This window comes from Stomoxys calcitrans, chromosome 1 (genome assembly GCF_963082655.1).
Source record: "Stomoxys calcitrans chromosome 1, idStoCalc2.1, whole genome shotgun sequence".
Lineage (NCBI taxonomy): Eukaryota > Metazoa > Arthropoda > Insecta > Diptera > Muscidae > Stomoxys > Stomoxys calcitrans.
The window spans coordinates 45,794,846-45,866,934 of NC_081552.1; the positions used below are offsets into that span (position 1 = coordinate 45,794,846).

The window sequence follows — 72,089 nt, forward strand, 5'->3', positions numbered from 1 at the left end:
TGTTTTGTTATGATATCCAACAACTGTGCCAAGTATGGTTCAAATCGGTCCATAATCTGATATAGCCGCCATATAAACCGATCTTGGGTCTTGATTTCTTGAGCCTCTACAGTGCGCAATTCTTATCCGATTGGAATGAAATTATATATATATATATATATATATATATATATATATATATATATAAATAAATATATATTACCTGAGTCCGGCCCGCCCCGTTAAGAGGAGTTTACAGGATGAAGCGTTCCCCAAACTCATGACCCCAAAATAGGTTATCAAATTCGTTTTCTAATCTCAAATACCTTTAATTTGAGCCAAATATTGGCATGATCGAAAAATTTTTCATCTTTGGGGGTGTTTTGGGAATGGGGTGATGCCCTAAATACATGGTCTTATATTTGGATATCAAATTCGTATTCTATTCCCAAATACCTTTATTTGGGCCCCATATTGCGATGCTCACTAAAAAATTGCTGTTTGTGGGGTAATTTGGGAAAGCTTTAGACCCCCAGAAAATTGGTCCCGAAAATGGGTATCAATTCTTTCTCTACCCCCTAATACCTTCAATTTAAGTTCCACATAAATTTATCCATAATTTATTTGAACCCCATATTGCCTCAAAATTGGATATTAAATTCGTTTTCTAATCTCATTTAAATTTAAATTTAATTTAAAGTTTGGGGTAGTGGCTCTAAAAACTAGCAATATATAATAATATATTGCAATAGTCAGGAAATACTTACTATTTCGGTGTTGTTGCGGGGGTGGGGTGGCCTCATAGTCACTTTTCCCTAATATTGATATCAAATATTGCTATGGTCGTAGATTTGTCTCCTTTGGGGGATGTTTTTGATGAGAGGCGGCCCTCCAAACACTTGGTCGCATATTTTGATATCAGGTACCTTTTATTTAAGTCCCATTCCCATGGTCAGTAAATAAGTCCTGTTTGGGTGGTGTTTTGCGAAAAGGGTGGACCCCCAGAAATGTGGTGCCACATTTGGATATCAGATTCGTATTCTAATCGCAAATACCTTTCATTTGAGTCCCATATTGCCATGGTCGGTAAATATGTCCGATTTAGGGGTGTTTTAGGGTTTGGGGTGGTCCTCCTAGCACTTGGTCCGACAATCAGATACGTTTTCTTATCCTAAATACTTTTCATTTGAGTCCCATATTGTCGTGATTGTTTTAAATATATGTTTGGTTAGGTTTTAGGGTCGGGCAGCCCCCCTAGGTACCCCATCCGAAATTTGGATAATAAATTTTTATTTTTAGGGTACTAAATGAGAGCACACAAAATTTCGCTTAGTCGCACATCTCCCATCTCCGAGATCTGGCGTTTCTGAAAATTAGGGTAAGGGGGAGGGTCTGCCCCCCTTCAGATATCAAAAAATGTAGTACCCTATTTTCACCATGGGTTTATCGGAAAATCGGTTCAGCCTTTTCTGAGTCTATAAGGAACACACAAACATACAAACAAACAGACAAACAAACACAAATTGATTTTTATATACAAGATATGTCTCCCAGCATTAGTAAAGCCAAAAAGTGGCCATATCGATCTAAAAATTAAATGGATTCTGTATCCTCAGAAATTTTGCTAAACTTTACAATTCCTGAGTGAACGAAAGTTTTTGATATGCCATTTAAGTTCTTTTACAAGTAAGCAAATTTATTTGCTATGTGAAAGCGTGGCGTAAACATTCCGTGTATGCTATAACGAATAAATCGTTCATGAGTATCTGTTAAACTCATATCGTGCATTCTAGCATACCATGTGAAACACTCAGCAAAATGGTTTCGTCAAATTGAACAATTTCTATTAGTAGATTATTTATAAAAAACTTCTCCACAAAGAGGTGTTGCACACCATTCGAGTTCCATGAGGTGTTTATAAAACCTTGTGGTCTTATAAATACCTGGTTGTCTCATAAAGGTCTGGTGGTCTTATAAAGACCTGGTGGTCTTATAAAGACCTGGAGGTCTTATAAAGACCTAGTGGTCTTATATAGACCTGGAGGTCTTATAAAGGCCTGGCGGTCTTACAAAGACCTGGTGGTCTTATAAAGATTTTTGGTCTTATAAAAACCTGGTGGTGTTACAAAGACCTGGTGGTCTTATAAAGACCTAGTGGTCTTATAGAGACCTGGCGGTCTTATAAAGAGCATGTGGTCATATAAAGACCTGGTGGTCTTAAAAGACAGGACAGTCTTATAAATACCTGGTGGTCATATAAAGACATGGTGGTTTTATAAAGACCTGGTGGTCTTATAAAGACACGGCTGTCTAATAAATACCTGGTGGTCATATAAAGACCTGGTGGTCATATAAAGACCTGGTGGTCTTATAAAGACCTGGTGGTCTTATAAAGACCTGGTGGTCTTATAAAGACCTGGTGGTCTTATAAAGACCTGGTGAAGACACGGCGGTCTTATAAATACCTGGTGATCTTATAAATACCTGGTGGTTTTATACAGACCTGATGGTATTATAAAGACCTGATAGTCTTATAAAGACCTGATGGCCTTATAAAGACCTGATGGCCTTATAAAGACCAGATGGTCTTATAAAGATCTCATGGTCTTATAAAGACCTGATGGTCTTATAAAGACCTGATGGTCTTATAAAGACCTGATGGTCTTATAAAGACCTGATGGTCTTATAAAGACCTGATGGTCTTATAAAGACCTGATGGTCTTATAAAGACCTGATGGTCTTATAAATACCTGATGGTCTTATAAAGACCTGGTGGTCTTATAAATACCTGGTGGTCTTGTAAGACAGACACTATTACACAATTTTGTTCTGTCTTTATCTACGGAATATTTTTTTGAGTGTACTACTAAAAAAAATCTCTTATAGGCTTTAATTTGTTTCAGTGTGTGCTCACATAGTTTTTGTTTCATGTTTTGGCTTCTCATATATTCTCCACAACAATGATCGGAATACTGAATCACTATAGACTTGTGTGTATTTGTGTTCATTTGTGGAAGCTGTTTTGGTGATAATTTTTATTTGAAATTTAAAGTTTTGTCACGTAACTTTCGTCACTTTTCAGCGCAGCAGCACTTTTATCGATGTCGATTTTATTTTCTTACTTTCGTAACGCAAAACGATGCCTAAAAGTAGGCAAACAATAGAAGATGAAGTAAGCAAACATTTTTTATTACAGAGGGCTACAAAAAATATTATCGTGCAATTGAAATTCGGCCGGTTTGGTTGCGGTTTGATTTTAACAAAAAAATTAATAACACCATTGAAGGTGCCAGAGGTAAGTCTACCAATATGACATCAAAGTTAACACCATAAATAGTAGGTTTGTAAAATTAATTACTAAAACTAAAATTAAATGCTAAATATGAGCTGTATAAAGTCAAATTATTAGGCTGATGTATATGAGAATAACTTGCTATTCCTTCATTAAGGGTTGGGATTATAATACATACTTCGTCTAATAGTTTAGTAAGTTTTCTTAACATTTATCTAAGACAAGATTTTTCTTCGTTTTTTGTCTGTCTGTCCGTACGTGGGGCCTTTTACCCTTCCGTCCGATCATCTGTCGGTCCATCTGGTCTTCTCTCCGTCCATTCGGTCTTCTTTCCGTCCGTTCGTGTGTCTGGCCGTCCCAAACGAAACATATTGGGTCGTCACAAAAAGCACTTCGTGCAAATTTGGTAAAGATCGGACCAAAATTGTGTCTTTTACAGCCTTAATAGGTCAAATCGGATGAAAGTTATACATGGGAGCTACATCTAAGTCTGAACCGATTTAGATGAAATTTTGCACACGTAAAGGGTGATTTTTTTGAGGTTAGGATTTTCATGCATTAGTATTTGACAGATCACGTGGGATTTCAGACATGGTGTCAAAGAGAAAGATGCTCAGTATGCTTTGACATTTCATCATGAATAGACTTACTAACGAGCAACGCTTGCAAATCATTGAATTTTATTACCAAAATCAGTGTTCGGTTCGAAATGTGTTCATTCACCGTAACGTTGCGTCCAACAGCATCTTTGAAAAAATACGGTCCAATGATTCCACCAGCGTACAAACCACACCAAACAGTGCATTTTTCGGGATGCATGGGCAGTTCTTGAACGGCTTCTGGTTGCTCTTCACTCCAAATGCGGCAATTTTGCTTATTTACGTAGCCATTCAACCAGAAATGAGCCTCATCGCTGAACAAAATTTGTCAAAATTTGAACACATTTCGAACCGAACACTGATTTTGGTAATAAAATTCAATGATTTGCAAGCGTTGCTCGTTAGTAAGTCTATTCATGATGAAATGTCAAAGCATACTGAGCATCTTTCTCTTTGACACCATGTCTGAAATCCCACGTGATCTGTCAAATACTAATGCATGAAAATCCTAACCTCAAAAAAATCACCCTTTATTAAGACGTCACACAAAACATCTCATGCTAAATTTAGCTTTAAAAGGGCATATCGGATGAAAGATATTTTTGGGAGCTATATATAAACCTGAACCGATTTTTATAAAATTTTGCACACATATTGGGACGTCAAAAGAAACTATTTGTGTCAAATTTCGTAAGAATCGGACCAAAATTGTGGTTTCTACAGTTATAAAATGGCACATCGAATGAAAGATATATATGGGAGCTATATCAAAATCTAATTCTATTCATTTTGTCATTCCGTTTGCAACACATCGAAATATCCATTTCCGACCCTATAAAGTATACATATTCTTGATCAGCGTAAAAATCTAAGACGATCTAGACATGTCCGTCCGTCTGTCCATCTGTCTGTTGAAATCACGCTACAGTCTTAAAAAATAGAGATATTGAGCTGAAATTTTGCACAGGTTATTTTTTTTTTGTCCATAAGCAGGTTAAGTTCGAAGATGGGCAATATCGGACTATATCTTGATATAGCCCCCATATAGACCGATCCGCCGATTTAGGGTCTTAAGCCAATAAAGGCCACATTTATTATCCGATTTTGCTGAAATTTGGGAAAGTGAGTTGTGTTAGGCCCTTCGACATCCTCCGTCAATTTGGCCCAGATCGGCCCAGATTTGGGTATAGCTGCCATATAGACCGATCCTCCGATTTAGGGTCTTAAGCCCATAAAAGCCACATTTATTATCCGATTTATTGAAATTCGGGACAGTGAGTTGTCTTAGGCCCTTCGACATCTTTCGTCAATATGGCTCAGATCGGTTTAGATTTTGATATAGCTGCCATATAGACCGATCCTCCGATTTAGGGTCTTAGGCCCATAAAAGCCACATTTATTATCGGATTTTGCTGAAAGTCGGGACAGTGAGTTGTCATAGGCCCTCCGACATCCTCCGTCAATTTGGCCCAGATCGGTTCAGACTTGGATATAGCTGCCATATAGACCGATCCTCCGATTTAGGGTCATAGGCCTATTAAAGCTACATTTATTACCCGATTTTGCTGGAATTTGGGACAGTGAGTTGTCTTAGGCCGTCCGACGTCCTCCGTCAATACGGCTCAGATCGGTTAAGATTTGAATATAGCTGTCATATAGGCCGATCCGCCGATTTAGGGTCTTAGGCCAATAAAGGCCACATTTATTATCCGATTTTGCTGAAATTTGGGAAAGTGAGTTGTGTTAGGCCCTTCGACATCCTCCGTCAATATGGCTCAGATCGGTTCAGATTTGGATATAGCTGCCATATAGACCGATCCTCCGATTTAGGGTCTTAAGCCCATAAAAGCCACATTTATTATCCGATTTATTGAAATTCGGGACAGTGAGTTGTCTTAGGCCCTTCGACATCTTTCGTCAATATGGCTCAGATCGGTTTAGATTTTGATATAGCTGCCATATAGACCGATCCTCCGATTTAGGGTCTTAGGCCCATAAAAGCCACATTTATTATCGGATTTTGCTGAAAGTCGGGACAGTGAGTTGTCATAGGGCCTCCGACATCCTCCGTCAATTGGTTCAGACTTGGATATAGCTGCCATATAGACCGATCCTCCGATTTAGGGTCATAGGCCTATAAAAGCTACATTTATTACCCGATTTCGCTGGAATTTGGGACAGTGAGTTGTGTTAGGCCCTTCGACATCGTCCGTCAATATGGCTCAGATCGGTTCAGATTTGGATATAGCTGCCATATAGACCGATTCTCCAATTTAGGGTCTTAGGCCCATAAAAGCCGCTTTTATTATCCGATTTTGCGAAAATTTGGGACAGTGAGTTGTATTAGGCCCTTCAACATCCTCCGTCAATTTGGCTTAGATCGGTCCAGATTTGGATATATCTGCCATATAGACCGATATCTAGGTGTAATTTTTTGGGGCCATAAAAGACGCATTTATTGTCCGATGTCGCTGAAATTTGACACAGTGAGTTTGGTTTGGCTCATCGACGTCCTTCTTAAATTTTGCCCAGATCGGTCCAGATTTGCATATAGCTGCCATATAGACCGATCTCTCAATTCAAGGTTTAGGGCCCATAAAAGAGGCATTTATTGTCTGATTTCGCCGAAATTCGGGACAGTGCTTTGTGTTAGGCTTTTCGACATGTTTATGCAACTTGGCCCAAATCGGCCCAGATTTGGATATAGCTGCCATGTAGACTGATATCTCGATTTAAAGTCATGGCCCCATAAAAGGCGCATTTATAATCCGATTTCACTGAAATTTGACACAGCGACTTATGTTCGGCTTCTCGACATCCGTGTCGTATATAGTTCAGATCGGTATGAGGTATATGAGTATAAGGTATGTAATTTTCATTGAATTTTGATGAAAGGTGGTTTTACATATATACCCGAGGTGGTGGGTATCCAAAGTTCGGCCCGGTCGAACTTAACGCCTTTTTAGTTGTTTCAAAATCAATAGCGTTCGTCCTTGGACCATAATAGAGAGTAAAATTTTGTGAAAATCGGACATCAAATGCGACCTGTACCTTGATTACAAGGATACATGGACAGGCAGACAGACGGACAGGCGGACATAGCTAAGTCGAATCAGGAAGTGATTCTTAGTCGATCGGTATACTTATCAATGGGTCTACCTCGTATCCTTCTTAGCATTGCAAACAAATGCACCACAGTGGTGGCGTAGGGTATAAATATACCACTTGCTATATGAGCCTCCAAGTGTGTGACACTTTGAAAATTTTTCTGGCAATTGCCAAGAAAATAATTGACCAATTAATTTGTTTACCATTCTATATTGGCCTCATCCACGAACTTCATATGGGCGAACGCCACAGTGACTATTTAAAACCCACACTTTATTTATTTAGACACACGACAAAACGAGTAAAACATGGGCCTAAAAAAATAATTAATCTAAATAAATTTGTTTTCCACCAAAGCCTAGCCAATACGACAATCACGTTAAAACCACAAACATTTACGAAGCGACACAGCAATCTGGACCTGGGAATTAAATGCATTCCACAACGACAATAACAACAGCACAAAATGGCAGGACTACAGCGAATCGTCCATGCAACCATGTAGGATTCAGACAAATCACCTATAAAATATACTACAGCTTTACCTACAGTCAAAAAGTTGGTCTAGAAATAACTATTTAATAAAATAAATTAATTGGTGTAAAAATTGCAATTAAAATATCGTGGACACACACACATCTACCAATCCAGGCCACCACGCCTTGCAACCAACAGCAACATCAGGCATATGGGCACATTGGTCACTGGCAGCCATCTGAATGAAAGGCAGCCCCCCTCCAATTCAACGCCACAGGAAGCCAGCCATTCGTAAGCCCATTGTACTTTTTCCTATAAGAGAGGCTATGACCAGCGAGTGGGAGACGGAAACTGGGCAATTAATTTAACACATACGGTTGCGTTGTATTTGTGGTTGAGACCATTTAAAAGTACAACACACATATTTTGGTAACCACTTAAATGACACAGCGAGCAATGAAATGAATGTAGGGGTAAATAATTCAGCGAGATATAATATACGGCTGTATTCTGGTAAAGGTTCCCTTTCTAAATTTGGAGAAGGGGTTCCCTTTCTGGTTAATCGTGCTGTCGCCGGGTCGGCAAAGACATCCACAAGGGAACCACTTCCCAACATTGGGAAATTGTTCCTCGTCTCAGAAAGGGGTTCCGTTTCTCGGAAAGGGTTCCTTTGTTGGTAAGGTTTAAATTTCGCTTTCGGAAAAGGGTTGCCTTTTTGGGAAAGGATTACCTTTCTAGAAAGGGCTAAATTTCTGTGAAGGGGTTACCTTTCTGGGAAAGGGTGTCGTTTCTAGGAAAGGGTTTACTTTTTGTGAAAGAGTTTTCTTTCTGCGAAAGGGTTTCTTTGTTTGCTTTGTTCCTGGACAAGAGTTCCCATTGTGAGAAAGGCCCTTTTTGGGAAAGGTTTCCATTGCTTGGAACTGTTTCCGTTTCAGGGAAAGGTTTCATGTCCAGAAAATGTTTCCCTTCCAGGGAAAGGTTTCATTTCTAGGGGAAAGGTTTCCCTTCTTTTTCCTCCAGGGAAAGGTTTCCTTTTTAGCAGAAATGTTTCGCTTCCAGGGAAATGTTTTTCTTTCAGGGATAAGTGTTCCTCCCAGGGATAGGTTTCCCTTTTAGGGAATGGTTTTCCTTCCAGGGTAAGGTTTCCCTTCTAGGGAAAGGCTTCCATTCTAGTGAAAGGTTACCTTTCTAGTGAAAGGTTTCATTCTGGAGAAAGGTTTCCTTCCAGAGGAAGGTTTCCTTTCCAGGGAAGGATTGTCTTCCTTTCAGCCAAAGGTTTCCCTTCAAGGTAGGTGGAGGTTTCCCTTCCGGCCAATGTGTCCCAACAGGCAAAGGTTATTCTCTCAGACAAAGGTTTCCCTTTCCCTTTAAATTTTAGGAAAAGGATTTTCGTCCATGGAAAGGTTTCCTTTCGTGGAAATGTGTCCATCCAGGAAAGGTTTGCCTTACAAGGAAAATTTTAATTTTCAACCAAAGCTTTCTCCTCAATCGACGGTTTCTCTTCCAGTAAAATGTGTGCCTTTCAGCCTTCCAGGGAATATTTTCCTTATTACCTTTATCCTCTTAGGTAAAGGTTTCTCTTTTAGGGAAAGATTTTAATTCCTGGAAAAGGTTTTCCCTCTCCAGAGAAAGGTTTTCTCTCATGGGAAGTTTTCCCTCCAGAGAAAGGTTTCCTTTCCTGGGAAGATTTGCCTTACAGGGCAAACCTCTACTTTTCAGCCAAAGGTTTCCTTTTAGCCAAAAATGTCCCTTCCAGAGAAAGATTCTAATTCCAGGAAAATGATTCCCTTCTAGGAAAAGGTTATCCTTTCAAGGAAGGTTTCACTTTGCAGACAATGTTTTTTTTTCCTGCGAAAATTTCCGGAGAAAGGTTTCCCTTCCAAGGAAAGTTTTACAAAGGTTTCCCTTCAGGCAAAGGTTTCCCTTTAGTCTATCAGGGAGTGTTTAATTTTTATCTTTATATTCATCTTTATACTTATCTTTATACTTTCTGGCAAAGGTTTCCCTTTCAGGTATAGGCTTCCCGTTCAGGCAAAGATTTCCTTTTCAAAAAAAAACATTTCAGTTCCAGAAAAAACGTCTCCACCTTTAGGGAAATATTTCAATTCCAGGAAAAATTTCTCATCTTTCGGGGAAAAGTTTATCTTCCAGGAAAAGATTTTTCGTCCAGGGAAGATTTCCTTTCCTGGGAAATTTCCCTCCCAGAGAGAGATTTTCCTTCCAGGGAAAGGTTTCCTTTTCTGGCAAAGGTTTCCCTGTCAGGGAAAGGTTTCTCTTCCAGGGAAAGGTTATCATAGCAGGAATAAATTTCCTTTCCTGTGAAAGGTTTCCTTCTATGAAGAAGTTTTTTTAAGGCAACGGTTTCCTGTTCAGGGAAAGGTTTCCATTCCAGGAAAAATCGTTCAGGAAAAGGTTTTTCTTGCGAATAATGTTTTTCCTTCTGGGGAAAGGATTCCCTTTCAAAGAAAGGTATCCATTTCAGGGAAAGTGATGGTTTCATTAGGAGAAGGTTTTCCTTTCAAGGAAAGGTTTTATGTCCGTCGAAAGATTATCCTTTCCAGGGAGAGATTTTCCTTTCCTGAAAGAAAATTCGTAGAAGTCTTTTGCATTGTTGGCTGGAACAAAAGCCCTAGCTACCATGCTCATCACGACAGGGGACTGACTAACTGATTGGAAATCAAAGTGATAGACTAAGAAAAAGTGCAAGTTACACTTTCTGCAGAGGGTATGAGAACGTTGAGTGAGGGGAAGCAATAGAACATCTGATATTTGCGTGAGTGTCCTACACTGGCAATCCGAAGTAAGTCTTTTAGGCTCTCATTTCCTTGCCGCAGACTTTGCTTTTTTTAAAGGTCCATTTATCATTTCGATGCTTAATAAGGGAGTCACAAGCATTTGTCGGATATCCGTAGGTTGCTTTTCAGTCTGTTTGCAACGGTCAACGCTTTAACAACGCAAACAGAGCAATTAATTTAGCACATATGGCTTCGCTGTATTTGTGGTTAAGGCCATTTAAAAGTACAACATACACACACACACGGTTTGATATCACTGAAAACGACGCGAAATACGTAACATGTGCGGTGAGGAGTTTGGACTTAAGGGTGTGTTGGCAAACCTTTCGGGAAATTTTGGTATTACTACGTAATACAAATTAAAAATATATTAAATTATAAGAAGAAACAAGTAAAAACGTACTAAGTTCGGCCGGGCCGAATTTTATAAACCCTCCACCATGGATCGCATATGTCGAGTTCTTTTCCCGGTATCTCTTTTTAGGACAACAAAGAATAACAAAACTGCTATGCTATTGCAGCTATATCATGTTATGGTCCGATTCGGACCCTACTTCTTAGGGAGATCGGTTTATATGGGAGCTGTATGAAGCTTAAGACCGATTCAGACCATATTTGCACGTTTATTGAAAGTAGTGAGAAAAGGCGTTGTACAAAATTTCAGCCAAATGAGCCCTCTAGAGGCTCAAGAAGTCAAGATCCCAGATCGGTTTATATGGCAGCTATATCAGGTTATGCGCCGATTTAAACTTTCAGATTTGGCACAGTTGTTGGAAGTCATAAAAAACAAGTATAAAAGAGAAGAGTTGCTTTGCTAATTGAATTTTGGAGACCACAGTAGAAGTATGTGTGTAAAATTTCAGCCAAGTCTAATAAGAATTGGGCTTTTTAGGGGCTCAAGAAGTAAAATAGACACATCGGCTTATAGGGAAGCTGTATCAGGCTAAAGACCGATTCAGACCATATTTGACGCGTATGTTGGAAGTCATAGAAAAAGCCGTTGTACAAAATTTCAGCCAAATCGGATAATAATTAGGCCCTCTTGAGGCCCAAGAAGTCAAGAACCCAGATCGGTTTATATGGCAGCTATATCAGGTTATAGACCGATTTGAAACATATTTGTCACAGTTGTTGGAAGTTATATTAAACAAGTAAAAGCGTGCTAAGTTCGGCCTGCCGAATCTTATATACCCTCCACCATTGATCGCAGTTGTCGAGTTCTATGCGCGGTATCTCTTTTTAGACAAACAAAGAATATTGAATAAGGACTATTATGCTATTAGAGCTATATCAAGTAATTGTCCGATTCGGACCATAAATGAATACTGAACATTGTAGAAGTCATTGTGTAATATTTCAGTTCATTCGGATAAGAATTGCTCCTTGTAGAGGCTCAAGAAGCAAAATCGGGAGATAGGTTTACATGGGAGCTGTACCAAGCTATTGATCGATTCAGACCATTTTAGGCACGTATGTTGAAGGTCATGAGAGAAGCCGTTGTACAAAGTTCAGTCAAATCGGATGAGAATTGCGCACTCTAGAGGATCAAAAAGTCAAGATACCAGATCCAGTTTAAATGGCAGCTATATCAAGTTCTATACCGATTTTCGCCATATTTAGCACAGTTATAGGAGTCAAAAAATAGTCATAACAAAACATCTCATGCAAAATTTCAGCCAAATCGAATGAGAATTACGCGATCTATTGGCTAAAGAAGTCAAGATACAAGATCGGTTTATATGACAGCTATATCAGATTACGGACCGATTAAAAGCATACTTAACACAGTTGTTAGAAGTGATTCCAAAACACTACGTGCAAAATTTCAGTCAAATCGGACGAGAATTGCGCCCTCTATTGGCTCAAGAAGTCAAGACCCTCGATCGGTTTATATGGCACCTATATCAAACCATGCACCGATTAAAACTATACTTAGCGCAGTTGTTGGAAGTACTACCAAAACACTACGTGCAAAATTTCAATAACATCGGATAAGAATTGCGCCCTTTAGAGGCTCAAGAATTCAAGACCCAAGATCGGTTTATATGGCAGCTATATCAAAACATGGACCGATATGGCCCATTTACAATACCAACCGACCTACACTAAAAAGAAGTATTTGTGCAAAATTTCAAGCGGCTAGCTTTACTCCTTCGGAAGTTAGCGTGCTTTCGACAGACGGACGGACGGACGGACAGACGGACGGACATGGCTAGATCGACATAAAATGTCGCGACGATCAAGAATATACATACTTTATGGGGTCTCAGACGAATATTTCGAGTAGTTACAAACGGAATGGCGAAATTAGTATACCCCACATCCTATGGTGGAGGGTATAAAAATCTAATAGCGTGCAAAGTTCGGCCGGGCCGAATCTTGGGAACTCATCACCATGTATTCTGCTAAAATTTGGGAGCTATATCTGGTTATAGAGCGAAATGAAGGGTACTTTCCGCAGTTGTTGAGAGTCATAACAGAACTCTATGTACAAAATTGCATCAAAGCTGGTAAAAAATCGCGGCTTGGGAGATCGGTTTATATGGGAGCTATATCATCTTCTTGACCGATTTGGACCGTACTTAGAAGTCATAATAGAACACTATGTGCAAAATTTCAGGAAAAATCGGAAATAATTTCGGCTTCCAGGGGCTAAAGAAGTCAAATCGGGAGATCGGTTTATATGGGAGCTATATTTAAATTTGAAACCGATATGGCCCATTTGTAATTCCAAACGATCTACATCAATATAAATTATCTGTGAAAATTTCAAGCGGCTACCTCTGCACGTTCGACCCCTATCGTGATTTCGACAGATGGACGGACGGATGGATATGGCTAGTTCGACTTAGAATGTCGAGACGATCAAGAATATATGAACTTTGTGGGGTCTTAAAGGAATATTTCGAGGTGTTATAAACGGAATGACTAGATTACTATACCTCCATCCTATGGTGGTTGGTATAATATTAGAAGAATATCAAAAATTAAAATTTCTTTCGTTTGTTAGTTTTTTTATTTGTTTGAAAAATTTTTATCTAACAAGAGATTTTCTTAATTATTCTTCTAAACAAATAACTATTTTAATGTAAACATTTCAGAGTTGCAATTTGGAACCAAAAACTGTAACATTTAAATTAATTGATATGCCAATCAAAGGTTCTTAACAAAAAGTTTTAAAATTGTTTATATCCTCGAAGACATGTAAGGTATCTTTTCGCGCTCCAAATATTCGCCTCCTCTGTAATGACTATTCCATGAACTCTTTGCAAACAGCTGTAAATGTCTCTGTGAGAGACTGCATTACAGATTTTGTAGATAAGAACTTAATTGATCGTTGGTGTTTGGTTAAAGTCCACTTTAGCCCCAAATACAGATGCAAACAAATTAATGTATGGTGCAATGAGTCGCAATCATTAATAGTGCACATACCACAGTCCCCCAATGAACCAAAAATGCACTTAAATGTTGAGAAGTTTTTTCTTTTCGACAACAACTCTCATTTAATACAATTTAACATCATACAATGATTAAAGAAAAAATGTTTAAATATGGTACACACAAAAAATTGAGAAACTATAAACTACTTATCATACTTGAACTGGGCATGCGAATGTCTCCCAATCTCCAAACAAATTCCATTAAACTTTCTTTGGTTTCTGTTTGCCATACAATTGCTCCGGTGTGGGTATGTCTTCAACAAAGAAATTTGCCGGTATATAATGGAAAATCTTTCGCAGCACATCGAGCAGTATATCTTCAATGGTCTGGGTGATTACTGTATATAAGGCGTCGGTTAACATGCGCCAATTATCGTTGAAGAATTTATTTGTACTGTCCTCTGAAAAAAAAAGAAAAGAGGTAAGACAAACAAGTAAAAGCTTGCCAAGTTCGACTTGGCCGAATCTTGGAAACCCACTATCATGGCTTCTGCTTAAAATTTAACAAAATAAACTCTGTTGAAGGGCACAATTTTATTCTACATACTAAACTTTTGTCAAACCACCAAAAATTTAAGCTTCTAGGATCCGAACAATGGTGATCGAGAGACCGGTTTACATGGGAGGTATATCAGGTTGTAGACTGCTTTGGAACGAATTTGGCACAGTTGCTGGAAATCGTAACAGAACACCGCATGCAAAATTTCAGCCAAACCGGACAAAAATTGCGACATATCAAATCGGGAGATCGGTTTGTGTGGGAGCTATATCAGGTTATAGACCGATCTGAACCATACATCGCACAGTTGTTAAAAGTCATAACAGAACCCCATATACAACATTTCAGCCAAATCGGGCATAAATTGCAGCTTGTAAGGGCTCAAATCTGGAGATGGGTTTATATGGGATCTTTATCAGGTTATAGACCGATTTGGACCGTACTTGGCCCAGTTGTTGAAAGTCGTAACGGAACTTTAGGTACAAAATTTCAGCCAAATCCAAAAAAAACAAGTGAAAAGGCGTTAAGTTCGGCCGGGCCGAACTTTGGATACCCACCACCTCGGGTATATATATAAACCACCTTTCGTCAAATCCGGGGAAAAATGTATACCTTATGACCCCTAGCAGCTATATAGAAATATGTTCCGATTTGGACCAAATACTAATAAGTACAAGTCATTGTTCAATTGTGTGAAACAAAATTTTGCTCTTTTTAGTCGCAATAAACCGCTGTGAACCATAAACGACACGGAAGTTATATCGAAAGTTTTATCACAACTCACTGTTCCAAATTTCGGCGACATCGGACAATAAATGCGCCTTTTGTGGGCTCAAAACCTTAAATCGAGAGATCGGTCTATATGGCAGCTATATCCAAATCTGAACCGATCTGAGCCAAATTGACAAAGGATGTCGAAGTACCTAAGACAACTCACTGTCCCAAATTTCAGCAAAATTGGATAATAAATGTGGCTTTTATCGGAGGATCGGTCTATATGGCAGCTATATCCAAAACTGGACCGATCTGGGCCAAATTGGCGAAGGATGTCGAAGGGCTTTAGGCAACTCACTGTCCCAAATTTCACCAAAATCGGATAATAAATGTGGCTTTTATGGGTCTAAGACCCTAAATCGGAGGATCTGTCTATATGGCAGCTATATCCAAAACTGGACCGATCTGGGCCAAATTGGCGAAGGATGTCGAAGGGCCTAAGACAACTCACTGTCCCAAATTTCAGCAAAATCGGATAATAAATGTGGCTTTTATGGGTCTAAGACCCTAAATCGGAGGATCGGTCTATATGGGGGCTATATATAGATATAGTCCGATTTGGCCCATCTTCGAACTTAACCTGCTTATGGACAAAGAAAAGAGTCTGTGCAAAATTGCAGCTCAATATCTCAATTTTTGAAGACTGTAGCGTGATTTCAACAGACAGACGGACAGACGGACGAACATGTCTAGATCGCCTTAGATTTTTATGCTGATCAAGAATATATATATAGGGTTGGAAATGGATATTTCGATGTGTTGCAAACGGAATGACAAAATGAATATACCCCCATCCTTCGGTGGTGGGTATAAACAATTGCTTCCATGGGCTCAAGAATTCAAATCGATATATCTAAATCTGAACCGATATGGCCCATTTGCAATCCCTTACGACCTACATCATTCGACATAATCACCCATGCCAAACTATTTGAGGACATCGCCAACCCATCCCTCCAGCCGGGCCTGAAACGCTGGGTCGCGAATTATCTGTGTGGTCGCCAGTCATTTGTGGAATTTAGGGATAAGAAGTCGAAGCACCGTACAGTGAAACAGGGAGTTCCTCAAGGTGGGGTGATATCTCCGGCATTGTTCAACCTCTACATTTCCTCCATTCCATCCCCTTCAGACGGCATAGAGATCGTATCATATGCGGACGATTGTACGATCATGGCATCAGGCCCCTCACCCATTGTTGACATTTGCGATAGGTTGAACGACTACCTCAACTAACATGTCTCATATTTCGCTGCTAGAAATCTGAAGATATCTGCCACCACATCTTCAGCCACATTGTTCACTACAAATTCGCGTGAGGTAAATACAGAGACCCAGATTGACACGGTAGCAGATGCGGGAAATAGATGCGGGAATAGACTGGGTGAATGTAGTCCTTGGAGAACGACCGCCTCCCATTGCACCTGAAGAAATTGACCTTCCCCGGTAAACCAGAGTAGTTCTGGCTCAATTACGTTCCGACAGATGCAGCCGCCTCGATTGTAAGCAGGGACCTCACTATACACTTCACCTGCTTAAATGCCCAGCCAGACCCATTCGACTCAGACGTAGATCCTTATGGAGGCACCTCACTTTAGTCGCAGAGAAACTGGATCTTGACACTCAACAGAATCAAGCAGGCGAAAGATAGAACACAACAAAATGCTACAACAACAACAAGGGGAAAGGGGTAGGCCGCCAGAAAATTGATCCCATAAGTGGGTACCACTTCTTGCCCTACCCCCAATACCTTTCATTTAAGCCCCAGATTGACATGGTCGGTAAATATGCCTGATTTAGGGGAGTTTTGGGAATGGGGGTGGTCCCCCAAACACTAAGCCCTGAAAATATATCAGCAACCTGCTCTATTCTCGTATATCCATATATCATTTACTAGCTGAACCCGTTTGTCTGAATCACATTGTCATCATTTTATCCATTTTCCATTTTTGTATTCAATCGATTTTCCACTTTTGTCGGCCTATCTAATATCTCTGTTGCGCATGGGCAAGCATCTACTGCTTACCACTGGGATATATATAAGAACAAAGTTTCAGCACTGGATATTCCTTGAATAATAGTTGCGAAAACTCAATAATTATCCATTTAAGATTTCAGTACAAAAACTTAGCCGCTTGAAATTTTGCACTGATATTAGATATCGATGTAGGTCGTTGGGGATTGCAAATGGGCCACATTGGTTCAGATTTGGAAAAAGCTCCCACATAAACCGATCTCCCGATTTGACATCCTTAACCCCTGGAAGCCGCAATTTTTGTCCGATTTGGCTGAAATTTTGCATGTAGTGTACTGTTATGACTCTCAATAACTGAGCCAAGTACAGTCCAAAATCGGTCAAGAACATGATATAGCTCCCATATAAGCCGATCTCCCGATATTAATTCTTGTCCCTTTACCAGCAGCGATTTTTATCCGATTTGGCTAAAATTTTGCATATAGGTTTCTGTTATGACTTTCAACAACTATGAGAAGTACGATCCAAATAGGTCTATAACCAGATATAGCTTCCATATTTTAGCAAAATCCATGGTGGTGGGTTCCCAAGCACTTAGGACTATTTTACTTGTTTTCTTTTTCTACCCTCCACCATAGTATTCAGGGTAAACTAATTTCGTCATTCCGTTTGTAACATATCGAAATATTCATCTGACACCCAACAAAGTATATATGTATATTTTTAGTCGTCTTCAGATTCTAAGTCGATTTAGCCATGTCCGTCCGTCTGTCAAATGCACGCTTGATGTAGCTCCCATATGAACCGATCTCCCGATTTTAATTCATGAGCCACTATGGGGCTTAATTCTTATCTAATTTGGCTGAAATTTTTATACCCACCACCGAAGGATGGGGGTATATTAATTTTGTCATTCCGTTTGCAACACATCGAAATATCCATTTCCGACCCTTTAATGTATATATATTCTTGATCAGCGTAAAAATCTAAGACGATCTAGACATGTCCGTCCGTCTGTCTGTTGAAATCACGCTACAGTCTTTAAAAATAGAGATATTGAGCTGAAATTTTGTACAGGTTCTTTCTTTGTCCATAAGCAGGTTAAGTTCGAAGATGGGCAATATCGAACTATATCTTCATATAGCCCCCATATAGTCCGATTCGCCGATTTAGGGTCTTAGGCCCATAAAAGCCACATTTATTATCCGATTTTGATGAAATTTGCGACAGTGAGTTGTGTTAGTCTTTAAAAATAGAGATATTGAGCTGAAATTTTGTACAGGTTCTTTCTTTGTCCATAAGCAGGTTAAGTTCGAAGATGGGCAATATCGAACTATATCTTCATATAGCCCCCATATAGTCCGATTCGCCGATTTAGGGTCTTAGGCCCATAAAAGCCACATTTATTATCCGATTTTGATGAAATTTGCGACAGTGAGTTGTGTTAGGCCCTTCGACATCCTTCGTCAATTTGGACCAGATCGGTACAGATTTGGATATAGCTGCCATATAAACCGATCCTCCGATTTAGGGTCTTAGGCCCATAAAAGCCACATTTATTATCCGACTTTACTGAAATTTGGGACAGTGAGTTGTGTTAGACCCTTCGACATCCTTTGTCAATTTCGCTCAGATCGGTCCAGATTTGGATATAGCTTCCATATAGACCGATCTCTCGGTTTTAGGTTTTGGGCCCATAAAAGCCATATTTATTATCCGATTTTGCTGAAATTTGGGACAGTAAATTGTGTTAGGATCTTTGATATCCCTCATTAATTTGGTGCAGATCGGTCCAGTTTTGGATATAGCTGCCATATGAACCGATCCCTCGATTTCAGTTTTTGGGCCCATTAAATGCCCATTTATTGTTCGATGTCGCCGAAATTTGGGACAGTGAGTTAAGTTAAACCCCTGGCATAATCCTTCAATATGACACAGATCCGTTAAGATTTGGATATAGCTGCCATATAGATCGATCTCTCTATTTCAGGTTTTGGGCCCATAAAAGGTGCATTTATTGTCCGGTGTCGCCGAAATTCAGGACAGTGAGTTAGGTTAAGCCCCAACTCAACTTCCTTCTGCAATATGGCCCAGATCAGTCCAGATTTGAATATAGCTGCCATATAGACCGATATCTCGATTTAAAGTTTTGACCCCATAAAAGGAGCATTTATAATCCGATTTCACTGAAATTTGACACAGTGATTTATGTTAGGCTTTTCGAAATCCGTGTTTTATGTAGCTCAGATCGGTTTATTATACCCTCCACCATAAGATGGGTGGTATACTAATTTCGTCATTCTGATTGTAACTACTCGAAATATTCGTCTGAGACCCCATAAAGTATATATATTCTTGATCGTCGCGACATTTTATGTCGATCTAGCCATGTCCGTCCGTCTGTCCGTCCGTCCGTCTGTCTGTCGAGTAAAGCTAGCCGCTTGAAATTTTGCACAAATACTTCTTATTAGTTTAGGTCGGTTGGTATTGTAAATGGGCCATATCGGTCCATGTTTTGATATAGCTGCCATATAAACCGATCTTGGGTCTTCACTTCTTGAGCCTCTAGAGTGCGCAATTCTTATCCGATTGGAATGAAATTTTGCACGACGTGTTTTGTTATGATATCCAACATCTGTGCCAAGTATGGTTCAAATCGGTCCATAACCTGATATAGCTGCCATATTAACCGATCTGGGATCTTGACTTCTTGAGCCTCTAGAGGTCCCAATTATTATCCGATTTGCCTGCAATTTTGTACGACGGATTCTCTCATGACCATTAACATACGTGCTTATTATGGTCTGAATCGATCAATAGCCCGATATAGCTCCCATATAAATCTATCTCTCTATTTTACTTCTTGAGCCCCACAAAGGGCGCAATTCTTATTCGTAATGGCTGACATTTTACACAGGTCTCCAACATATAATGTAATTGTGGTCCAAACCGGACCATATCTTGATATCGCTCTAATAGCAGATCAAACCTTTTCTTATATCCTTTTTTGCCTAAGAAGAGATGCCGGGAAGAGAACTCGACAAATGCGATTCATGATGGAGGGTATATAAGATTCGGCCCGCCGGAACTTAGCACCCTTTTACTTGTTTTTTTATACCCTCCATAGGATGGGGGGTATACTAATTTCGTCATTCTGTTTGTAACTACCCGAAATATTTGTCTGAGACCATATAAAGTATATATATACTTGATCTTTGCGACATTTTATGTCGATGTAGCCATGTCCGTCTGTCCGTCCGTCCGTCTGTATGTCGAAAGCACGCTAACTTTCGGAGGAGTAAAGCTAGCCGCTTGAAATTTTGCATACATACTACTTGTTAGTGAAGGTTGTTTGGTATTGTAAATGGGCCATATCGGTCCATGTTTTGATATAGCTGCCATATAAACCGATCTTGGGTCTTGATTTCTTAAGCCTCTAGAGGGCGCAATTCTTATAAACTGAACTTGGGTCTTGATTTCTAGAGCCTCAAGAGGTCGCAATTATTATCCGATTTGCCTGAAATTTTGTACGACGGATCCCCTCATGACCATCAACATGCATGTTTATTATGGACTGAATCTGTCTATAGCCCGATACAGCTCCCATATAAATCGATCTCTCTATTTTACTTCTTGAGCTCCCAAAGGGGGCAATTCTTATTCGAATTGGCTGAAATTTTACACAAGTCCCCAACATTTTATTTAATTGTGGTCCAAACCGGACCATATCTTGATATCGCTCTAATAGCAGAGAAAATCTTTTCTTATATACTTTTTATACCCTCCACCATAAGATGGGGGGTATACTAATTTCGTCATTCTGATTGTAACTACTCGAAATATTTGTCTAAGACCCCTTAAAGTATATATATTCTTGATCGTCGTGAAATTTTATGTCGATCTAGCCATGTCCGTCCGTCCGTCTGTCCGTCCGTCCGTCCGTCTGTCTGTCGAAAGCACGCTAACTTCCGAAGGAGTGAAGCTACCCGCTTGAAATTTTGCACAAATACTTCTTATTAGTGTAGGTCGGTTGGTATTGTAAATGGGCCATATCGGTCCATGTTTTGATATAGCTGCCATATAAACCGATCTTGGGTCTTGACTTCTTGAGCCTCTAGAGTGCGCAATTCTTATCCGATTGGAATGAAATTTTGCACGACGTGTTTCGTTATTATATCCAACAACTGTGCCAAGTATGGTTCAAATCGGTCCATAACCTGATATAGCTGCCATATAAACCCAGATGGGATCTTGACTTCTTGAGCCTCCTCGGTCTATAGCCCGATACAGCTCCCATATAAATCGATCTCTCTATTTTACTTCTTGAGCCCACAAAGAGCGCAATTATTATTCGAATTGGCTGACATTTTACACAGGTCTCCAACATAAATATAATTTAATTGTGGTTCAAACCGGACCATATCTTAATGTCGCTCTAATAGCAGAGTAAATCTTTTCTTATATCCTTTTTTTTGCAAAAGAAGAGATGCCGGGAAAAGAACTTGACAAATGCGATTCATGGTGGAGGGTATATAAGATTCGGCCCGGCCGAACTTAGCACGCTTTTACTTGTTTTTGCCTAAGAAGAGATGCCGGGAAAAGAACTCGACAAATGCGATCCATGGTGGAGGGTATATAAGATTCGGCCCGGCCGAACTTAGCACGCTTTTACTTGTTACGATTGTTTTGGCCCGTTAAAAAATTTGGAAAGTTAAAAAATATTACAGCAAACGACCGCAACAAAATTCCTATATTTTTATACCCTCCACCATAAGATGGGGGGTATGCTAATTTCGTCATTCTGTTTGTAACTACTCGAAATATTCGTCTGAGACCCCATAAAGTATATATATTCTTGATCGTCGTGACATTTTATGTCGATCTAGCCATGTCCGTCCGTCTGTCCGTCCGTCCGTCCGTCTGTCTGTCTGTCGAAAGCACGCTAACTTCCGAAGGAGTAAAGCCAGCCGCTTGAAATTTTGCACAAATACTTCTTATTAGTGTAGGTCGGTTGGTATTGTAAATGGGCCATATCGGTCCATGTGTTGATATAGCTGCCATATAAACCGATCTTGGGTCTTGACTTCTTGAGCCTCTAGAGTGCGCAATTCTTATCCGATTTGAATGAAATTTTGCACGACGTGTTTTTCTATGATATCCAACAACTGTGCCAAGTATGGTTCAAATCGGTCCATAACCTGATATAGCTGCCATATAAACCGATCTTGGGTCTTGACTTCTTGAGCCTCTAGAGTGCGCAATTCTTATCCGATTGAAATGAAATTTTGCACGACGTGTTTTGTTATGATATCCAACAACTGTGCTAAGTATGGTTCAAATCGGTCCATAACCTGATGTAGCTGCCATATAAACCGATCTTGGGTCTTGACTTCTTGAATCTCTAGAAGGCGCAAATCTTATCCGATTGGAATGAAATTTTGCACGACGTGTTTTGTTAAGATATTCAACAACTGTGCGAAGTTTGGTTCAAATCGGTTTATAATCTGGTATAGCTGTCATATAAACCGATCTTGGGCCTTGACTTTTTGAGCCTCTAGCGTGCGCAATTCTTACCCAATTGGGATAAAATTTTGCACGAAGTGTTTTGTTATGATATCCAACAACTGTGCCAAGTATTCTTCACATCGGACCATAACCTGATATACCTGCCATATAAACCGATATTGGGTCTTGACTTCTCGAACCTATAGATGGCGCAATTCTCATCCGATTTGGCTGAAATTTTGTACAAAGCCTTCTCTCATGACCTTCAACATACGTGTCTAGTATGGTCTGAATCGATCAATAGCTTGATACAGCTCTTATATAAACCTATCTCCCGATTTTGCTTCTTGAGCCCCTACAAGGCGCAATTCTTATCCGAATGAACTAGATATTACACAATGACTTCTACAATGTCAATCAGCATTCAATTATGGTCCGAATCGGATTATAACTTGATATAGCACCTATAGGAAAACAGTTCTTATTCAATATTCTATGTTTGTCTAAAAAGAGATATCGCGCATAGAATTCGACAAATGCGATCAATGATGGAGGGTATATAAGATTCGGCCCTGCCGAACTTAGCACGCTCCTACTTGTTTTTCTATAGGTTCATATATGGTGCATTTTACACCGAATTTTGACGAATTTGGTTATCCGAAATTAAATATTTTTTAATGTGTTTAGAGATAAAATTGAAAAGTTATTCATATGTACTTGCCCAATTGCTTTTGTCCATTAAAAAGATTTGAAAAATATGATCTAAGACCATCTAATTTGAAGTCCACATCTGTGCTGGTAACATTGTAGAATGTATAGCCACCTTTGGAATAGAGTCGCGTCTTGGTACGCATAGTGACAGTCATATTTTCTTGAATTTCAAAAAAATTAAATCAACTATTTGAAAAACCCATGATTGAAAACCTTTCCCTTCTTCAAAACTCACCTGCGTCCAAGAAAACTTCGCCCCTGCCATTCAAAGGTATCAATAGAATACGCCCAAAGAGGCTATAATCACCTTTCAGTTTCATTTCAGGCAACATGAAAATAGTTTTCCAGCTATAATCTTTGGGATAAACCCTAATTTCAAAAGAAAATACCTATCTTAACGCTTTTGGTAAAAAGTTTAAGTACAACAACTTACATACTCTCCATCACATTGGTATGACCAAATCCCTCTATCTTCACATTGGACAATTCCACTTTAAGATTTATGGCATTGCTATTGCCCTGGGTGATTTTGATGCGATTCAATAGAAATGGATCAAAGCTCTTGATAGTATCCAAACCCGGTATGCCTTTAAAATAGGAGAAAAAGGTTTTCAGGTATTATGTTTAATATTCCAAATGTAATTTTCTGTCTGTACATTTACTCACCAGTATTAAGTTTGTCAAATAGCATTTGTATGCTCTCCGTTGAACAGTTCACGAAATTCTTCTCGGCGATTTTGCATGTTTTGATGTAATCTGCTGTGGAAGAAGTGTTTATAGTTTTTGTAGTTCTTAGTTGGGGGAACTAGAGGAATTTTGGGGATGTTACATACACTTAAATTAAAATAAACTTGATGTTAAAGTTAACTATTCCCATTCATTTTAAACCAACCACCATAGGATAAGAGTATTCTAAACTATTCATTCTGTTTGTAACACCTCGAAATAATGATCTAAGACCCCATTAGGTATATTTATTATTGATCGTCTCGACATTCTGAGTCGATCTAGCCATGTCCGTTCGTCCGTCTGTCAAAATCGCCAAAGCGGTCGAACGCGTAAAGCTAGCCCCTTGATATTTTGCACAGATGCTAAGTATGTATGTACGTAATTGCGGATTGCAAATGAGGCATATGGATTCAGATTTGGATACAGCTTCCATATAAACCGATCTCCCGATTTGACTTCTTGGACCCCTGGAAGCCGTTTGTACGACTTGGCTAAAATTTTGCAGATAGTGTTCTGTTATTACCTCAAATACTGTGCAACTTACAGTCCAAATCGGTCTATAACCTGATGTAGCTCCCATATAAACCGATCTTCCTTGATCTTTCTTGATCCCCTGGAATGTAGTGTTATGACTTTCAACAACTATGGCAAGTACGGTTTAAATCGGCCTGTAAACTGATACAGCTTTCACATAAACCAATCTCCCGATTTGACTTCTTGAGTTCTTACAAGCCTCAATGTTTGTCCGATTTATTACTTCCTCCAAAAAATGTGCCAAGTAGGGTCCAAATCGGTCTATGATCTGACATAATTCCCATATAAACCTGTCTCTCGATTATTGTTGTTGTTGGGTTCGTAGAAGCTTTAATTTTTGCTGGTTTCACAGAAGTTTTGTATGTAGAATTAAATAATAACCTTCAACTAAATTAAGTTTGTATCAATTTTTAGCAAAATCCATGGCGGTGGGCTCCCAGGATTCGACCCGGCCGAAATAAGCTGGATAACAACCAAGAACAAACAAGTAAAAGCGTGCAAAGTTCGGCCGGGCCGAATCTTATATACCCTTCACCATGGATCGCATTTGTCGAGTTCTTTTCCCGGCATCTCTTCTTAGGCAAAAAAGGATATATGAAAAGACTTCTTCTGCTATTAGAGCGATGTCAAGATATGGTCCGTCTTGCACCACAATTAAAATATATGTTGGAGACCTGTGTAAAATGTCAGCTAATTCGAATAAGAATTGCGCCCTTTGGGGTCTCAAGAAGAAAAATAAAGAGATCGATTTATATGGGAGATGTATCTGGTTATAAACCGATTTGAACCATACTTGGCACAGTTGTTGGATATCATAACAATTCAAATCGGATAAGAATTGCGCCCTTTGGAGGCTCAAGAAGTCAAGACCCAAGATCGGTTTATATGACAGCTATATCAGGTTATGGACCGATTTAAACCATACTTGGCACAGTCGTTGGATATCATAACAAAACACATCGTGCAAAATTTCATTCCCATCGGATAAGAATTGCGTACTCTAGAGGCTCAAGAAGTCAAGACCCAAGATCGGTTTATATGGCAGCTATATCAGGTTATGGACCGATTTGAACCATACTCGGCACAGTTGTTGAATGTCATAACAAAACACGTCGTGCAAAATTTCATTCCAGTAGGATAAGAATTGCGCACTCTAGAGAGAAGAATTCAAGACCCAAGATCGGTTTATAAGGCAGCTATATCAGGTTATGGACCGATTTGAACCATACTCGGCACAGTTGTTGGACATCATAACTAAACACGTTGTGCAAAATTTCATTCCAATCGGATAAGAATTGTGCACTCTAGAGGTTCAAGAAGTCAAGACCCAAGATCGGTTTATATGGCAGCTATATCAAAACATAGACCGATATGGCCCATTTACAATACCAACCGACCTACACTAATAAGAAGTATTTGTGCAAAATTTCAAGCGGCTAGCTTTACTCCTTCGGAAGTTAGCGTGCTTTCGACAGACAGACGGACGGACATGGCTAGATCGACATAAAATGTCACAACGATCAAGAATATATATACTTTATGGGGTCACAGACGAATATTTCGAGTAGTTACAAACAGAATGATGAAATTAGTATACCCCCCATCTTTTGGTGGAGGGCATAAAAATGAAACAATTTTTGTTACCAAACTTAAGAGCAAAGAAACGAATGAAATTTACAAGTTTTTTGTCTGTTAGGGCCAAGATCAATGAATTTTACAATTTTTGTTTGTTACTCTTTTGAGACGAGCTTAACAGACAGGGTTGTCGAGCGTGATTAATGTGGTAATTGTATCATAGAGCCGTTTTCGCAATTAATACGATTCAAATACAACATAGCAACGCATGGCCCTTGAAACCATCACACCTAATATGGTTGAAAAGTCTTCTAACTAAAGATGGAACGCGTCCCATAGTGGTTGGTGTGTGTTGCTATCTCTGGCTTTCCTTTTACATTTGCAAAGAAAATCTTCGATCATTGAGCTTCTAGGAACCGAACAAGGATGATTGAATGACCGGTTTACATGGGAACTATACCAGGCTATAGACGGATTCGGACCGTATTTGGCACAGTTAATGGAAGTCAAAACAGAACACTACATGCAAAATTTCAGCCAAATCGGACAAAAATTGCGGCTTGTAAGGGCTCAATAAATCAAATCGGGAGATCGGTTTATATGGGAACTATATCTAAATCTGAACCGATAATGCCCATTTGCAATTGCCAACGACCTACATCAATATTAAATGTCTGTGCAAAATTTCAAGCGGCTTGCTTTACTCGTATAATCGCTATCGTGATTTCGACGGTCTGACGAAAGGACGGACATGGCTAAATCGACTCAGAATGTCTAGACGATCTGGAATATATATATACTTTATGGGGTCGCAGATCAATATTTCGAGGTGTTTCAAACGGAATGATTAGATTGATATACCCCCATCCTGTGGTGGTGGGTATTACAGCTGGGGAAAATCGCACAGTATATGAGAGAGCAGGCAAAAAGAGAAGAGACTTGTATCGGAGTTTTGACAGTTTGCATCGAAAACTTACTAAACAAGAGGGAGGAAGCTCCCCCTTCCGGACATTCTTCTAAATTTTAGGATAACAATAAAAACATATAGTTTTTTTTTTCGGCAATATTACTGACAGGACTTTGAAGAATATTTTTGTCGCTTGTGAGTAGCTCTCAAGTGACTCACTAAAAGTACGTTTTTTAAAACAAGAGGAACGTTTTTTAAAACAAGAGCTCAAAACTCTTTTAAGATAGAAAGAAAATACCAAAAAGTATTTTCTTTTTTTTGCCAAAATTGATATCGATATCTTTATGACATCTTCTTATTTATAACTGGCTGCACAGGGCTCGCTCCGCTGCGCCTTCTTTCACTCTCTTATGTTATCTGAGCCCTATACTGACACGGGCAGGAAATAAATCTGTTTTGGGGTGCTGATACGGCTTTCCAGATAATTCGGCCCAATGTGGATATCGTTTTTGTGCTCTACTCCCAAATTCCTTTGATTTGAGGCTGAAATTAATCGGTAAATATATCCGGTATGAGGGTATTTTTGGGGGTGAGGTGGACTCCCATGTCAGATTCGTGATCTAGTCTCAAATACCTTTCATTTGTGCCCCATATTTTCATTATTGGTTTATATTTTCATTTGGCGGGTTTTGGAAGTGGCGCGGCCCTCCTAGATATCCCACCCTTAATAAAGATACCAAATTTGTTTTTGAGATATTATAAACAAACAATCCCTCACCCATCTCCCAGATCTGACGTTTTTGAAAAAAGAGTAAAGGGAGGGTGCGCCCATTAAAGTTTGGATATTAGATCTACTTCATTCTCTTGGTTTTTGTGGTGGATTGGAGTAGCCAACCCCTTTGCCCCGAAAGTAGATATCAGATTCATACTCTACTTCCAAAAACCAAATATGGGATTCATATTGCTATAGTCGGTATATATGTGTGATTTAGAGGGAGTTTTTAAGGTGTGTCGTCTTGGCCATAAAACATATACCATAATCCATAAATATGTCCAGTTTGAGGGGCCACCCACGCACTTAGCCCTAAAAAAATATCAGCATCGTGCTCTACTCTCAAATTTATTTTATTTGATCCCCAATTGCCATTGGTTTAGGGGGAGTTTATGGGATGAGACGATCCACAAACACTTTTTCTCAAATAGGCAGATTATGTTCGAAGATGGGCTAGTCTTAATATAGCCCCCTTATAGACCGATCCGCCGATTTAAGGTCTTAGTCCCATCAAAGCCACATTTATTATCCGATTTTGCTGAAATTTGGGACAATAAGTTATCTTAGTATTACTCTTAGTTGTCTAAGTATTCCACATCCTTCTTCAATTTTGGCCAAATCGGTCCAGTTTTGGATATAGCTGCCATATAGACCGATATCTCGATTTTAGGTCTTGGGCCAATAAAAGGCACATTTATTGTCTGATTTCGCCGAAATTTGCGACAGTGAGTTGTGTTAGGCCCTAGAGTCAATTCCGCCCAGATCGATTCAGATTTGGATATAGCTGCCATATAGAAGATGGGCTAGTCTTAATATAGCCCCCTTATAGACCGATCCGCCGATTTAAGGTCTTAGTCCCATAAAGGGCACATTTATTATCCGATTTTGCTGAAATTTGGGACAATAAGTTATCTTAATATTACTCTTAGTTGTCTAAGTATTCCACATCCTTCTTCAATTTTGGCCAAATCGGTCCAGTTTTGGATATAGCTGCCATATAGACCGATATCTCGATTTAAAGTCTTGGCCCCATAAAAGGCACATTTATAATCCGATTTCGCCGAAATTTGACACAGCGACTTATGTTAGGTTTTTCGACATCCGAGTCGTATATGGTTCAGATCATTCTATATTTGGATATAATTACCAAAAGACCCATATTTTGTTCTTCAAAAATGAACAATGACTTGTACCTTTTAGAGCACTCAATGTCCGTGCCGAATTTGGTCCATATCGGACCATATTTCGATAAAGCTGCTATAGGGGCATTAATTATGCATTTTTCAACGGATTATGACGAAAGGTGGTTTACATATATACCCGAGGTGGTGGGCATACAAATTTCGGCCGGGCCGAACTTAAAGCCTTTTTACATGTTTGATATCGGAAGGGGGTTGGACCCTCCCCCGTTACCCCTAAAACATCACCCCAAAATCAGTAATGGACCGATAAGGACAATATGGATATCAAATGAAAGGTATTGAAGAGTAGAATACGAACATGGTATTAAAAATAAATTTCAAGTGGGCAGGAAATCGCCCTAACCCCAAAACTTCTAAAAGCAGAAAAATTGAACGTCCATATCAATATGGGGGTCAAGTGAAAGGTATGTGGGTGTATTGTAAATTACGAATCTGGCATACGAAATCAGATCGAGGTGTAGGGAGTCACCACACTCCCCAACAACGCCCCAAATGGGAATATGCCCCATCATGACTATATGAGACTTGGAGCGATTTTTTAAAAATATTCACAGATTATGTAGGTTTTTGTGGAAGGAAACATTGGTTATATAATTTTTATACCCTCCACCATAAGATTTCGTCAGTCTGTTTGTAACTACTCGAAATATTCATCTGAGACGCCATAAAGTATGTATATTCTTGATCGTCGCGACATTTTATGTCGATATAGCCATGTACGTCCGTCCGTCTGTCTGTCGAAAGTACGTTAACTTCCGAAGGAGTAAAGCTAGCAGCTTGAAATTCTGCACAAATACTTCTTATTAGTGTAGGTCGGTTGGTATTGTAAATGGGCCATATCGGTCCATGTTTCGATATAGCTGCCATATAAACCGATCTTGGGTCTTGACTTCTTGAACCTGTACAGTGCGCAATTCTTATCCGATTTGAATTAAATTTTGCACGACGTGTTTTGTTATGATATACAATAACTGTGCCAAGTATGGTTCAAATCGGTCTATAACCTGATATAGCTGTCATATAAACCGATCTTGGGTCTTGACTTCTTGAGCCTCTAGAATGCGCAATTCTTATCCGATTTGAATGCATTTTTGCACGCAGTGTTTTGTTATGATATCTTGAGCTTCGTCATCGTCGCAAAAATCTAAGACGATCTAGCCATATCCTCCCGTCTGTCTGTTGAAATCACGCTACAGTCTTTAAATATATATTTATTAAACTTAAACTTTGCACAGATTCTGTTTTTTTTTTCATAAGCATCACACCGAAATATCACACCGAAATATGGTCCAGATCGGACAATATTTAGATATAGCTGCCATATAGACATATCTACCAAATGAAGGTCTTGAGCCGAAATTATTTTCCGATTTCGATAAAATTTAAAATAGTGAATTGTTTTAATCTTCCCGTCATCTCACCCACATATGGTTCAGATCGGACTATATAGATATAGCTGTCATGTAGACCGATCTGCTGATTGAGCGTCTTAAGCCCATAAAAGCCGCAATTACTATCTGATTCCGCAGATATTTGAAAAACTGGGTTTATTAGAGCCTCCCAATATGCCACTCGAATATTGTTCAGATAGGTCTTTATTCAGATGTAGCTGCCATATAGACCGATCTGCTGATTGAGCGTCTTAAGCCCATAAAAGCCGCAACTATGCAATTATTATTTCGAAAAAAGGAAATAGTAATTTATTTTAAGCCTCCTGCCATTCGCCTGCCATATAGACCGATTTAGGGTCTTAAGCCGATAAAAGCTGAATTTATTATCCGATTTCGCTGAAATTTTGGAGTAGTGAGTTGACTAAAGCCTTCCGATATCCGACTCAAATATGGTTCAGATTGGTCTTTATTCAGATATAGTTGTCATATGGACCGATCTGCCAATTTAGGGTCTTAAACCCATAAACGCTGCATATTTTACCCGATTTCGCTGGTCCCGATTTGACACTGCGACTTGTTTAAGCCTTCTGTCATCCGACCAGCATATGGTCCAGATCAGATTATATTTAGATATAGCAGCCATATATTGGGTTGCCCAAAAAGTAATTGCGGATTTTTCATATAGTCGGCGTTGACAAATTTTTTCACAGCTTGAGACTCTGTAATTGCATTCTTTCTTCTGTCAGTTATCAGCTGTTACTTTTAGCTTGCTTTAGAAAAAAAATGTAAAAAAGCATATTTGATTAAAGTTCATTCTAAGTTTTATTAAAAAAGCATTTACTTTCTTTTAAAAAATCCGCAATTATTTTTGGGCAACCCAATAGATTGATCTTCCAATTTAGGGTCTTAGTCCCATTAAAAGCGGATTTGTTGAACGATTTCGCTGAAACTGTGACATGTATAAGAGTTCTCGGGACCTGAATCAGTTATGATCCAGACCAGCCTCCATTTGCATATTAATATGAATATTTAGTGGAGTTGTTATAAATGATGTTGGTTAATTTATCCATGGTGGTGGGTATCCAAAGTTCGGAACGGCCGAACTATCACATTAATAATATTGGAACAAATACTAGTTTAATAAGTCCTTAAATGTTTTTGTCGAAACAAAAATCGTTTTAACTATAGAACCACAGGTTTATGAAAGGACTATAAATACTTTTTCTCATCTAAATTTCAAGAGTTTGGGTTGGGTTTTTTTACTAACGACATTTTTACTATTGTCACTTACGCGGATCGGTAAGAAATTGATCTTCATTTTGTACAAATGTGCTTAAACACAAAAATATTAAACCACCAATTATTGCAAAATTTTGAGACATATTAAATCTTTAGTTGCCAATAAACTCCGAAAGTTAACAACTTAACTCTTACACGATCACTCAATAACTAAAGCAAAACAAGTAATGAATTCAAATGAAATCGAAAACTCACACGATAAGAATTAAGCAGCAAGAAAGAAGACTTAAAAACTTGTATAAAGTTTTGAATTAAAACTACAACGCTGCTGCTAACTTACTAAGACCACAAACTTAAATGCAGTAAAGAAAATAGCAAGAAAACCGTAAGGAAAAATCATGGACAACATTGAAAAAGCATGAGACTCAATGAAGAAAAAACACAAAGTGTCGCAATAATCACGTTCAACTAGCTGATTGGTAATGGTTGCCTGCTGGCTGCTCATGCGTATTGTGCCCAACTCGACACCGGCAACATTTGTTTATTGGCGCTTAGTTTGCCATAACCATTTCAGGTGGCATGTTAGTTGGTCAGTCTAGTCATGGCATAAACATTTCGAACAAAGTCAGTCAATGGACCACTGATGCAGACTTTCAGTTTTTTTTTCTTTTTTGCAAATTACACTGAATGAAAATTATCTAGTTATGTAGTTGTTTTTTTTTTTAGTATTTCATCATTGGTCAAACAGCTACCAGTTGTAGAAGAAGAAGGAGGAAAAATACATAGGACTTGCATCATATGCAGTCATGGCATGTATGTTAAGTTATGAGTCCACAATGGGATGCTACGTTCATTTAAAGAAGCTTTACTGATATATGAATCTCATGCTATATTAGACTTGCTATTGCATCGATCTCACTTTTATTAATCGATCTCACCTTTATTAATCTGTAATTCATACTAATGTTTCAACCCCACGAATCAACCTATACTTCACTAAAGGCAATACTAGTATTAAGGTAAATATTACCTTTAGAGAAGTATTGGTGTACAGGACTCCTGCTGCACATCAAAGACGAGCAAGGCAAGGTAAGGAATGGGTTTCTATGGTGGTTTAGAAAGAACTCAGTTTATTTAACTTAGAAACAATGCCCATGATTTGTTGATCTATCCACCATGGATCCCATTTGTCGTGTTCTTTGCGCGGTATCTCTTTATAGGCATACAAAAAATAATAGAAAGGAATTGTCTGATCCGATTCGGACCATGAGTAAATTGAATGTTAAAGACCATAGTAGGAGTCATTGGGTAATATTTCAGTCCATTCGGATAAGAATTAAGCCTTGTAGGGGCTCAAGAAGCTTATTTGGGAAGTCGATTTATATGGGAGCTGTATCAGCCTATAGATCGATAAAGACCATATTGGACACGTATGTTGAAGGCCATTGTAAACAATCTCTACCAAATGGGATAAGAATTGCACCCTCTAGGGGCTTTAGAAGTCAAGATCCCAGATCGGTTTATATGGCAGCTATATCAGGTTATGTATCGAATTCAACCATATTTATCGCAGTTGTTGGAAGTCATAACAAAATACTTTATGATAAATTTCAGCCAAATCGGATAAGAATTGCGCAGTCTAGTGGTTCAACAAGTCAAGATCCAAGATCGGTTTATATGGCAGCTATATCAGGTTATATTCCGATTTGACCGACCGACAGTTATTGAAAGCCATAACAAACAACTTCATGCAATATTTCAGCCAAATCAGATGAGAATCGCGCCCTTTAGTGGCTCAAGAAGTCAAGAACCAAGATTGGTTTATAAGGCAGCTATAAAACAAAACAAAACATGAAGCGATTTGGCCCATTTACAATCCCAACTGACCTACACCAATAAGAAGTAGTTGTGCAAAATTTCAAGCGGCTAGCTTTACACCTTCGAAAGTTACCGTGCTTTCGACAAACGGACGGATATGGCTAGATCGACTTAAAATCTCATGAGGATCAAGAATATATATATTTTATGGCGTCTTAGATGCATCTTTCGAGGTATTACAAACGGAATGACGAAAATAGTATATAACAAGTAAAAGCGTGCTAAGTTCGGCCGGGCCGAATCTTATATACCCTCCACCATGGATCGCATATGTCGAGTTCTTTTCCCGGCATCTCTTCTTAGGCAAAAAAAGGATATAAGAAAAGATTTGCTCTGCTATTAGAGCGATATTAAGATATGGTCCGGTTTGGACCACAATTAAATTATATGTTGGAGACCTGTGTAAAATCAGACAATTCGAATAAGAATTGCGCCCTTTGTGGGCTCAAGAAGTAAAATAGAGAGATCGATTTATATGGGAGCTATATCAGGCTATAAACCGATTCAGACCATAATAAACACGTATGTTAATGGTCATGAGAGAATCCGTCGTACAAAATTTCAGGCAAATCGGATAATAATTGCGACCTCTATAGGCTCAAGAAGTCAAGATCCAAGATCGGTTTATATGGCAGCTATATCAGGTTATGAACCGATTTGAACCATATTTGGCACAGTTGTTGGATATCATAACAAAATACTACGTTCCAAAATTCATTCAAATTGGATAAGAATTGCGCCCTCTAGAGGCTTAAGAAATCAAGACCCAAGATCGGTTTATATGGCAGCTATATCAGGTTATGAACCGATTTGAACCATACTTGGCACAGTTGTTGGATATCGTAACAAAACACGTCGTGCAAAATTTCATTCCAATCGGATAAGAATTGCGCACTCTAGAGGCTCAAGAAGTCAAGACCCCAGATCGGTGTATATGGCAGCTATATCAGGTTATGGACCGATTTGAATCATGCTTGGCACAGTTGTTGGATATCATAACAAAACACGTTGTGCAATATTTCATTCCAATCGGATAAGAATTGCGCACTCTAGAGGCTCAAGAAGTCAAGACCCAAGATCGGTTTATATGGCAGCTATATCAGGTTATGGACCGATTTGAACCATACTTGGCACAGTTGTTGGATATCATAACAAAACACGTTGTGCAAAATTTCATCCGAATCGGATAAGAATTGCGCACTCTAGAGGCTCAAACCTTATTTGACACAGTTGTTGAAAGTAAAAATAAAATACGTCATGAAAAATTTCAGCCAAATCGGTTAGGAATTGCGCCCTCTAGAAGCTCAAGAAGTCAAGTCCCCAGATCTGTTTATATGACAGCTATATTAGGTTATGAACCGATTTGAACTATACTTGGCACACTTGTTGGACATCATAACAAAACACGTCGTGCGAAATTTCTTTCTAATCGGATAAGAATTGCGCCCTCTAGATACTCAAGAAGTCAAGACCCAAGACCGGTTTATATGGCAGCTATATCAGGTTATGAACCGATTTGAACTATACTTGGCACACTTGTTGAACATCATAACAAAACACGTCGTGCGAAATTTCATTCTAATCGGATAAGAATTGCGACCTCTAGAGACTCAAGAAGTCAAGACCCAAGATCGGTTTATATGACAGCTATATCAGGTTATGAACTATACTTGGCACACTTGTTGGACATCATAACAAAACACGTCGTGCAAAATTTCATTCCAATCGGATAAGAATTGTGCACTCTAGAGGCTCAAGAAGTCAAGACCCAAGATCGGTTTATATGACAGCTATATCAAAACACGGACCGATATGGCCCATTTACAATACCAACCGACCTACACTAATAAGAAGTATTTGTGCAAAATTTCAAGCGGCTAGCTTTACTCCTTCGGAAGTTAGCGTGCTTTCGACAGACAGACGGACAGACATGGCTAGATCGACATTAAATTTCACGACGATCAAGAATATATATACTTTATGGGGTCTCAGACGAATATTTCGAGTAGTTACAATCAGAATGACGAAATTAGTATACCCCCCATCTTATGGTGGAGGGTATAAAAATACTCTGAGAAACAAGGGTATAGTAACAAGTAAAAGGCGTTAAGTTCGGCCGGGCCGAACTTTGGCTACCCACCACCATGTAAACCACCTTTCGTCATAGTCCGGTGAAAACTGCACAAATTATGCCCACATAGCAGCTTTATCGAAATATGGTCCGATTTGGACCAAATTCGGCAAGGACATTGAGTCGTCTAATAAGTACAAGTCATTGTTCAATTTTGTACAACAAAATGTTGGCTTATTCGGTAGCTATATCCAAATATAGACCGATCTGAACTACATACGACACGGTTTTTAAAAAGCCTAATAAGTCAGTGCATCAAATTTCAGCGAAATCGGATTATGCGCTTTTCATGGGGCCAAGACTTTAAATCGAGAGATCGGCCTATATGGCAACTCTATCCAAATCTGAACCGATCTGAGCGAAATCAAAGAGGGGGTTCAAAAGACCCAGCAGATCTGACTGTCCCTAATTTCGGTGAAATCGGACAATAAATGCGCCATTTATGGGCCCAAGACCTTAAATCGAGAGATCGGTCAATATGGCAGCTATATCCAAATCTGGATCGATCAAGGCCACATTGAAGAAGAATGTTGATAGGCTCCACACAACTCACTGTCCCAACTTTTCGGCGACATCAGACAACAAATGCGCATTTCATGGACCCAAAACCTTAAATCGAGAGATCGGTCTATATGGCAGCTCTCCAAATCTCAACCGATTTGAGCCAAATTGAAGCAGAATGTCGGTAGGCCTAACACAACTCACTACCCCAAATATCGGCGACATCGGATAATAAATGCGCCCTTAATGGGCTCAAGACCTTAAATCAAGAGATCGGTCTATATGGCAGCAATATCCAAATCTGGACCGCTCGGGACCAAATTGAAGAATCATATAGAATGGCGTTAAGCAACTCACTGTCCCAATTTTCAAAATCGAATATTAATTGTGGCTAAATCGGCGGATCGGTCTTTATGGGGGCTACATCAAGATATAATCCGATATAGCCCATCTTCGAACTTAACCTTCGAGCAAAGTTTCAGCTCAATATGTCTATTTTAAAGACTGTAGCGTCATTTCACAAGACAGACGGACAGACGAGCGGACGTGGCTACATCGTCTTAGATTTTAACGACGATCAAGAATATATATACTTTATAGGGTCGGAAATGGATATTTCGATGTGTTGCGAACGGAAAGCCAAAATGAATATACCCCCATCCGTGGACAAACAGACAGATGGAAATAGCTAAGTCGAATCAGGAAGTGATTTTAAGCTGATTGGTATACTTATCGATGGAAATAGCTCTTCTCCTTCTTAGCGTTGCAAACAAATGCACAAAGTTATAATACTCTGTACCACAGTGGTGGTGTAGGTTATAATGATGTCGAGAAACCTAACACAACTCATTGTGCAAAACTGCAGTGAAATCGGTTAATAAATTCACCTTTTATGGCTCTAAATTTTTGAATCGGGAGGTCGGTATATAATGCAGCTACATCCAAATCTGGACCGATATGGATTGTACTGAACAGGGATGGGATCCTAATAAAGGGTGATTTTTTTGAGGTTAGGATTTTCATGCATTAGTATTTGACAGATCACGTGGGATTTCAGACATGGTGTCAAAGAGAAAGATGCTCAGTATGCTTTGACATTTCATCATGAATAGACTTACTAACGAGCAACGCTTGCAAATCATTGAATTTTATTACCAAAATCAGTGTTCGGTTCGAAATGTGTTCAAATTTTGACAAATTTTGTTCAGCGATGAGGCTCATTTCTGGTTGAATGGCTACGTAAATAAGCAAAATTGCCGCATTTGGAGTGAAGAGCAACCAGAAGCCGTTCAAGAACTGCCCATGCATCCCGAAAAATGCACTGTTTGGTGTGGTTTGTACGCTGGTGGAATCATTGGACCGTATATTTTCAAAGATGCTGTTGGACGCAACGTTACAGTGAATGAACACATTTCGAACCGAACACTGATTTTGGTAATAAAATTCAATGATTTGCAAGCGTTGCTCGTTAGTAAGTCTATTCATGATGAAATGTCAAAGCATACTGAGCATCTTTCTCTTTGACACCATGTCTGAAATCCCACGTGATCTGTCAATACTAATGCATGAAAATCCTAACCTCAAAAAAATCACCCTTTACAACTCCCTGTACCAAATTTTCGCGAAACCGGACAATAATTGCAACTCTTATGGGTGCAAAACCATAAATCGAGAGATCGGTCTATATGACAGCTTTATCCAAACCTGAACCGTTTTAAGCCGTATTGAGCATGGATATCGAGGATCCTAATACGACTTGCTACAGCAAATTTTTTCGAAATTGGACAATTGCAAGATTTTAAATCGAGAGATCGGTCTTTATGGCAGTTATATCGAAATATAGACCGATCTTACCCATACTCATTACGATTTTCCAGGGGCCTAGCAGTTAAAGTTATTGTGGTCAATTTCAGCAAAATCTGTTAATAAATGCACCTTTAATGGGCCTTAAATCGAGTGATCGGTCTACATGCAGCTATATCTAAATCTGTACCGATCTAGGTCAAATTAAACAAGGATATCAAGCAGTCAAACAGAACTCGTTATCCCAAATTTCAGCGAAATTGGATAATAAATGGGCCCAATGCCATAAATCAAGAAATCGATCTAAATGGCAGCTATATCCAAATCTGAACCTATCAAGATCGTATTGAACAAAGATGTCGAGAGTCCTAACACAACTCACCGTCCCAAATTTTAGCTAAATCGTATAATTAATGTGGCTTTCATGGCCCTTAGACGGCAAATCGGTCCATATGGGGGCTATACCAAGATATACAATCCCATGGCAGCCGGTTGTACGGTTGACAGATTGACCCGATGAATTCCTCATCGGCAAGGGCTGCCGCCTCAGTGTACGTGTTCGTCTTTTTTCGTTATGGGAGAGGCACATCCCGGAGTGACTTCTCCGCACGCTTCTGGTCCGTGCCGTGATTGAAAAGAACCCCGGACCCTGGTTCTGTTCGGTTTGCCAGAACCGCCTTCATCATCGGTCGGTGTCGGTGAGGTGTAACCGGTGCATGGAGTGGGTACATTCCCGTTCTTGCTCTGGCCTAACTTCACTAAGGGAGTATAGTCATACTGGCTATGTCGCAAGGTGCTGTGCGAACATAGCCAGCAGTGGGTCACAAGCGTCGCCGTCGTGGCCTTCGGCGTCCTCGTCGTCGGACTATGTGACCCCCCCGACCTCTCCCGTACGGCAATTTATGCAACGACAGCACCCTAGCCTTGCTATTGCCAGGCAAGTGCCGGGAAGTGTATCGTTCTTGCAGTTAAACTGCCACGGACTGCGTGGCAAAGTCGATGAGATCGTAGACTTTATGAGTCAGAAGAGCATATCGGACGCAGCGATCCAGGAGACAAAGCAGATCAACACCTGCAGCTTGCACAGTTGTCACGGTTACAATGTGCTACGTAAGGATCGCTCAAGGAATGGAGTTGGGGGATTGGCCTTCGTTATACACCATTCCGTGCAGTATAGACCTATCTCGCCTGCGCTTGACGCTAGTGACCCTTACATGGAATGTATGGGGGTAGCAGTCAGGTCTGGTACTGCCGAGATAGAGATATACAACGTGTATATACCGCTGGTTGGTAGCTGTGTGCCGATTAATGGCCAAGCTTACAACCCCGAAACAAGTGGGTTGCTATCTGGCCATAATCGATTGGTTCTGGGGGATTTTAATGCGCATCACACGTCATGGCATTCTCCCCTAGGTAACAACCAGCGTGGCATAGCATTGGCAGAGCAGATAGATAGCTCCACGTTTTGCACGGTGAATGAGGATGCCCCCACTAGGATTACGAGGAGGTGCAGCAGCGCGCCAGACATCTCAATTGCATCCCCTGATCTCCTGAGTGACGTCTCCTGGCAAGCCGTCATCTCTTTGGGGTTAGACCACCTCCCCATAATTCGCACCATCGACCTACCACCCGACTTCATAACCTCTGAACGCCGGACGTTCATCAATTATAAAAAGGCCGATTGGACTGGCTTCAGAGAGTATAACAATTGCCGCTTCAGTGAACTGCCACCCCCTCTGATGTGCTTGTGGCCGAGAGGAAATTCCGAGACATCATCAACGCAGCAGCCGCTCGCTTTATACCAGCCGGTCGAATACCACAAGTGCGACCCAATTTCCCGGCGCAAGCAGTGGTACTCGCAGGCGAGCGTGATGGGATTCGTGCTATGGACCCCGCTAACCCCAGAATCAGCGAGCTGAATGTGGAAATAAATCAACGAACATAAGCGGAATTTGTGGCTGGAACACTAGGAGCAATGTAACTTAGGCACCGGTGCAGGCAAACTGTGGGCCACTGTTAAGTCTCTCTCGAACCCCGGTAGACGGGACGACAGGACCTCAGTCACTTTTGGCGAGATAACCGTGACTGATCCAAAGAGATGCGCCAGGTTGTTCAACCGTCAATTTATTGTGCATCCCGAGAGAGAGACAGGGTAAGGAGGAGAGCCATCCGCCGTATTCGTGGTCTCCGAGCCGATGAACAGCCATCACAATTTACCGTGAGCGAAGTTACGAATGTCATCCGTGGCGCCAAATCTTCCAAGGCGTTGGGCCCCGACGGAATCTCTACATTGATGCTGAAGAATCTGGATTCACCTGGAGTTGAGTACCTTACCACTGTCCTCAACCTGTCATTGAACACTCTTATAGTTCCCGATGTCTGGAAAATGGGCAGAGTGATCCCGCTACTGAAGCCTGGAAAAGACCGAGTTTGGGGGAGTCGTACAGACCGATCTCCCTTCTCTCACCAGTGGCAAAGACGCTTCAGGCATTACTCCTCCCGAGCCTCGTAGGAGAATTTCCATTCGCCGAGCATCAACATGGATTTCGGAGACTGCACAGCACAACAACAGATTTGCATGCCATCACCACACATATTTGCCGTGGCTTCAATCAACCCAGGCCATGTGATAGAACGGTCCTCGTGGCACTGGACCTATCGAAGGCATTCGACACGGTCAGCCATGCCAAATTATTTGAGGACATCGCCAACACGTCCCTCCAGCTAGGCCTGAAACGGTGGGTCGCGAATTATCTGTGTGGTCGCCAGTCATTTGTGGAATTTAGGCATAAGAAGTCGAAACACCATAGAGTGAAATAGGGAGTTCCCCAAGGTGTGTATATCTCCGGCTCTGTTTAACCTCTAGCTATTCTTCATCCCACCCCCTCCAGACGGCATAGAGATCGTATCATATGCGGACGATTGTACGATCATGGCATCAGGCCCCCACGCCTACCTCAACGAGCTTGCCTCATATTTCGCTGCAAGAAATCTGAAGATATCCGCCACCAAATCTTCAGCCACACTGTTCACTACAAATACGCGTGAGGTGAATACTGAGCTGACTGTGATGGTGGAGATGGAGAAATGATTCCGACGATCAAGTGTCCCAAAACACTTGGCGTCACATTTGACAGCTCCTACACTTTCTCCCCACATGCCACAGCAATCTGCAATAAAGTCAAAAGTAGAAACAAGGTCCTCAAGTCACTCGCTGGCAGCACTTGGGGTGCAGACAAAGAAACCTTGTTGACCACGTACGAAGCAATTGGCCGGTCTGGGGTAAGTTATGCAGCGCCAGTTTGGTCTCGTCAACTTTGTGACACGCAGTGGAATAATATTCAGCTCTGTCAGAATGCCGCCCTCCGAACTGCGACGGACTGTGTCCTCAGTACTCAAGTGCACCATCTCCATCAGGAGCCAAAGATCCTACCAGTGCGAAGACATAACTACATGTTGTCTAAGCTATACCTTTTGGGCTGTTATCGCAGAAACCATCCAAATCATCATCTTGTGGATAGATAACCACCGCCCAGAACCTTAAGGTAGATCTACACGATCTAGAGCGTGAGGTTCAGCGCTATAAGAGAGAACCTCTAGATCAAGCGGCATATCAAGCGGGTCTGAACAACATTCATGCAGACACGGTAGCAGACGCGGTAATTGGCTACGTGGTGAAGGTAGTCCTTGGAGAACGACCGCCACCCATTGCACCCGAAGAAATCGACCTCGCCCGGCAAACCAGAGTGGTTCTGGCTCAATTACGTTCCGGCAGATGCAGCCGCCTCAATTCCCACAGAGCTAGGATTGATGCCGACGTGCAGGATGTATGTCCCGATTTTAACCAGGGACCGCACGATACACGTCACCTGTTTAACTGCCCGGCCAGACCCACTCGACTCAGACCCAGATCCCTGTGGACGCACCCCATCTTAGTCGCAGAGTTCCTAGGTCTTGAAACTCAACAGAATCAAGCAGACGAAAGATAGAACACAATAAACTGCTACAACAACAACCAAGATATAGTCCGATGTAGCCTATCCTCGAACCGAATCTGCTAAGGGAGAAAAAAAGTATCTGTGCAAAGTTTCAGCTCAATATCTCTATTTGTAAAGACTGTTGCATATCAACAGAGATCGTCTTAGGTTGTTACGACGATCAAGGATGTCTATACTTTAGAGGTTCGCAAATTGATATTTCGATGATGTTGCAAACGGAATGACAAAATTCATATATACCTCCATGCTTCGGTGGTGGGTATAAAAACGGACAATGATCTGTGGATCTGCATTCGACTGTGGATTTGTGGTTAGTCGGAAACTGCTACACCTTATCCCCAGGTTTACTGCGGTGGATGGGAACCTAGACATGATGCGCATAAATATCAATTTCCTCAGCATCAGCCCAATTTGTGCGCCTGGATCATTCTGGGAGATTTTAATGCGAAGATACGGAAAGAAGGTTTTATTGGTCGAACAGTCATAAAATATACGCTCCACGAGATAACGTCCCATAATGGATTGATGGTGTTAGACTTCGGCGTGGCAAAAAACATTGAAGTTAAAAGCACCAGGTTTCAACATGAAACCAGTAAGGAAAGTCAAAATTCGGGCGTTGCCGACTGTATAATACCCCACACCTACCCTATAAGTACAAAGTGGGAGCCATATCTAATTCCGAACCAATTTTGATGGACCTCGGCGAATGTTTTCAAATGGATTATTAAGCAATCCGTATTAAATTTGCGGCAAATATGTGCAAACTGTAACAACTACATTGACATATGACAACATTATTGCAAATTACTCATAATCTGACGGACATATATATGGGAGCTATATCTAACTCTGAACCGATTTCGACCAAACATCTTACATATTGTGGTAGTCGATTGCAGTGGCTCTATAAGTGGAAATCAGGCGAGATGGACATGGACAGACGAACAGACAGTCCATGTCCATCGAATCAGAAAGTGATTCTGAGTGACTCTGGATATGGTAGTGGAGTTATATAAAACAGAATGATTAATACGGAGTATTGGTTGCCCAAAAAGTAATTGCGGATTTTTTAAAAGAAAGTAAATGCATTTTTAATAAAACTTAGAATGAACTTTACTCAAATATACTTTTTTTTACAGTTTTTTTCTAAAGCAAGCTAAAAGTAACAGCTGATAACTGACAGAAGAAAGAATGCAATTACAGAGTCACAAGCTGTGAAAAAATTTGTCAACGCCGACTATATGAAAAATCCGCAATTACTTTTTGGGCAACCCAATATTTTGTTATGAGTTTCAACATCTGTGTTAAGTACGGTCCAAATCGGTCAAAAACCCAATATAAATAACCGATCTCCCGGTTTGAATTCTTAAGCCACTGGAAGCCGCAAATGTAATCCGATTTGGTCGAAATTTTGCATGTAGTGTACTGTTAAGACTTTCAATAACCGTGTTCAGTACGGTTCAAATCGATCGATAACTTGATAAAGCTCCCATATAAACCTTTCTCCTGATTTGAATTCTTAAGCCATTGGAAGCCTCAATTGTTATCCGATTTGGCTAAAACGTTGCTCGAAATGTTTTGTTATGACTTGCAACAACTGTGTAAAGTACGGTTTAAATCTTTCTTTATCCTGATATAGCTCCCATATAAACCGATCTCCCGATTTGACTTCTTAAGCAACTGGAAGAAGCAATTGTTATCCGATTTGCCTGAAATTTCGCACAGAGTGTTTTGTTATGACTTTCAACAACAGTGTTAAGTACGGTAAAATTCGGCCAACAACCCGATATAGCTCCCATATAAACCGATCTCCCGATTAGTTTTCTATGGTCCCTAGAAACCTCAATTTGTGCCTGATTTTCAGAAACTTGGTACGTGAAATACTTATGTTTCAACTAAATTCAATTGTGGAAATTTTTTGCGGAATCTGTGGTCATGGGAGATTCGGCCCAGCCGAACATAGAATATATCTACTTTTTTTTGTACCCACCACTACAGCATGGGGGTATACTAATCTAGTTATTCCGTTTGTAACACCTCGAAATATTTGTCTAAGACCACATAAAGTACATATGATCGGAGATGCAAATGGAAAAGGAAAGCCAAAGATAGCATCACACACCAACCACTATGGAACGCGTTTCGGTTTTGGTAAGGAGACTTTTCAACCATATTAGGTCTGATGGCTTCAGTGCCGTGCGTTGGTATGCTGTATTTGAATCGTATTAATAGTGAAAACGCATCTATCATACAATTACAATTATAAACAGGGTTGTCGAGCCCTGCTTATAAGCTGTACTTTTCCCAATGCATGTATTTTTGTGTAATGACAAATATTCTTGCTGAGACAAATTACACTTCTTCCGTACTACACATGATTTTGTGAATCTGTTGAAAATTGTATTGATGGCTTCGAACGCAAAGACAACGGCAATGGCTCTCGTTGCTGTTCCGTGATCCCAGGTTCGAATCCTGGCCGGGCTCTGGCGAATTTTTAATTTTTTCAAGTTTTTATACCCTCCACCATAAGATGAGGGGTATTTCGTTATTCTGATTGTAACTACTCGAAATATTCGTCTGAGACCCCATGAAGTATATATATTCTTGATCGTCGTGAAATTTTATGTCGATCTAGCCATGTCCGTCCGTCTGTCCGTCCGTCCGTCCGTCCGTCCGTCTGTCTGTCGAAAGCACGCTAACTTCCGAAGGAGTAAACCTAGCCGCTTGAAATTTTGCACAAATACTTCTTATTAGTGTAGGTCAGTTGGTATTGTATGTAGCTGCCATATAAACCGATCTTGGGTCTTGACTTCTTAAGCCTCTAGAGTGCGCATTTCTTATCCGATAGGAATGAAATTTTGCACGACGTGTTTCGTTATTATATCCAACAACTGTGCCAAGTATGGTTCAAATCGGTCCATAACCTGATATAGCTGCCATATAAGCCGATCTGGGGTCTTGACTTCTTGAGCCTCTAGAGTGCGCAATTCTTATCCGATTGGAATGAAATTTTGCACGACGTGTTTTGTTATGATATCCAACAACTGTGCCAAGTATGGTTCAAATCGGTTCATAACCTGATATAGCTGCCATATAAACCGATCTTGGGTCTTGACTTCTTGAGCCTCTAGAGTGCGCAATTCTTATCCGATTGAAATGAAATTTTGCACGACATGTTTTGTTGTTATATCCAACAACTGTGCCAAGTATGATTTAAATCGGTTCATAACCTGATATAGCTGTCATATAAACCGATCTTGGGTCTTGACTTCTTGAGCCTCTAGAGGGCGCAATTCTTACCCAATTTGAATGAATTTTGCACGTAGTATTTTGTTATGATATCCAACAACTGTGCCAAGTATGGTTCAAATCGGTTCATAACCTGATATAGCTGTCATATAAACAGATCTGGGGATTTAATTTCTTGAGCTTCTAGATTGCGCAATTCCTATCCGATTTGGCTAAAATTTTGCATGACGTATTTTATTTTTATTTTCAACAATTGTGTCAAATAAGGTTCAAATCGGTTCATAACCTGATATAGCTGCCATATAAACCGATCTTGGATATTGACTTCTTGACCCCTAGAGGTCTCAATTATTATCCGATATGCCTGAAATTTTGTACGATGGATCCTCTCATGACCATCAACAAACGTGTTTATTATGGTCTGAATCGGTCTATAGCCCGATACAGATCCCATATAAATCGTTCTCTCTATTTTACTTCGTGAGCCCCAATGGGCGCAATTCTTATACGAATTGGCTGAAATTTTACACAGGTCTCCAACATATAATTTAATTGTGGTCCAAACCGGACCATATCTTGATATCGCTTTAATATCAGAGCAACTCTTTTCTTATATCCTTTTTTGCCTAAGAAGAGATGCCGGGAAAAAAACTTGACAAAAGCGATCCATGGTGGAGGGTATATAAGATTCGGCCCGGCCGAACTTAGCACGCTTTAGCTTGTTACAATTTCATTCGTCTTAAAGTTCTGAGTCGATGTAGCAATGCCCAACCGCCGTCCGTCTGTCGAAATCACGATAGTGGTCGAACGCGTAGAGTTAGCAGCTTGAAACTTTGCGCAGATACCTAATAATAATGTTGGGATTGCAGATGGGCCATATCGGATCAGATTTGGATATAGCTACCATATATTTGGTATTTGGATATCCTGATTTAATTTCTAGAGCCCCTGGAAGCCGCAATTTTTGTCCGATTTGGCTGAAATTTTGCATGTAGTGTTTTGTTATTTGGTGTTCCGTTATGACTTTCAACAACTGTGCTAAGTACGGTCTGAATCGGTTAAAAACCTGGTATAGCTCCCTTATAAACCGGTCTCCCGATTTGACTTCTTGAGCCCTTGCAAGCCCCAATTTTCGTACGATTTGGCTGAAAGTTTTCGTGTGCTGCTCCGTTATAAATTCCAACAACTGTGTCTAGTACGGTTCAAATCGATATGTAACCTGATATAGCTCCCATATAAACCGATCTCCCGATTTGACTTCCTGAGCACTTACAAGACGCAATTTTCGTCCGATTTGGCTGAAATTAAGCATGAAGTGTTCTTTTATGACTTTCAACAACTGTACCAAGTAGGGTCCGAATCGGTTTATAACCTGATATAGCTCCCATATAAACCGATCTCCCGATTAAAATTCTTGAGCCCCTGAAAGGCGCAATTTTTGTCCGATTTGGCTGAAATTTTGCATGTAGTCTTCTGTTATGACTTCCAACGACTGCGCTAAGTACGGTTTGAATCGGTTTATAACCTCATATAGCTCCCATATAAACCGATCGTCCGCTTTGACTCATTGAGCCTTTACAAGACGCCATTTTAGTACGATTTCGCTTAAAGTTCTCATGTGGTGCTCTGTTATGAATTTCAACAACTGTCCTAAGTATAGGTCTAAATAGGTCTATAACCTGGTATAGCTCCCATATAAACCGATCACCCGATTTTACTTCTTGAGCAATTATAAGCCGCAATGTTTGTCCGATTTGGCTGAAATTGAGCATGTAGCATTCTGTTATGACTTGCAACAACTGTGGTAAATACGTTTTGAATCGTTCTATAACCTGGCATAGTTCTCATATAAATCGATCTCCCAATTTGACTTCTTGAGCCCTTACAAGACGCAATTTTCGTCCCATTTGGCTGAAATTTTGCATGTGGTGTTCCGTTAGGACTTCCACTATCTATGCCAAATATGGTCCGAATCGGTCTATAACCTGGTATAGCTCCCATATTAGCCGGTCCCTCGATTATATTTGTTCGGTTCCTTGAAGCTTTAATTTGCTGGTTTGACAAAAGTTTGGTATGTAAAATAAAATTATGCCCTTCAACACAATATATTTTGTATTAATTTTTAGCAGAATCGATTGTGGTGGATTCCCAATATTCGGCCCGGCTGAACTTTGCACGCTTTTACTTGTTTTTTATACCCTCCACCATAGGATGGGGGGGTATACTAATTTCGTCATTCTGTTTGTAACTACTCGAAATATTCGTCTGAGACTCCATAAAGTATATATTTTCTCGATCGTCGCGATATTTTATGTCGATCTAGCCATGTCCGTCCGTCTGTCCGTCCGTCCGTCCGTCTGTCCGTCCGTCCTTCCGTATGTCCGTCCGTCCGTCTGTCTGTCGAAAGCACGCTAACTTCCGAAGGAGTAAAGCTAGCCGCTTGAAATTTTGCACAAATACTTCTTATTAGTGTAGGTCGGTTGGTATTGTAAATGGGCCATATCGGTCCATGTTTTGATATAGCTGCCATATAAACCGATCTTGGGTCTTGACTTCTTGAGCCTCTAGAGTGCGCAATTCTTATCCGATTGGGATGAAATTTTGCACGACGTGTTTTGTTATGATGTCCAACAACTGTGCAAAGTATGGTTCAAGTCGGTCCATACCCTGATATAGCTGTCATATAAACCGATCTTGGGTCTTGACTTCTTGAGCATCTAGAGTGCGCAGTTCCTACCCGATTGGCATAAAATTTTGCACGACGTGTTTTGCTGTGATATCCAACAACTTTGCCAAGTATAGTTCAAATCGGTCCATAACCTGATATAGCTGCCATATAAACCGATCTTGGGCCTTGGCTTCTTGAACCTCTAGAGTACGCAATTCTTATCTGTTTGGAATGAAATTTTGCACATGTTTTTTTTATGATATACAACGAGTGTGCCAAGTATGGTTCACATCGATTCATAAACTTATATAGCTGTCGTATAAACAGTTCTTGGGACTTGACTTCTTGAGCTTCTAGAGGGCGCAATTCCTATCTGATTTGGATGAAATTTTGCATGACATTTTTTATTTTTTCTTTCAACAACTGTGTCAAATAAGGTTTAAATCGGTTCATAACCTGTTATAGCTGCCATATAAACCGATCTGGGATCTTGACTTCTTGAGCCTCTAGAGGTTGCAATTATTATCCGATTTGCCTGAATTTTTGTACGATGGATCCTTTCTTGACCATCAACATACGTGTTTATTATGGTCTGAATCTGTTTATGAATCTGTTTTCTTGGAATGGAATTCTGCACGACGCATTTTGTTATGATATCCAACAACTGTGCCAAGTATGGTTCAAATCGGTCCATAACCTGATATAGCTGCCATATAAACCGATCTTGGGTCTTGACTTCTTGACCCCTAGAGGGCGCAATTCTTATCCGATTGGAATGGAATTTCGCACGACGTGTTTTGTTATGATACCCAACAACTGTGCCAAGTATGGTTCAAATCGGTCCATAACCTGATATTGCTGCCATATAAACCGATCTTGGGTCTTGACTTCTTGAGCTTCTAGAGGGCGCAATTCCTATCTGATTTGGATGAAATTTTGCATGACGTTTTTTATTTTTTCTTTCAACAACTGTGTCACGTAAGGTTTAAATCGGTTCATAACCTGTTATAGCTGCCTTATAAACCGATCTGGGATCTTGACTTCTTGAGCCTCTAGAGGTTGCAATTATTATCCGATTTGCCTGAATTTTTGTACGATGGATCCTCTCTTGACCACCAACATACGTGTTTATTATGGTCTGAATCTGTTTATAGCCCGATAAAGCTCCCATATAAATCATTCTCTCTATTTTACTTCTTGAGCCCCCAAAGGGCGCAATTCTTATTCGAATTGGCTGACATTCTACACAGGTCTCCAACATATAATTTAATTGTGGTCTAAACCGGATCATAACTTTATATCGCTCTAATAGCAGAGCAAATCTTTTCTTATATCACTTTTTGCCTAAGAAGAGATGTGGGGAAAAGAACTCGACAAATGCGCTCTATGGTGGAGGGTATGTAAGATTCGGCCCGGCCGAACTTAGCACGCTTTTACTTTTACTTCTAACAGCCATGCCAAGTATATTCACACCGGCCAATAACTTTATATAGCTCATATGTTTTTGAAAAAGTCATACAAAGAACTTGACAAATATGATCCATTGCGGAGGGCATGTTCGATTCGGCCCGGCCGAACTTAGCACTCTTTTTCCTTGCTCAATCCAAAAAGTAATTGCGGATTTTTCATATAGTCGGCGTTGACAAATTTTTTCACAGCTAGTGACTCTGTAATTGTATTCTTTCTTCTGTCAGTTATCAGCTGTTACTTGTAGCTTGCTTTAGAAAAAAAGTTTAAAACAAGTAAAAGCGTGCTAAGTTCGGCCGGGCCGAATTTTATATACCCTCCACCATGGATCGCATTTGTCGAGTTCTTTTCCCGGCATCTCTTCTTAGGCAAAAAAAGGATATAAGAAAAGATTTGCTCTGCTTTTAGAGCGATATCAAGATATGGTCCGGTTTGGACCACAATTAAATTATATGTTGGAGAGCTGTGTAAAATGTCAGCCAATTCGAATAAGAATTGCGCCCTTTGGGGGCTCAAGAAGTAAAATAGAGAGATCGATTTATATGGGAGCTGTATCGGCCTATAGACCGATTCAGACCATAATAAACACGTATGTTAATGGTCATGAGAGAATCCGTCGTACAAAATTTCAGGCAAATCGGATAATAATTGCGACCTCTAGAGGCTCAAGAAGTCAAGATCCCAGATCGGTTTATATGGCAGCTATATCAGGTTATGAACCGATTTGAACCTTATTTGACACAGTTGTTGAAAGTAAAAATAAAATACGTCATGCAAAATTTTAGCCAAATCGGATAGGAATTGCGCCCTCTAGAAGCTCAAGAAGTCAAATCCCAAGATCTGTTTATATGACAGCTATATCAGGTTATAGACCGATTTCAACTATACTTGGCACAGTTGTTGGATATCATAACGAAATACTTCGTGCAAAAATTCATTCAAATCGGATAAGAATTGTGCCCTCTAGAGGCTCAAGAAGTCAAGACCCAAGATCGGTTTATATGGCAGCTATATCAGGTTATGAGCCGATTTGAACCATACTTGGTACAGTTGTTGGATATATTAACAAAACACGTCGTGCAAAATTCCATTCTAATCGGATAAGAATTGCGCCCTCTAGAGGCTCAAAAGTCAAGACCCAAGATCGGATTATATGGCAGCTATATGAGGTTATGGACCGATTTGAACCATACTTGGCACAGTTGTTGGATATCATAACAAAACACGTCGTGCAAAATTTCATTCCTATCGGATAAGAATTGCGCCCTCTAGAGGCTCAAGAAGTCAAGACCCAAGATCGGTTTATATGACAGCTATATCAGGTTATGAACCGATTTGAACCGTACTTGGCACAGTTGTTGGATATCATAGCAAAACACGTCGTGCAAAATTTCATTCCAATCGGATAAGAATTGCGCACTCTAGACGCTCAAGAAGTCAAGACCCAAGATCGGTTTATATGGCAGCTATATCAAAACATGGACCGATATGGCCCATTTACAATACCAACCGACCTACACTAATAAGAAGTTTTTGTGCAAAATTTCAAGCGGCTAGCTTTACTCCTTCGGAAGTTAGCGTGCTTTCGACAGACAGACGGACGGACGGATGAACGGACGGACAGACGGACGGACATGGCTAGATCGACATAAAATTTCACGACTATCAAGAATATATATAGTTTATAGGGTCTCAGACGAATATTTCGAGTAGTTACAAACAGAATGACGAAATTAGTATACCCCCCATCTTATGGTGGAGGGTATAAAAACGAATCTGATATCCAATTGAAGAGCCATGTGTTTGGGGAACTGCCCCACCCGAAAACACCTCCCTTTTATATAAAAGCTACATGATGTTTAAATTGATTGATTTTCGGGAAATTGATACTCATTTTCGGGACAAAGACTCTGGGATCCATTCCACTCTCAAACATAATTTTTTTCCGATCATGTCATTATGGAGCTCATACAGAATGTATTTAAAAATAGAGCACGAAGCGTATATATTGGGTTGCCCAAAAAGTAATTGCGGATTTTTCATATAGTCGGCGTTGACAAATTTTTTCACAGCTAGTGACTCTGTAATTGTATTCTTTCTTCTGTCAGTTATCAGCTGTTACTTGTAGCTTGCTTTAGAAAAAAATTTAAAAAAGGTATATTTGAATAAAGTTCATTCTAAGTTTTATTAAAAATGCATTTACTTTCTTTTAAAAAATCCGCAATTACTTTTTGGGCAACCCAATATTTTATATTGTTTTCATACCACTATATAATTCTGTGTTGATTTTAAAACAGATTGAATCATTGAAAATGCCACTCATGAGTTATTTCGCCTAATTATTATATAATTACCACAAAACCATAATGATTAGCCTTGTTTTGGTTTGTTACCACTTAGGTTTTGCAATATATATTCTATTATTCTTTCATTTTCACTCAAGTACAAATGAGAATGAAATCATTCGTTCTAAAAGTTTTCCTAATAGTGGAATTTATTTGGCTTTTTCATCTCAGCGTCATGGAATGTAAACGCTTTCTATTTCTTTCTGCTGAATGTACGTTTAATCCCAAACATCATGACATACACGAGATATCCATTAAAAATGGTACACTTGAAGTCATAATGGGTATAGTTCACAATTTTACTCAAGATCAATGGGCGATGATCGATTTGGCCATAAGAGACCTCGTGTCAACGCATATCGCACTTTGTTGCATTATGATGTCAATTTATGTGGCATTTTTCGCAAATCTCAAGGAAAGTTTGTAACAGACATGGCTACTGGCATATATCGACAGGGTAATCTATCTATGGAGTGTCCGGTTTTGAAGGTGAGTGTAGAGAAATTGACTTCACTGCTTCGGTAATCACAATCATAAGTCCCTTGAAATAAATGGGACCAATAAAAATATTTGAAAGGGGAGAAAGACCTGTATTTCTGTTTTCCTCTAATTTTGACGAACGCCGCAAACGATGTATGACGCGATGATACGCGAATCAGCACCTGTTATGTCTGAATTCTCTACAGAGAAAGGGCAGTATATGTCTAAGGCTGACATTGACGGTTTTAAAGAACGTGCAATAGATTGGAAGAGGCTTTACGACAAAACCAAAAGCTAATGTGTTGAATTATAGCTGACGTGATAAGACACTGGTACATGAGATTGGCTGCGGATTTATTGAGACAAAGACCACCTTTCTCCATGGGCTTGGTGATGGGCCCGGCCGAACGTAATATATCTCCAAGTCAGATACTTCTGTTTTAAGGCCTTTTAAAAATACCTTTTTTGTGTTTGTGATTGCTTAAAGACTAATGAACACATTTTTTTTTTAATTTTAAAAGTTATGACAAAAAGCTTTTAATTTCAGGGAGTCTACACTTGGTATTTGAATTCCAATGTATTTCAGGTGCCACCATTTATTGTCTCCAGCTATTATCGAGTTATGTACAATACCTATTTTCGACAACGATCAGGGCATGACGAAATTGGTAACAATACTGTCTTCTTTAGAGTTATTGACTAATTTGTTTGAATTGCTGGTTAAAAAAAAAAAAAATAATATAAAAATAAAAAATTATCTATTTTCTTTTACTCCTAATATTTGTGCGTTCGAAATTAAATTAAAATCAAGTTTAAGCGTGCTAAGTTCGGCCGGGCCGAATCTTTTATATCCTCCACCATGGATCGCATTTGTCAAGTTCTTTGCCCTGTATCTCTTCATAGGTAAGCAACACTAATTAGAAGATTTGGTGCAAAATTTCAAGCGCCTAGCTTTACTTTTTCGAAAATTTGCGAGCTTTCGACAGACAGACAGACGGACGGACGAACATGGCTAGATCGACTCATATCTCATATCGAACAAGAATACATCAACTTTGTGGGGTCTAAGGCAAATATTTCGAGGAGTTACAAACAAAATGACGAAATAAGTGTACCCCGATCCTATGGCGAAGGGTATAACAATTAAAGCGTACTAAGTTCGGCCAGGCCGAATCTTATATAACCTCCACAATGGAACGCATTTATAAAGTTATGTGCCCTGTATCTCTTTATATGCAAACAAAGGGTAAGGGATAAGAATTGCTATGCTATTTCAGTCCTACCAAGTTATGAACCGATTGGGGCTATACTTGATTTGGCTGTTGGAAACCAAAGTGGAAATCATTGTGCAAAATTACAGCCAAATCCGATAAGAATATAAGATCTCCCAAGAAATAAAATTGGGAGATCTGTTTATATGGGATTTGAACCACACTTGGAGCAGTTGTTGAAAGTCTTAAAACACACCTTATACAAAATTTCAGCCAAATCGGATAATAATTGCACTCTCTAGCGGCTCAAGAATCAAGATCCGAAACCGGTTTATATCGGAGCTTTATCAAGTTACAAACCGATTACAACCATACTTGGTGCAGTAGCTGGAAGTCCTAAAAAAACACTTAATACAAAAATTTCAGTCAAATCGGATAATAATTGCGCCCTCTAGCGGGTCAAGAATTCAAGATCCAAGATCGGTTTATATGGCAGCTTAAACAAAACATGGACCGATTTATCCCATTTACAGTCCTAGTCGACCTACACTAATAAAAAGTATTTATTCAAAATTTCAAGCACCTAGGTTAACTCCTTCGAAAGACAGACAGACGGATGGACATGGCTAAATCAACGAAGAATGTCAAGATGATCAAGAATATATATTCTTTGTTGGGTCTCAGATCCCTATTTCGATGTGTGACGAACAAAATGACGAAATTAGTAGACCCCATCCTATGGTGTAGAGTATAACAAATAAAAGCGTGATAAGTTCGACCGGGCCGAATCTTATATACCCTCCTGAGAATATAAGAGGGTAAGGGATAAGAATTGCTATGCAATTGAAGCTATATGAGGTTATAAACAGACTCTGGTCATATACCTCGGTTTATATGGGAGGTATATCAAGTTAATAACCGATTCCGGCCATATTGGCGGGTATGTTGAAATTCAGAGTAAAATGCGTTGTGCAAAATCGGGACATCGGTTTACATCTAAACTGGTGTCATTCGTTTCGGCTACGGCGGTGCCGAGGTAGATAGAGTTACTGACTATCTCAAAGTTGTGGTTCCCAACGTTTTCCATTTTCTTTATCTGCTCGGTTGAACAAGGCGTTTTGGGAGTTGAAGCCATCCATTTCGTCTTATCTGCATTTATTGCCAAACCCATTTTCATTGACTCTCTTTCGATCCTTTCAAAGGCTGCAGTTACTACTTCCGGTGACCGACCTTTGATGTCGATGTTATATTCACATCTGCATCTCGTATAAACTTATCCAGCTGGATATTAAAGAAATCACACGATAGGCTGTCTCCTTGTTTGAAACCTCGTTTGGTATTAAACTGTTCCGAGATATTCTTTCCTATTCTTACTGAAGAACGCGTATCAGCAAGTGTCATCCTGTCCTGTCATCATATATATGCAAAGTCTTTTTAATTTTCCAGTGATACCAAACTCAGAAATGGCTTGAAATACCTTTGAAAGTAAAGGGGTATCGAAAGCGGCTTTGTAGTCAACAAAGAGATGGTAGGTGTTGATTTGTCCTTCTCGGTTCTTTTCCAGGATTTGGCGCAGTGTGAATATCTGGTCTAGGGTGGATTTATCAGCTCTAAAGCCGCATTGATAGGTTCCAACTATCTCATTGACTTCCAATCCAATCAGCAGGTATGCGTTCTTCTAGACAGATTGCGCAGACAAGCTGATGCATACGCCTTATAACCGTGTCGCCTCCGGTCTTAAATAGTTCAGTGGGTAACCCGTCGGCTCCTGCTGCCTTGTTGTTCTTCAGTTGGGTCACTGTTACTTAGACCTCATTCTGACAAGCTGGTAAACATTCTATACCATCATCAGAGATTGGTACTGCGGTATCCTCTTTGTCTCCAAATTCAGACACTAGCAGTTGGGTAAAAAGTTATTTCCATATCCTCAGCTACATCATGCTATCTTTGTCAGTTAACAGATTTCCTACTTTGTCTCTGCAGGAGGGTGTGCCTGCACTAAAGCCTTGTTTTTGATGTTTAATTCTTTGGTAGAATTTCCGGACTTCATTCTGACTCCTCTACATCTCAATTCGCTCACACTCACATCTTTCCAATTCCTTTTTATACCCTCCACCATAAGATGGGGGGTATACTAATTTCGTCATTCTGATTGTAACTACTCGAAATATTCGTCTGAGACCCCATAAAGTATATATATTCTTGATCGTCGTCACATTTAATGTCGATCTAGCCATGTCCGTCCGTCTGTCCGTCCGTCCGTCCGTCCGTCCGTCTGTCTGTCGAAAGCACGCTAACTTCCGAAGGAGTAAAGCCGCTTGAAATTTTGCACAAATACTTCTTATTAGTGTAGGTCGGTTGGTATTGTAAATTGGCCATATCGGTCCATGTTTTGATATAGCTGCCATATAAACCGATCTGGGGTCTTGACTTCTTGAGCCTCTAGAGTGCGCAATTCTTATCCGATCAGAATGAAATTTTGCACGACGTGTTTTGTTATGATATCCAACAACTGTGCCAAGTATGCTTCAAATCGGTTCATAACCTGATATAGCTGCCATATAAACCGATCTTGGATCTTGACTTCTTGAGCTTCTAGAGGGCTCAATTTCTAACTGATTTGGCTGAAATTTCGCAAGATATTTTTCATTGTTACTTTCAACAACTATGTCAAATAAAGTACAAGTCGGTTCATAACCTGATATAGCTGCCATATAAACCGATCTGGGATCTTGACTACTTAAGCCTCTAGATGTCGCAATTATTATCCGATTTGCCAGAAATTTTGTACGACAGATTCTCTCATGGCCATTAACATATGTGTTTATTATGGTCTGAATTGGTCTATAGGCCGATACAGCTCCCATATAAATCGATTTCTCTCTTTTACTTCTTGAGCCCACAAAGGGCGCAATTCTTATTCGAATTGGCTGACATTTTACACAGGTCTCCAACATATAATTTAATTGTGGTCCAAACCGGACCATATCTTGATATCGCTCTAATAGCAGAGCAAATCTTTTCTTATATCCTTTTTTTTGCCTAAGAAGAGATGCCGGGAAAAGAACTCGGCAAATGCGATCCATGGTGGAGGGTATATAAGATTCGGCCCGGCCGAACTTTGCACGCTTTTACTTGTTCTTTCTGCGGAATAGACGTTTCTTCTGCATCATTTTCTCCCGATACTTCGCCAAATAAAACATCTTATGCAAAATTTTATAAAGCTTGAACCAAAACTCTCCTTGCTGCGACCTTAATAGGCCATATCGCATGAGAGATATATAGGAGCTATATATATTTATATATATATATTAATCTGAACTGATTTTTTTCGAAATTAAAGCATTTGTCCTTGGTCCAAAAAAAGACTTGTGCAAAATTTCATGACAATCGGAAAAGAAAAGCGAACTGTACCTTGATCACAAAAATCAGTGATGCCAAGAAAAAACAACCTAAATTGTAACAAATAACAAGTAAAAGCGTGCAAAGTTCGGCCGGGCCGAATCTTATATACCCTCCATCATGGATCGCATTTGTCGAGTTTTTTCCCCGGCATCTCTTCTTAGGCAAAAAAAAGGATATAAGAAAAGATTTGCTCTGCTATTAGAGTGATATCAAGATATGGTCCGGTTTGAACCACAATTAAGTTATATGTTGGAGACCTGTGTAATATGTTAGCGAATTCGAATAAGAATTGCGCCCTTTGGGGGCTTAAGAAGAAAAGTAGAGAGATCGATTTATATGGGAGTTGTATCGCGTTATAGACCGATTCAGACCATAATAAATACGTATGTTGATGGTCATAAGAGGATCCGTCGCTCACAATTTCATTCCAATCGGATAAGAATTGCGCACTCTAGAGGCTCAAGAAGTCAAGATCCCCAGATCGGTTTATATGGCAGCTATATCAGGTTATGAACCGATTTGAACCATACTTGGCTCAGTTGTTGGATATCATAACAAAATACTACGTGCCAAAATTCATTCAAATTGGATAAGAATTTCGCCCTCCAGAGGCTCAAGAAGTCAAGACCCACGATCGGTTTATATGGCAGCTATATCCGGTTATGGACCGATTTGAACCATACTTGGCACGGTTGTTGGATATCATAACAAAACACGTCGTGCACAATTTCATTCCAATCGGATAAGAATTGCGCACTCTAGAGGCTCAAGAAGTCAAGACCCAAGATCGGTTTATATGGCAGCTATATCAAAACATGAACCGATATGGCCCATTTACAATACCAACCGACCTACACTAATAAGAAGTATTTGCGCAAAATTTCAAGCGGCTAGCTCTACTCCTTCGGAAGTTAGCGTGTTTTCGACAGACAGACGGTTGGACGGACGGACATGGCTAGATCGACATAAAATTTCGCGACGATCAAGAATATATATACTTTATGGGGTCTCAGATGAATATTTCGAGTAGTTACAATCAGAATGACGAAATTAGTATACCCCCCATCCTATGGTGGAGGGTATAAAAGGCGTAAAGTTCGGCCGGGCCTAACTTTGGATACCCACCATCTCAGGTATATATGTTAACCACGTTTCGTCATAATCCGGTGAAAAATTCATAATTTTTGCCACCATAGCAGCTTTATCGAAATATGGTCCGATTTGGACAAAATTCGACCCGGACATTGAGAGGTCTTATAAGAATTAATAAATCGTTTTGGTAGCCATATCCAAATATAGACCGATCTGAACCATATACGACAAGGATATCGAAAAGCCTTACATAAGTCACTGTGTCAAATTTCAGCGACATCGGATACTAAATGCGACTTTTATGGCCCCAAAACCTTAAATCGAGAGATCGGCCCATATGGCAACTATATCCAAATCTTTGCCGATCTAGGCCTAATTGAAGAAGGATATCGACTGGCCCAACACAGCTGACTGTCCGTATTGTGGTAAAATCGGATAATTAAAGCGCCTTTTATGGGCCAAAGACGTTAAATCGAGAGATCGGTCTGTATGGCAACTATATCCAAATTTGGACCGATCTGGGCCAAATTGTAGAAGGATGTCGAAGGGCTTACACAACTAACAGTCCCACTAACAGTCCCATAAGAACCCATATTTCAGCAAAATCGGATAATAAGTTTGGCTTTTACAGGCCTATGACCCTAAATCGGGGGATCGGTCTATATGGGGGCTATATCAGATATAGTCCGAACCTGCTTAGGGACAAACAAGTAAGAGCGTGCTAAGTTCGGCCGGGCCGAATCTTATATACCCTCCACCATGGACCGCATTTGTCGAGTTCTATGCGCGGTATCTCTTTTTAAGCAAACAAAGATTATTAAATAAGAACTGTTATGCTATTGGAGCTTAATCGAGTTATTGTCCGATTCGGACCTTAAATGAATGCTGAACATTGTAGAAGTCATTGCGTAATATTCCAGTTCATTCGGCTAAGAATTGCTCCTTGTAAGAAGCAAAATCGGGAGATAGGTTTATATGGGAGCTGTATCAGGCTATTGATCGACTCACACAATATTAGACGCGTATGTTGAAGGTCATGAGAGAAGCCGTTGTACAAAGTTTCTGCCAAGTCGGATGAGAATTGCGTCCTCTAGAGGCTCAAGAAGTCATTTATATGGCAGCCATCTCAAAACATGGTTCGCATGGTTGCGCCCGCTAGAGGCTCACGAAGTCAAGCTCCCAGATCGGTTTATATGGCAGCTAGATCAGGTTATGTACCGATTTGCGCCATACTTAGCACAGTTATTGGAAGTCATAACAAAGCACCTCATGCAAAATTGCAGCCAAATCGGACGAGTATTGCGCGCTCTATTTGTACAAGAAGTCAAGATCCCTGATCGGTTTATATGACAGCTATACCAGATTATGAACCGATTTAAATCATACTTAGCACAGTTGTTGGAAGTGATACCAAAACATTATGTGCAAAATTTCAGTCAAATCGGGTAAAAATTGCGCCCTCTAAAGGCTCAAGAAGTCACGGTCAAAGATCGGTTTATATGGCAGCTATATCATCTTATGTACCGATTTGCGCCATACTTAGCACAGTTATTGGAAGTCATAACAAAGCACCTCATGCAAAATTGCAGCCAAATCTGACGACTATTGCGCGCTCTATTTGCACAAGAAGCCAAGATCCAAGAACGGTTTATATCACAGCTATACCAGATTATGAACCGATTTGAATCATACTTAGCACAGTTGTTAAATGTGATACCAAAAAATTACGTGCAAAATTTCAGACAAATCGGATGAGAATTGCGTCCTCTAGAGGCTCACGAATATGAATACTTTATAGGGTCGGAAATGGATATTTTGATGTGTTGAAAATGGAATGACGAAATGAATATAAGCCCATCCATCGATGGTTGGTATAAAAAGCGTAAAAATTTGTAAAATATTGTGTATAAAATAGTAAAATATCACCAAGTTAAATTTTTGGAAATTTTTTGCGAAAGGGTGTACAATTTTAACGAAAAACAAGTAAAAGCGTGCTAAGTTCGGCCGGGCCGAATCTTATATACCCTCCACCATGGAGCGCATTTGTCAGTTCTTTTTCCGGCATCTCTTCTTAGGCAAAAAATGATATAAGAAAAGAAAGAAAGAAAAATCTGCTATTAGAGCGATATCAAGATATGATCCGGTTTGGACCACAATTAAATTATATGTTGGAGACCTGTGTAAAATGTCAGCCAATTCGAAAAAGAATTGCGCCCTTTGGGGGCTCAAAAAGTAAAATAGAGAGATCGATTTATATGGGAGCTGTATCGGGCTATAGACCGATTCAGACCATAATAAACACGTATGTTGATGGTCATGAGAGGATCCGTCGTACAAAATTTCAGGCAAATCGGATAGGAATTGCGCTCTCTAGAGGCCCAAGAAGTCAAGACCCAAGATCGGTTTATATGGCAGCTACATCAGCTTATAGACCGATTTGACCCATACTTGGCGAAGTTGTTGGATATCATAAAAAAAGATGTGGTGCAAAATGTCATTCTAATCGGATAAGAATTGCGCACTCTAGAGGCTCAAGAAGTCAAGACCCAAGATCGGTTTATATGACAGCTATACCAGGTAATGGCCCGTATTGAACCATACTTAGCACAGTTGTTAGAAGTGATACTAAAACACTATGTGCAAAATTTCAGTCTAGTCGGATGAGAATTGCGCCCTCTAAATTCTCAAGAAGTCAAGACCCAATATCGGTTTATATGGCAGCTATATCAGGTTATAGACCGATTTGAACCACACATGGCACAGTTATTGGATATCATAACAAAACACGTCGTGCAAATTTCATTCAAATCGGTTAAGAATTGCGCACTGTAGAGGCTCAAGAAGTCAAGACCCAAGATCGGTTTATATGGCAGGTATATCAGGTTATGGACCGATGTGAACAATGCTCGGCATAGTTGTTGGATATCATAACAAAACACTTCGTGCAAAATTTCATCCAAATTGGGTAAGAATTGCGCACTCTACAGGCTCAAGAAGTCAAGACCCAAGATCGGTTTATATGACAGCTATATAAGGTTATGGACCGATTTGAACCATACTTGGCACAGTTGTTGCATATCATAACAAAACACGTCGTGCAAAATTTCATTCCAATCGGATAAGAATTGCGCAATCTAGAGGCTCAAGAAGTCAAGACCCCAGGTCGGTTTATATTGCAGCTATATCAGGTTATAAACCGATTTAAACCATACTTGGCACAGTTGTTAGATATCATAACAAAACACGTCGTGCAAAATTTCATCCCAATCGGGTAAGATTTGCGCACTCTAGAGGCTCAAGAAGTCAAGACCCAAGATCGGTTTATATGGCAGCTATATCAAAACATGGACCGATATGGCCCATTTACAATACCAACCGACCTACACTAATAAGAAGTATTTGTGCAAAATTTCAAGTGGCTAGCTTTACTCCTTCGGAAGTTAGCGTGCTTTCGACAGACAGACGGTTGGACGGACGGACATGGCTAGATCGACATAAAATTTCGCGACGATCAAGAATATATATACTTTATGGGGTCTCAGATGAATATTTCGAGTAGTTACAATCAGAATGACGAAATTAGTATACCCCCATAGTACCTATGGTGGAGGGTATAATATTTGCTATGGTCGCTTTGAATAATATAATAAATCATAAACTCCAGAAAATTACAACAAGTTATCAAAGTTCGGCCGGGCCGAATCTTATATACCCTCCACCATGGATCGCATTTGTCGAGTTCTTTTCCCGGCATCTCTTCTTAGGCAAAAAAGGATATAAGAAAAGATTTACTCTGCTATTAGAGCGATATCAAGATATGGTCCGTCTTGGACCACAATTAAATTATATGTTGGAGACCTGTGTAAAATGTTAGCTAATTCGAATAAGAATTGTACCCTTTGGAAGTTCAAGAAGAAAAATAGAGAGATCGGTTTATATGGGAGCTGTATCGGGCTATAGACCGATTTAGACCATAATAAATACGTATGTTGATGGTCATGAGAGAATCCATCGCACAAAATTTCAGGCAAATCGGATAATAATTGCGACCTCTAGAGGCTCAAGAAGTCAAGACCCCAGATCGGTTTATATGACAGCTATATCAGGTTATTAACCAATTTGAACCATACTGGGCTCAGTTGTTGGGTATCATAACAAAACACGTCGTGCAAAATTTCATTCCAATCGGATAAGAATTGCGCACTGTAGAGGCTCAAGAAGTCAAGACTCAAGATAGAATGACGAAACTAGTATACCCCCCATCCTATGGTGGAGGGTATAATAATGGGTCGTCTCCATTGAATGTTTTTCTTTGGTCCCCCAGCTCTTGATTTGGTAGACTCATCAGATCTTCGAGCTTCGAATACTGGGTTTATTTTTTGAAAACATGTTCAATTAAAATATTGCGCTCGTTAAAGTTGGCGACATTGGTTTTATTTTTAGCCATTTAAGACTTTTCTACCAAAAGGTCTTGTTAAGCTGCGCTTCGTTCGGACTCAACAAAAAGTGGCCGCTGAACACAATGCTAAAACTTTAACCGAACTGCACTCATTGATATAAATGAAATACATGTCACCAATTCCTTACTTGATGGACTGTTTTTAGGAAACATTTACCCTAAATGAACTGTACTAGTATAAAGCACCCCGAGACATTAACCGATAGGAATAAATTCAAACTTACAAAAAGGCTAAAAGCACTAACCAGAAATGGTCGTAAGATGGTAACTTTTCGGGGTTTTGGCAACCTTAATAGCATCAAATCTAAGGCGAAAAGCACTATGTTGTCTTCCTTGAAACAAAAATACATGAACAGACAGACTGACGGACATAGCTAAATAGAATCTGGAAATGATTCTGAGCCGATCGGTATACTTTTCCTGGGATTACCTCACCAACTTTTTAGCGTTGCAAACAAATCCACAAAGTTATAAGATCCTGTACCAAATTGGTGAGTAGTGTATAAATATCGGAAACGAAATATGACTCTCTAGAGCTTGCTTTGAAGAGTATATTAATTTTAAGCCTTCTTCAATGGAAACACCCATAGGTTTTGTATTTATTTCTTGTTGTCTGGTTCTCTTATTTTGGTAAAATCGTTTTGAATCAAATTTCAAGCCATAGAATGCGATCAGCTTGATTTCCGTTTAGACTATCGTCTATACCTGTTTTGTACAAGTATTTTACTGTTTCTTTCCATGCCACTGAGTTGTAGCGTTTGTTTATTACTTCCATTATATGCAATTATAGCTTTGATCTCTACAGGCTTGTTGTTTTCTGTTTTCTGTTTTTTTTTTTTTTTTTGTTTTTTGCAAACAGTTTCTTAGGTGGTATTTTATATGTTTTATTTGTGGTTATTTGCCAAAATGTTGTTATTGCCCAATAATGATGGCCATATGGTTGTCTGTTTTGGTCAGTATTTTGTTATGTTGCAAAACACTTGTATTCTATCAAGTGCGATAGCATTGAATGCGGTATTTGTTGTGGTAATATGCATTTCAAGCTTTGGAAAATATTGGGTTGCCTAAAAAATAATTGCGGATTTTTTAAAAGAAAGTAAATGCATTTTTAATAAATCTCAGAATGAACTTTAATCAAATATATAATTGCCATTTTGTTCGATAACCTTTTGCCATCTTCAAATTTAGTATTCAAAATTTAGTATTCCACGCTCATAGAACTTCTGGCCTTTATCTGCAAAAAACTGAACCAAGTGCGTTTTTTTAGCCTCATCATTGCCGAAAGTTTTACCATTTAAGGAGTTCTGCAAAGATCGAAATAAATGGTAGTCTGATGGTGCAAGGTCAGGGCTATATGGTGGATGCATCAAAAGTTCCCAGCCAAGCTCACTCAGTTTTTGGTGAGTGACCAAAGATGTGTGCGGTCTAGCGTTGTCCTGGTGGAATATGAAACCTTTACGATTGACCAATTCTGGTCGCTTCTCCTTGATGGCTGTATTCAATTTGTCCAATTGTTGACAGTAAACATCCGAATTAATCGTTGGTTCCTTGTAAGCAGCTCAAAATATACCACACCCTTCAAATCCCACCAAAAAGACAGCATAACCTTCTTTTGGTGGATATCAGCCTTTGAAGTAGTTTGAGCTGGTTCACCATGCTTGGACCATGATCGTTTCCGACTAACGTTGTTGTAAACAATCCATTTTTCATCTCCAGTTAACGGATCGAATTCATTGCGTTTAAGGTGCATATCACAAGCGTTGATTCGGTTTGTTAAATGAATTTCTTTCAATACATGTGGTACTCATACTAAAATTGACGCCAAACAAACAAATGTAAACAAAATTTCGCGTACTTTTTTTCTAAAGCAAGCTAAAAGTAACAGCTGACAACTGACAGAAGAAAGAATGCAATTACAGAGTCACAAGCCGTTGAAAAAATTTGTCAACGCCGACTATATTAGTACTATATTACCGACAATTACTTTTTGGGCAACCCAATATAAAAGCCACATTTATTATCCGATTTAGCCTTAATTTAGGACAGTGAGTTGTGTTACGCTCTTAGACATCCTTCTTCAATTTTGCCTAGGTCGGCCCAGATTTAGATACAGATTCAATATAGACCGATCTGCCGATTTGAGGTTTTGGGCGAATAAAAGGTGAATTTGTTGTGCGATTTCGCCGAAATATGGGACAGTGAGTTGTGTTAGGCTCTTCGACATCTTTCTGTAATTTGGTCCAGATCGGTCCAGATTTGGTTATACCTGCAAATAGACCGATCTCTCGATATAAGATTTTGGGCCTATAAAAGCCGCATTTATTGGTCGATTTCGCTGAAATTTAATACAGTGACTTATGTTAGGCTTTTCGACATCCGTGTCTCATATGGTTTAGATCGATCTAAATTTGGATATATTTATATAATTTGTTATAATCGAACCATATTTCCATAAAGCTGCTTTGGGGCGTAAATTATGCATTTTTCACCGGCATATGACGAAAGGTGGTTTACATATATACCCGAGGTGCTGGGTATCCAAAGTTCGGCTCGGCCGAACTTAACGCCTTTTTACTTGTTTGTTACCTAAATGAACCATTTTCTAAAAACTCATATGGTCACCCAATTAAGATTGCTATGGTGTGCCTAAATATCAAAATTTCGAGCTCTAGCCCAATCCGTAATGAAAGTACCAAACAGTATCAATTGCGGCAATAATCGTACTTCTTCGCCCACTTTCGGTACTATTACGAAAAAAAGTTGTTAACCAAATCTTATTTTTTCGAGACGCTCTTTAATTTGAGTCCCAATTAATTCATCTAGCTCTTCCCGTTCGTGCTGGGCAAACATTCACCATTTCCTACTATTTGGTACTTATTAGAACCTAACATGCGAATATCAAACAAATAGAAGCGTGATAAATTCGGCCGGACCGAATCTTGGAATAAATTAAATTGTATTATTCTACATACCCAAGTTCTGTCAAACCAGTAAAAATTAAAGCTTCTAGGAACGGAACAAGGATGATCGAGAGAACGGTTTACATGGGAGCTATATCAGGTTAAAGACCGATTTTGACCGTACTTGGCACAGTTGTTGGAAGTCATAAGAAACCACTATATGGAAAATTTCAGCCAAATCAGAAAAAATTGCGGCTTGTAAGGGCTCAAGAAGTCAAATCGTGAGATCGCACAGTTGTTGGAAGTCGTAAAAGAACACCACGTGCGAAATTGCAGCGAAATCGGACAAAAATTGAGGTTTCCAGGGGCTCAAGAAGTCAAATCGGGAGATTTGTTTATATGGGAGCATATCAGGTTATTTAGTTGTTGGAAGTCATAAAAGAACACCTCGTGCAAAACTTCAGCCAAATCGGACAAAAATTGCGGCTTGTAAGGACTCAAGAAGTCAAATCGGGAGATCGGTTTATATGGGAGCACAGTTGTTGGAAGTCATAAAAGAACACCTCGTGCAAAACTTCAGCCAAATCGGACAAAAATTGCGGCTTTTAAAGACTCAAGAAGTCAAATCGGGAGATCGGTTTATATGGGAGCTATATCTAAATCTGAACCGATATAGCCCATTTGCATTCCCATCGACCTACATTGATATTAAGTATCTGTGCATTATTTCAAGCGGCAAGCTTTACCCGTTCGACCTCTATCGTGATTTCTACAGACGTACTGACCTGCATGGCTAGATTGACTCAGAACGACGAGACGATCAAAAATATATATACCTTATGGGGTCTTTGACGAATATTTCGAGGTGTTACAAACGGAATGACAAGATTAGTATACCCCATAGATTTTCTACATTACCTAATATGTTGAATTTCCTTTTATTTGCATTTTTTTCTTACAGGCCCATACTAATTTGTATTACCAGTAGTCCTTGAAACAGAATCCTCTTATATTTACTTTAATTTTAACAAGCAATTTTCTTCAGATATAGGAAACCTTTTTGCCTTTTTCCCTTCCGCCATCGCTTTGACAGTATTTTGCTGTCATTATTAACAGAAATATTGTTCATTAACAGCAAAACAAATGACACAAGAAAGTCCTTTTTTTTCTGGTCTGCTAACTACAAAGCCTTCATCCCTAAGCACAAAAAGGGCAAAAAGGAAATGCGCCAGGAAACTATCATATAATCTCTGACCCTTCTGCGCAGTTGTATTTCATGGTCATATCCTTCGGATTTGCCTGGCAATTGTCCATACGGACAAAAATATATTTTATGTCCTTAAACAATGTTTAACACTGCATTATGGAAGGTGTAAATGTGAAAGGCTATTCAAGCCATTCGAAAGGGCTTGTCTCCCAAAAAGCCAGTTACTGATTAAAATCCTATTTCAGTAAGGGCCAAAGATAAATCCCAAAAATGGTCAACAACAATGGTGGAAGTCTTGTATTTAGAAGGAAAACAGCCAACAGCGATAATTCCCAATGCCTACTCCTTTAAAGCATTGTTATTGCCTTCAAAACAGCGAAATTCTCACAAATTGTAGAGATTTTTTTCCCAAAAAGGTTTAAGAAACATTCTCCCTCTGTTTTAGATTTGGCAAGACAACCAATTTACAATAGGTGAAATGATGAGATTTTACATCTTTGGCAATATACACGAAAAATTTGAAAGGACAAATTGGGGCCTCTTTGTTGGCTGCATTTTGAACACTATAGTGTTAATAAACGCCAGTTTTATTGTTATGATGAACTAGGAAATGTTATTAATAATTTGGTGGATTAATGGGATAAAAGGTCTTCCGCTAAAGATAATCTCCAAATTTCGTAAAAATCAAAGAAAAATTCGCATTATCATAAATTGTATTGAAGACTAGATTTTCCATGAAAAGGAGATACTCGCTCATATCAGTGAGTGCTGTCCGTTTCAAGTTTTAAGCAAATGACAAGGAGCCTTCTTTTTTATGCCGACTCCGAACTGTGTGCCGCATAGCGACACCACTTGGCAGAGAAGTTTTAACATGACAGCATTAGTAAGGGGATAACAACCGCTGACAATTTTTCTGATATTCTCGCCGTGATCTGAACCCCCACTGTAATCCCGCAAGGCATAAAATCAGAAACGATTCAAAGCCTCATTTTTAGGCCTCATAAGCAACCTCTGGCAAATATCAGAACAGAGTTGGGAAAATCAAATCTAGGGCATCATAAAAGTGGGATAAACCTGCACTAAAGGCCAATACTTTACAGACGCCCTTGCCTCAACGTTACCACAATCTTTAACGAGATTTGTACCTTTTTTGCCCTCCAAACATTGGCAAATTAATTTGCCAGCAAAACAAAAGGTCTATCTATACACACAACAGCCAATAAAAGTGAAATAAGACTTCTCCTGGCAATAGCAACAAAAACCACAATAATGGTAGCCGTGGTACAAGGAGCAGCAGCAGCCTTCGCCGCAGGATGGTAACAACACCATTGTGAGAGATACGGATGCGAATTGCAACTAATAGGATTTTGATGATAGTTTTACCCATTGTGTTGGAAGGATGCACGGTGAGTGCCACCATGTTTGGATGTCTGCCGGTAAATTGAAAGAATTATTTATATGTGTGGGAGACAAAACGAGTGGTCCCATTGTGATTTTGTATATTGGGATGTACTGAGTAGATATTGAAAAAGTAAAACAATTGACCATAATTTCAAAGAAATTTTCATGAAATACTCTCTAAAGGCTAAATTTCTTTTAAACTTTGTCTAAAGGTAAATTGTTGATAAAATTTTCTGCAAGAAAATATATAACAAATTTTCCCCAAAGACACACTTTGTATAATTTTGACTCTTAAGCCAAAATTTCCATAATTGTTTTTTCAAATTCAATTTTTTTTTTTTTTAATTGTTTACTATTTATACCCACCACCATGGGTAGGATGGGGGTATACTAATCTAGTCATTCCGTTGTAACACCTTGAATATTGATCTAGGACCCCATAAAATTTATATATTCTTGACCGTCTCGAAATTCTGATTCGAACTAGCCATGTCCGTCCGTCTGTCGAAATCACGATAGCCTTCGAAAGCGTGGAGCTACCAAGTTGAAATTTTGCACAGATACTTTATATTGATGTAGGTCGATGGGGATTGCAAATGGGCCATTTCGATTCAGATTTGGATATAGCTCCCATATATACCGATCTCCCGATTTGACTTCTGGCACATAGTGTTTTGTTATGACTTTCAACAACTGTGCCAAGTACGGTCTAAATCGATGAAGAACCTGATACAGCTCCCATAAAAACCAATCTCCCGATTTGATTTCCTGAGTTCTTACGATTCGGCTGAAATTTTGCACATATTGTTCTAATATGACTCCCAACAATTATGCCAAGTACGGTTCAAATCGATCTCCCGATTTGACTTCATAAGCCCCTTGAAGCCACAATTTTTGTTCGATTGGACTGAAATCTTGCGCATAATATTCTGTTATGACTCCCAAGTACGGTGCAAATCGGTCTGCAACCTGATATAGCTCCCATATAAAGCGATCTCCCGATTTGAATTCTTGAGCCCTTACAATCCGTAATTTTTTTAACCGATTTGGCTGAAATTTTGCATATAGTGTTCTGCTATAACTCTCAACAACTGTACTAAGTACTGTCCAATTCGGTTCATAACTAGTTATACCCTCCACCATAGGATGGGGGGTATACTAATATCGTCATTCTGATTGTAACTATTCGAAATATTCGTCTGAGACCCCATAAAGTATATATTCTTGATCGTCGTGAAATTTTATGTCGATCTAGCCATGTCCGTCCGTCCGTCTGTCTGTCGAAAGCACGCTAACTTCCGAAGGAGTGAAGTTAGCCGCATGAAATTTTGCACAAATACTTCTTATTAGTGTAGGTCGGTTGGTATTTTAAATGGGCTATATCGGTCAATGTTTTGATATAGCTGCCATATAAACCGATCTTGGGTCTTGATTTCTTGACCCTCTAGAGTGCGCAATTCTTATCCGATTGGAATGAAATTTAGCACGACGTGTTTTATTATGATATCCAACAACTGTGCCAAGTATGGTTCAAATCGGTCCATAACCTGATATATCTGCCATATAAACCGATCTTGGGTCTTGACTTCTTGAGCCTCTAGAGTGCGCAATTCTTATCCGATTGGAATGAAATTTTGCACGACGTGTTTTGTTACGATATCCAACAACTGTGCTAAGTATGGTTCAAATCGGTCCATAACCTGATATAGCTGCCATATAAACCGATCTTGGGTCTTGACTTCTTGAGCCTCTAGAGGGCGCAATTCTTATCCGATTGGAATGAAATTTTGCACGACGTATTTTGTTGTGACATCCAACAACTGTGCCAAGTACGGTTCAAATCGGTCGATAACCTTATATAGCTGTCATATAAACCGATCTTGGGTCTTGACTTCTTGAGCCTCTAGAGTGCGCAATTCTTACCCAATTGGGATGAAATTTTGCACGAAGTGTTTTGTTATTATATCCAACAACTGTGCCAAGTATTGTTCACATCGGTTCATAACCTGATATACCTGCCATATAAACCGATCTTGGGTCTTGACTTCTTGAGTCTCTAGAGTGCGCAATTTTTATCCGATTGGGATGAAATTTTGCACGACGTGTTTTGCTACGATATCCAATAACTGTGCCTAGTATGGTTCACATCGGTCCATAACCTGATATAGCTGCAATATAAACCGATCTGGGGTCTTGACTTCTTGAGCCTCTAGAGTGCGCAATTCTTAATTCTTAATTGCGCACTCTAGAGGCTCAAGAAGTCAAGATCAGAGATCGGTTTATATGGCAGCTATATCAGGTTATGGACCGATTTGAACCATACTTGACACAGTTAGTGGATATCATAACAAAATACTACGTGCCAAAATTCATTCAAATTGGATAAGAATTGCGCCCTCTAGAGGCTCAAGAAGTCAAGACCTAAGATCGGTTTACATGACAGCTATATCAGGTTATGGACCGATTTGAACCATACTTGACACAGTTAGTGGATATCATAACAAAATACTACGTGCCAAAATTCATTCAAATTGGATAAGAATTGCGCCCTCTAGAGGCTCAAGAAGTCAAGACCCAAGATCGGTTTATATGGCAGCTATATCAGGTTATGGACCGATTTGAACCATACTTGACACAGTTAGTGGATATCATAACAAAATACTACGTGCCAAAATTCATTCAAATTGGATAAGAATTGCGCCCTCTAGAGGCTCAAGAAGTCAAGACCCAAGATCGGTTTACATGACAGCTATATCAGGTTATGGACCGATTTGAACCATACTTGACACAGTTAGTGGATATCATAACAAAATACTACGTGCCAAAATTCATTCAAATCGGATAAGAATTGCGCCTTTTAGAGGCTCAAGAAGTCAAGACCCAAGATCGGTTTATATGGCAGCTATATCTGGTTATGGACCATACTTGGCACAGTTGTTGGATATCATAACAAAACACGTAGTGCAAAATTTCATGCCAATCGGATAAGAAATGCGTACTCTAGAGGCTCAAGAAATCAAGACCCCAGGTCGGTTTATATGGCAGCTATATCAGTTTATGGACCGATTTAAACAATACTTGGCACAGTTGTTGAATATAATAACGAAACACGTCGTGCAAAATTTTATGCCAATCGGATAAGAAATGCGCACTCTAGAGGCTCAAGAAGTCAAGACCCAAGATCGGTTTATATGGCAGTTATATCAAAACATGGACCGATATGGCCCATTTACAATACCAACCGACCTACACTAATAAGAAGTATTTGTGAAAAAGTTCAAGCGGCTAGCTTTACTCCTTCGGAAGTTAGCGTGCTTTCGACAGACAGACGGACGGACGGACGGACGGACGGACGGACAGACGGACGGACATGGCTAGATCGACATAAAATTTCACGACGATCAAGAATATATATACTTTATGGGGTCTCAGACGAATATTTCGGGTAGTTACAATCAGAATGACAAAATTAGTATACCCCCCATCTTATGGTGGAGGATATAAAAACAAAAAATGATATAAGAAAAGGAAGAAAGAAAAATCTGCTATTAGAGCGATATTAAGATATGATCCGGTTTAGACCACAATTAAATTATATGTTGGAGACCTGTGTAAAATGTCAGCCAATTCGAATAAGAATTGCGCCCTTTGGGGGCTCAAAAAGTAAAACAAGTAAAAGCGTGCTAAGTTCGGCCGGGCCGAATCTTATATACCCTCCACCATGGATCGCATTTGTCGAGTTCTTTTCCCGGCATCTCTTCTTAGGCAAAAAAGGATATAAGAAAAGAGTTGCTCTGCTATTAAAACGATATCAAGATATGGTCCGGTTCGGACCACAATTAAATTATATGTTGGAGACCTGTGTAAAATTTCAGCCAATTCGTATAAGAATTGCGCCCATTGGGGCTCACGAAGTTAAATAGAGAGAGCGATTTATATGGGATCTGTATCGGGCTATAGACCGATTCAGACCATAATAAACACGTTTGTTGATGGTCACGAGAGGATCCGTCGTACAAAATTTCAGGCATATCGGATAATAATTGCGACCTCTAGGGGTCAAGAAGTCAAGATCCCAGATAGGTTTACATGGCAGCTATATCAGGTTATGAACCGATTTGAACCTTATTTGACACAGTTGTTGAAAGTAAAAATAAAATACGTCATGCAAAATTTCAGCCAAATCGGATAGGAATTGCGGCCTCTAGAAGCTCAAGAAATCAAATCCCCAGATCTGTTTATATGACAGCTATATCAGGTTATGGACCGATTTCAACCATACTTGGCACAGTTATTGGATATCATAACGAAATATTTCGTGCAAAATTTCATTTCAATCGGATGAGAATTGCGCACTCTAGAGGCTCAAGAAGTCAAGACCCCAGATCGGTTTA

The 72,089-nt window shown here is 39.6% G+C and overlaps 1 protein-coding gene across 1 annotated transcript; it reads right to left on the reverse strand.

Moving 5' to 3' along the window:
* Positions 1-13,891: 13,891 nt before the first annotated feature.
* LOC106095507 (circadian clock-controlled protein daywake) lies at positions 13,892-31,643 on the reverse strand. The gene is made up of 6 exons (XM_059364953.1): positions 31,553-31,643; positions 23,818-23,910; positions 23,585-23,738; positions 23,387-23,520; positions 23,162-23,311; positions 13,892-14,091 (listed from the first exon to the last, which is right to left on the reverse strand). Exons 1-6 carry the CDS (start codon positions 31,641-31,643, stop codon positions 13,892-13,894), a joined length of 822 nt encoding a protein of 273 aa, XP_059220936.1.
* Positions 31,644-72,089: the final 40,446 nt, after the last annotated feature.

Coding starts and splice junctions, on each gene's coding strand:
- LOC106095507 (XM_059364953.1), bottom strand. CDS start 31,643: ATGTCTCAAAATTTTGCAATAATTGGTGGTTTAATATTTTTGTGTTTA. Junction 23,739..23,817: donor ATTTGACAAACTTAATACTG/GTGAGTAAATGT, acceptor CCTATTTTAAAG/GCATACCGGGTTTGGATACT. Junction 23,312..23,386: donor CGAAGTTTTCTTGGACGCAG/GTGAGTTTTGAA, acceptor TTGAAATTCAAG/AAAATATGACTGTCACTATG.